The sequence below is a fragment of the Chenopodium album genome, chromosome 18, assembly GCF_948465745.1.
Source record: "Chenopodium album chromosome 18, dcCheAlbu1.1, whole genome shotgun sequence".
Taxonomy (NCBI): domain Eukaryota; kingdom Viridiplantae; phylum Streptophyta; class Magnoliopsida; order Caryophyllales; family Amaranthaceae; genus Chenopodium; species Chenopodium album.
The window spans coordinates 49,492,107-49,564,195 of NC_137851.1; the positions used below are offsets into that span (position 1 = coordinate 49,492,107).

Genomic DNA, 72,089 nt, shown 5'->3' on the forward strand with positions numbered 1-72,089 from the left:
AGAGAAGAAGAGTAGAATATTTATACTCTTTGTAACATGCGTACCCAAATGTATACTTGAATACGTACTCAAATCCGTCAATCATATATAATAGTGTCTAAGTAACATATAACATTATCCATGTCAGGTTAGATGGATCATGGATGGAACATTCTTCTCTTTTTTCAAGGTAACATGACTAAAATCGTTAATGTCATTAATGGCTTTACTGAGAAAACTGCCGATACATTATGGAGTTTTACCATCTAGAAAAATAAAATATATTCCCATTTCAATTCTACTTGAGTAAAACTGTGAAAATCATTTTCAAAACTAAAGTATAACAATATACATGAAGCATTATTTATGAAAATCGTTCTGAAAAAATTTTCCATCATACAACCATACATGTTTTACAAGCCTAATTCCTACAAGTGTCGCGATTTGCCAAAGACAAGCTACTTGGTAACGGGTCTGGGTCTTGGGCTGGAGCCTCCACCTAAACCATTTTGACGTTGGGCCGGAGAAGGGTGATAACTATGGGGCCTTTTAGTCTTAGAAGAACCGGGCTTGGAGCCTTTTGGGTTCATCCTAATGGTACTTATCCTTTCTAATATTATGACGACCTCGGACATCGGTGGCCTGTTTTTTGGATCGTTTTGAAGACATCTTAATATGAGTTGGGCCAACTTGTTTGCACCTTCGGGTGGGTAATCGTCCATTCTTGGGTCAATTATCTTCTTCACTTTGGACTTTTCACTTAGCATGGGCTTGTACCAGTCCACTAAGCTTGTCTGTCCAGTGGGCCTGTTTAAGTCATAGGCCCTAAAGCCCGTTAATATCTCCAATAATACAACTCCGAAGCCGTACACGTCACTCCTTACGTATAAGTGACCTACACAACAATATTCAACATTAAACATCAATTATGTTTTTTCAAGAAATTTAACATGTTTAAGTTGATTATGTTGTTTAATGGTATAAAAAGACAAACAATATTGAGGCTATACTATTTCTTCAGAAACAGTAATTGTGTTGTTTCTTATGAAAAAACTAATATTTCGTCTGTCTTAATGTATTCACATTTGTTGAAATTTTGTTATGATAAACTAAAATCATATTGCTCTATACATGTACCAAGCATGGCTTGATCTAGTGGTAAAGTTTACATTTTACAATCATGAGGTTGTGGAATCAAATCCCACTAGAGGCACTTTGGGTTGGGGATTCCCTTATCCTTCTTCCTACTCCCAAAATGCCTAACCCGATAACCTAAATCAGAAGAACCTCTGAAAGGTTTCGATCCCATAGGATCATTCTCCTTACTTATGTACCACACACATACAGTCTAAATATCACCTATCCTTATTTATTACTTGCTTTATCTTCGTTGTACCAATGTGATTAGTTAAACTTGATTAAAATTCAAATTATATTATGGGAAAAATTAAATATACAAGGAGATTGTACAATAATTATAGAATTTTAAGGAGTAGAAACATTATGCTAATAGTATAAACTTTTTCATTACTAAAGAAAGAAAAAGAAAAGAAGGATATTGGTTAATGAATAATTACCAGTATTGGTTAATTATGATAATAGTACTATAAACTTTATTTAGTAAAGAAATTGGTTAATTACCAGTATTAATATATTCCGGAGCAGCATAACCATACGTGCCCACAGCTTGTGTGGTGACATGAGATTTATCAACCGGTGGGCCTATTCTTGCAAGACCAAAGTCTGAAAGCTTTGCTCCAAAATTCTGAGTCAAATACACGGAACATTCAAACCATATTATTAGTATTATTATTATTATTTGATTTAGTACATTTTTTTTATTATTAAGATCAAGATCACGAATCTAATTTCTTTCACTTTTATATATACCTACAAAAATAAGAATTAAAATAACATTATAGCAGTAGAGGTTAAGTTTTTTCAAAAAATTATTGGTAAATGATAAGGAGAAAGTCCATTTTAGGCGCACCTAGAATGTGTTTGATGAGGTTCAGCCCTCTTAATCTCACACTTAAAAGTTACGGAGTAGAAGTTAGTAAACGATGTCTAAAAACTGGCCTAAAAAAGGTAAATTAGTACATACCTCATCTAACAAAATGTTAGCAGCTTTAAAATCTCGATAAATAACAGTATTCTCTGATGTATGCAAGAAATCAAGGCCTCGAGCTGCGTCCAATGCTATGTTTATTCTTGTTGTCCATGATGGAGGCTCTACTTTGTCTGTACAATATAAATATACTCTATATAAGAATTTTTTTTGTTTAGTAGGCCAAATTAGCCAACAGTTTATAATCCATCCAATTTACATTTTGAATTGTTTTATATATTAAGGCTCTGTTTGATATGACATAAAACATTTTCAATAAAAAAATGAGCCAATTTATAATAATCGAGTCGAACTAATTTCTAGAAACTTAAAGAGTAGCCGTACATATGAAAAAATAAAAAAAAAGTGAATGCTTACTTTGAAAAAGATGGTTTTCAAGACTTCCTTTATTTAAGTGCTCATATACAAGAAGCAGCTCCTTCTCTTCCCAGCAATAACCAATTAATTTCACAAGGTTTGGGTGTGAAAACTTCCCCAAGAAATTGACCTCTGTCTGCATCACCAATGAATAAACAATGTTCATGAATTAGATGTTATACAAACTGAATTTTATATACTAGTATGATGAGTCTACGTTATTCGTATATATATAATGTAGAAGAACGAAACATTATCAACAACGGATTAATATATAACAAAAAAAAATCTACTCATATTTGAAGGTCTATAATTTACAAATTCACTAGATATATATACTTTGTATGTCATTTTATTAATTTAAGATGTTACTAATCTATTAATATTTAGTTAATGGTTATTTTTTTCCATCAAAAATAAATAAATAACTTTTTTTTTTCGAGGAAAAAAAAATAAAAATAACTTAATACATAAATTGATGATAAAATAATTGATTAAACGTCAATATAATACTTAGATAACACTTTTTTTTCCGTCAAAAATAAATAAAAAACTTAAAAATTATTGTTTCCTATTCGACAAAATTGTAACGTCGTGCCATAATATATTGCAGTTGGAAATGAAATTATAAGTAGGGGTGTCTATTCGGTTTTCGGTTTGGATTTAGGCCAAATCCAATCTGATCCGAAATAAAATTCGGTTTTTGATTTTTAATTCCAATCCGATTCGAATTTCTCATGAATCCAATCCGATTCAATCCGAAATAAAATTCGGTTTATTTGGATCCGATCCGAAAATCCGAATTAAAATACATTGCAAATTTTTTAGGGACTCAAGTGATTATCAAAATAAAAATGCAATTATGAAAAGCCTAGTTTTAAATACATAGTTCCTCATGATTAATACAAATGTTAAAAACATAATTTTTCATAGTTTATATTAATGTAATTATCAAAAAAAATTTACATGATTAATATAATGTATCCTTATTTGTAAAAGTGTGGTTTTATATTTCGGTTAATTCGGTTTTTTGGATCCGAACAAGGTTAATCCGATCTGATCCGAAAATCCGAATTTTCAAATAATTTCAATCTGATCCGATCCGATTTAAAGTTTGAATCCGATCCGAATTAATAATTCGATTTGGATTGAATTGGATTTCGGTTTTTATCCGAATAATGGACACCCCTGATTATAAGAGCAGGCGAGAATATGTATGGTAGACTGGCCTGGCGTACCAAATATATTAAGTAGTGGAGAGCACTAATTAATATATATAATATAATGCTCCTATTACACAGTTTAATCTATATTTATATTTATAATGTCAGAATGTTATTTAGCATGCATAATTTTTTATTAGAGCAGGCAGAGTAAGTAGCCAACGTACGAGTAATATTCGTATATTTATAATGTCTGGTTGATCTATAACTACGTTACGAACGTGTTTATTTACTTGCTTGGTTTTGGGGTTCATGTCCTAGTTTGTCCACGACTCCTCCTCAAGACCCCAACCACCACGCACCCACAAAAAGATCGACTATCTAGCTGGTCAAATCCCGTATTAGTCAACATAATTCAGATTAACAGGCTAACTACTTTGAGAACGATATAAATGAAAAAGAGGTCTCCGTTATCAAAGTGCTTAGGCCATGTTTAGTTAACCTTATTTTTAATCAAATCATTCAGGTCATACTTTATTGTTTTGTGTGCGATTTTCTATAAATAAATATCTCTAATTTCAAAATAAAAAATCTATTACGCATTATTGTAGAGCACAAATTAAAATTAAAAACACATTTGTGACTTAGCTCATCTATGTTTGACGAAAGACGACATCATATATATTAGAATCTCCCCCTATATTAAATCTTTATAAAATACGAGTATATAAAGATCCAAGCTGATACAAAGTATTAATACTAGTATAAGTTTTCCATAGACAAAGGCTACGAGGGTTCGACCCGAGGTCTCTTGCCTAGAAGTAGAATGGGTCAATGGGGTCATTGCTCCAAATCTCCAATCTCTCTACCTTCTATATTAGTATTTGATATCCACCACATACAATTATTCACCTTGAATGTTGGACAACTTATCCCGAAAGCAATTCTAGAAATGTGCAGTGTATCTTATAAACTAACTAGTGTTACACTAATATGTATGAAACACTACTACTTCGTATTATTAGTTGGCCCTTTGACTTTCTCATTCAAAAAATGAAATGATAATTGTAAGTCCACTAATACAAGAGTGTACCACGTCCACTAGCACCGTAGAGAACGACATTTTGACTAGTAAGAGAGGAAAGTCAGTCCACTTAGCTACATTTTCAAGCATATATATGTGAGTAAATGCTTTAATTTTTGCTGAAATTTCAAACTAACTTCATTCCTTTGGAATCCTTTCCACTCTTAGTACGGAATATTGGAATACAATTTTAAAAAATGATGTTAAAACTAGATTGGTGATAACTAATAGTAGGGTGAGCATGGGTCGAGTACCCGTACCGTTAACACTATCGGTTCAACACTATCGGTTCGGGTACCCGATAAACAATAACACCAAAATAACATCCATTACCCGAACCAATAAGTTTGGGAACCCGAATTTCGGGTACCCGGATTTTCGGATCGGTTGTCGGATACCCAATAGATATTCAATAATGAAAATTTAGACTTTATAATATAGTTATTATAATATCATTCAACACTAATCAACTATAATACTACATGACCATGACCAAATTACTAATAATTACTAATCATTTAAATTATGAAGTGATTATGAAGTAAAGTAAGAATTTAGATTTTGGATAAATAGAATACTAGGGAAAAAAAATTGCTTATCGGATCGGATCGAGTAACTGTTAATTTTAGAATGATACCCAATAATCGTACCGGATAACAAATTATTGGATCGGTTACCCAAACCATTATGGTTATCGGAACAGATACCCTAATTTTCGATTCGGTTACGGTTTGAATTTTCGGTTTTTCGGATAATTTTGCTCAGCCCGGTCTAATACAAGTAACTAATAAGGCTAACAATTGCAAGTAAAAAGTAGGCCAGTATGACAAAGAGATTTAAAAAAAAAATACTTCGTAATATGTATTAATGTTTATTGTTGTTCACCCTTTAATTCTTTTGTTTTCTAATGTACTCTCTATATATGAAAAATTGTCATGATTGACTAATCAAAATTATTGACATAGTAAAAGGATTACATTAGACATTGATGCTTTCTTGAACTTAATAAGAAATCAATTTTAATCAGCTAAATTTTTTTAAAAATAAAATAAAATAAAATTGATCAGTCTAAGGGTATGTTCAGCTTAATTTCAGTTCAACTCCTATTAGTTCAGTTCAGTTTAGTTCCCAATATCCTTCTCTCATAAACAATTCATTTCACTTCAGTTAAGTTTAGTTCAGCTCCAATCAATTCAATTCACTTCAGTTTAGCTATTTTCAATAAATTGGAACAGGCCCTAAGACTACATTTGATTTGCCTTACTTAGTAAGCAAATAAGTGTTACTTTAGAACATTTGGACTAAAGCAAACCAATCAAATTAGAGTAGAACATACTATAACATATGTCTAATCCTCCTATTATTTTTTTGGACAACTAAAGAGTCTTGTGTTGCAGGTAAGAGAAGCAAATATTATTGAAATATTCAACACATGAAAGTATTGTTGACAACTTCAAATTGACAAATTCATTAGTTTCACACTGTGGTGCAACTGGCTACTTCGTTTTTAGGTTGGAAGGGTGATTGTTTTGTCATTTTGTGAACTCAGTTTAACGATTTGCACGTTTTTTATGTTGAAAGATTTTGAGGAAATCTTGAACAGTTGATTTCAGGCTACATAATGATAATCGATGAGAAATGACATACTTTCTAAATAATTATTTCATAAAATTAACTATTGTGAATAAAGTATTTGAATTTTAATGCCCAATGTTCATGTTACGAAAATGTGTGAAGTATTTTACATACGGAGTACTAAACTACTAATTACAGAAAAGTGGTATGTTTAGTGTTTTATAACTGAAGAAATTCGATATAATTATGTATTAGTGATGATTATAGGAATATTGATATAGAGTAATAGTGTTTATTGTAAAATATAAGTTGAGAATAATCCAATAAGTATTCCACTTAGACACTTTTTAGTTCACCTTATTTACACTAATGTGACGTTAATAAATAAGGTAAGATTTACTAAGGGTTATTCAAGTTCAATTTACAACTAAAACAATTTCTAATAATAAGGTGTAATATATTTTGAAGTTAAAAACAAGGTAAGATAAGTTCAAATTAAATAAGTTAAATAGATATATAGAACTAATGCTTATAGAAGTACAACATTTGATTTTACTTATAAATAAGAAAAGACGTTTAAAATTGATAAAGGTGTTTGAATAATGTTAAAATTCAAACTAATGCAAGTATTGTAAAGTCAATTTAGTACTTTCTATAGAGTATAGTTGTAGAAGAGTATTTTTTCCCATTTTGATTTAAAATTTCCACACTTTTAAAAAAAGGACAAAAAGAAGAAAGGAAAACTTACCTTCCATTCTTTGAGACCTTGGGCACTATCAGCATTGCATTTCTTGACTGCAACAGGAATACCAACACCAACTTTAGAAGGTGCCAATGTTGTTTTATCAATCCATCCTTTGTACACCCTCCCAAACCCTCCTTCACCTAATACAGAATCCGGTCTAAAGTTCCTTGTTGCGCTTTTTAATTCCGTAAATGTGTATATTTTCAAGTGTGGTTTTATAATTCGTCCTACCACTGGTCCATGTACTCTTGCTCCACCTCCAACACCACCAACGTTGTTACGCATCATACCTGGCTGGTGAAAGTTGTTGAACTCTACATAATCGCATATACAAAGTTAGATTCATGTAAGTTTTTAAAAACCGTTTGTTAAACTATATATCTGATTATTTAATCAGATAAATTCTATAGGAATAGTTCAGTTTAAAATGTTTCTTACATAAATTTAAATTTAAATTTGAAAAACACTTATCATTTAAAAAAAGTCATTTAAGTTTTTTTATCACCAAAAAATTCACTATGATTATGAAAAATTGTCTTGTGAAACAAAATTAATAACAATAATCACCAAATGTAAGAAAATTATAAAAACTTAACATGTATGAGCATAGGAAAAACATTATAGCTTCCACCTACAAAATATATCATTTCAAAATACCAACGTCCACAAAAACTTGAAGGCAAACCAAACCATAAAAATAAAAATAGAAATAAAAAAAAAAAAAAATAGTGATTTCCAATCATTGGAAATAGGTAAGCCACCAATTTTGACAAAGCCCATACTTTATGATTTTATGAACATATGTACAACATTTTAATATTCATATATTTACATAATCAAAGCTCAAAAGTTACATAATTTATTGATAATTTGTTTTAATTCCTTTTGTTTTTGTTTAGAAACTAAGGATTAAACTACCACTTATGTCATTTTATCAACATGTTAATATATAAATCATCTTTCTTTCTTTTTTTTTTTTTTTTTTTTTTTTTTTTTTTTTTTGGGTCAACTACACTAAAATCTTGTAGCATGTAATTGATGATCTGAAAAAAAAAAAAAAAAACGTACCAATTGAAACCAGAGAAAAACAAGAATACAAATAACCAAAGAAAAAGATATTTAAAGTAATACATGTATTAATTAATGTATATACTTACCTCGAGGATTATTAACAATGGGATTGCTAACTTCTTCTTTAGATCCCCATAAGCAATTCCCCATCTTTGTTTCTTCAAAGATACGGCGAAATTAGCAACTTAAATTAACCCAAAGATCGACTTGTTGTAATTATTTTCCTATAATAATACAAGAGTAATGCTCCCCCAAAATCTAATACTAATACTTAAACAAAAAAAAAAGGGTGGAGAAAAGGAAGCAGAAGAGAAGCAGCAAAAATGAGAAAACTTTACGTTTTGAATATTCGAGGTTCTTTCCTAATATTGATGAAGTCTTCTTTATAATTTTCCTTTTACAAATAAAACAAGAACAACCTTTATTTAATGTAGTTATGTTTAAATTATATATATGGACTTGTTTTGAGTTTAGATAATAATTATAAAGTGAGAAAGAAAATATTGGGGACTTGAAAAAAATTAAGGAGAAGACGTGGAATATAAACAGTGTAAGTGTTGTTGGAGAAGAAGGAGAAGAACAATTACCAAGTCAACGAATTTTGTTAGCCAGGCAATAAAATCAGCTTAGCCTGATTCGATCGTTGGCACCTTATTGGTGGACAAGATTCATCTTTGACAATGACTCGGGTTGTTTATTTCAATAATGTTTCCTCTGTTCCGTAAATATTACTGTATAATTTGTGGACTTGTTAATTATATTATACCCTTCATCGTGTATGTTTATTTATTAATTAGGCTCCGTAATAAGGATGAACATAGGCTGTGTTAGGCACATCGTTAAAGGAATTTGCTAAACTAGAAGGTAGACCAAGTAATAAATTAGTAGTTTGACCATTATTCTAAGCGGCTAGTCAAACTTTTTGGTAAAATAAATTAGTAAATAAATTAGTATGGGCTAGTTGTATATTGTTATACTGTAGTGAGTAGTGTTTTCAATTGAAGATTAGCTTACAGAATTAAACTTCAAGATTAGCCATAATCACCCCTCATATTTAATTTGCGTACAATTAAACCTTTGGGAAATGGAAAAGTACGTAGCAGGTTTACACCATTCCATTTGAGCATACCTAAGGATGTCAAGAGCATAGATACACTTCTCTGTTTCAACATAAAACCAACAGCATATCTTAAAATAAACTTAAATTTTATGTGTCTTGCTTAAAATCAAACTATGCTACAAATTTGCACAATTCTTTTCCTAAACATGTCTATGTGTCACGTGTACTCGCTTTCACAACAGTATCACGCCACATCATCATTCAACAATCTTTAGCATCACGCCACTTCATCATTCAACAATCTTTATCCATGAGATCAAAAACTAAAAAGGCATACAAAGAAGTTTGAACACCAAACCTCATTGAATAAAAATCATATTTATTACCATTAAATAAATTATGTATTATTAATCCACATTAGTATATAAATACATACAAGTATTATAATGCAGAATTAAAAAAAAAATATCCAAAATAATTTATCAGTCATTGATGTAGTCTAATGTACTAAAAAAAAAAACTCTGTAGTTCTTACAAATCGTCTAATAATTCACAGTTCTTTCAAATCGTCTAATATAAAAAGGAAATTATTCGAAATATTACCCCGGAGCAAAACTTGGATCACACACTAGTTATTATTATTAAAACAATCCAATAAGCATTTTTTCCACCTAATTACACTTATCCAAAATCTAAACTCCTACATTGTTTCTATAGTTTGAATAAATAGTACTTTGTTCAATTCATATTAGTCGACACATTATATCTAGACACGTTTTCCAATGCATATTTAAATGTAAATATATTTAACTATGTATTAGCAAACATTATAAAAAGTTAATATTTGGAAAGTTGAGATTAATCTAACAAGACTCATATAACTATGTTTTTCTCAACAATGAATCACAAAAAAGAAGTCAAAATAAGTTAAGTGAATACTGCACAAAGTCAAAACGTGTCAATTAAAAGAAACGAGAGATATAATATTATTACTTATTAGTGATTTAATCAAAATTATGTGGTGACGCTAAATAGTGTTGAATGTTATCATAATACAAGTAGCTAAATTTTACGGTCTCTCTTTCCATATTTGGATACCACACATTCATTATTGATATGGATATCATATTTAGAGTTAATGATTATCGTATACTCGACCTGGTAATTATGATGGTTTGGGTACCCGACCCATGTCAAACTTAGAGCCTGTTCTCTTTAGCTTAATTTCAGTTCAGATCCAATCATTTCAGTTAAATTCCTAATTCCTAATGTTATTCTCTTGTAAACAATTCAGTTCACCTCAATTCAGCTCCAATCAGTTCAATTTACCTCAATTTAGTTCCAATCAGTTCAGTTTATTATAACAAACCCTTACTCGGTTAACTTGTGTTGGCCAGCTTACCCTCCATGGCCTATTGGTTGCCAACTGAAAAAGTATAGAGTGAACCCAATTGTGTAAAAGTGAGGTAGCATTTTGTTGCTTTTCCCTTTTCTTGCATGACAAGATTTCAATTTTATTCTTAATTCCACAATTACTTAGTGTTTGGACATATTTTTGAAGCTCAAAATTAGTAGCTCAAGAACACTAAAGGGGGATTCTCACAAATTCAGCTCTACAATTCGCAATAAGATCGGTTCGTCCTCTTTAATCTTTCGCAGTTATAATCTTGTTTTTCTCATTGTAATTGATTCAATTTCTAAAGAATTTTCGATTGATTTCTGATTCAAAATGATAAACCCTAACCCTAATTGTTCCTTACTTTATCGATTGATTAATTACCTACTGAATCTTGATTGATTGACAGGACATTTGTTTTTCTGCTATAATTGAGTAAGGATGTTTCTCACCAGGTAATTAAATTAAGTTTTGAAACATTGATTGATTTATGTTATAATTCATTTCGAATCATTTCTGGGTTTTAACAAATTCTCTTATTTGTTCATGTTGTTGCCAATGAAGGACTGAGTATGACAGAGGAGTCAACACCTTTTCTCCTGAAGGGAGATTGTTTCAAGTTGAATATGCAATTGAAGCTATCAAGGTATTTTTGTGTTGATTTTTTGTGTGTGTTAATGTGTCATTATCGTGGGATGGCGTGACCGGTTAGTTTTAACATATTCTTTAATCTTCGTCTGAATACAGTTGGGTTCAACTGCGATTGGGATAAGGACTAATGAAGGTGTTGTGCTTGCTGTCGAAAAACGTATCACCTCTCCATTACTGGTATATTCAACTTACATGGTTACTAATATTTATTGAGAACAATGTTAATGTTAAGCCCTCTTTCATGCCTATTTATTTTGACTGTGTTAGTATGCCCCTTTTGCCGAAGTAGAAAGTGGAAACTTTTGCTGCAAGGGATCTTCCTTTATGTGAATTTTTCTTGAATATAAGCTGTGTAATGAACTAGCATTGATAGATGGATCAAAGCATTCAATAGATAGCAAGAATGCCAACACTTTACATGTTTCTAGCGATTCACATGGCATCAACAAAAGCCAAAGTGAACCAAGTTCTCCTAGCTTCTCCTCCAGATAGACTAAATAGGATTTGAATAGTTTGGTTTTTGCTTGATGAAAGAAGTTATAAGGGTGAATGCGTAGCTATTGGAAAATTGCTTCTTGAACTTAGTTCCCGATCAATAAATTCAAGTTAGATGTATACACGTCGGGTGTCGATAGGACTCTATACTTGAAGATGCTCTGGAGGAATTGTTGGGCATCATAAAGGCATAAATCAATAAATGTACTTCATTTTGTTCATATTTATTTATTTTTTGTAAAATATTTTTGCAGAGTGAAAGAAACTATAAGGTGTGTGAGTGTATAGCTTTTGAGTAAAAACGGGTACTTGAACTTGGTTCTTGGTCAATAATAATAAGGAAAATGTGTATACTGTGTATGTAGGATGTCTTTAGGACTCTAGATATGGAAGTTTATATTTTCATATACAAGTGACACTTCTTTGTTGAGAAAATTGGTGAATACTATTAATACTGTTGGTCTTCTGGAAGCAAAAGTGTATGCAGTAAAGACATTTTCTTCCCATAGTTAATTGTTTATTTGTTTGCTTTCTGGCCGCTTATTATAAAACTTCTGCAAACCTTTATAGGCTAACTTGGGTTACTTCACATCAGTTCTACTGAGTAGTGAATCAATTTTAGGATTTAACAGATTGTTGAAGTTCCAAAATTTCTTTATTTGTCAGTTTTTTTGGCTCTGGCAAAACATCTTTATATTTAGGCCTTTCTCTTGTGCCCCATTCAAAAGCAAATTTACTTGGGATCTAATAATTGAGAGCATGGTTCGAAAATGCGGTATCGGTCGCGATCGCGGAAACGGTCGCGCTAATTCGGTAACGGAATTGATGCGTTAATCGCGGATCGTATCGCGGTTGTCGCGTAAGAATTTTAAAATAAATTTATATTTTACACTATGTATTTTACAATGATTTTTCTCATATATTTTTTTCCTACTCTCTTTATATTATAGAATTAAAATCCCTTTTTTTTCTTTTTTTTTTTTTTTTTTGTGTGGGGCCTGGGTAGTAAAAAGGGAAAGAGAAGGGGTGGGGGTCACGTGGGATGTGAGATAAGAAAAAAGCAGAAGGAAAGAGAATGAGTGGGGTGGGGTCCGGTCAACTCCAAAAGACTTACCAGCTGTCCCCAACTCTACCCCATTTAATTTAAAAAGAATTTATTTTATTCAGCCAGAGAAAAGTGCTCGACTTTTATGGAGAATACTCGTCGGAAAATGTTTAGAAAGCTTAAAACTCAGTGTTTTTACTTCGAATTTTTGCTGGTAACGTTTGATGCGGCCGAATTTCAGTTCTAAACGGCCGTATCGGCCGAAATCGCGGAGTATTGTAAAGCAGCGTGCTGAATCGGTAAATATCGTAACGGCAACTTTGAAATCCGTTACATCTCGGCCGATTCGCGACGTAACGGCCGAGTTTTTAAACCATGATTGAGAGGGTAAAAAAAGCCTCTTTTTGGAAATTGGGCTGCAAGATATTTTACATTAACCTTATTAAGAGGCACCCTTGTATGCTCAAGACAATAATGCAAGCAACATATACTACCTCCGTTTTGTATTATGTGCAACAAAGCCCTTTACACGGACTCTAGGCAAAATTTGTTTGTGAGTATTAAATGGAGAGAGAAACGATAACTTAAAAATGGAATAAAAAATTTGTTGCATTTAATGTGTAACATCCATTTTTAATAAAGCACATAATATGAAACGGAGATGGTAGAAAATTTGTAAAACATCTTTTCACGAAGAGAAAACTTGCTGGTGTAGTGTATTTATTTCCAAGAAGTTTGGTCTAATTGAAAATGAAAGCAATTTCAAAATTGAATTAAGTTTATTGTATTGATATTGAATGTAATTTTCCTGAATAGTAAACGTATTAGAGATCATTGATAAGGGTGGTTATTTTTCTGTTGCTAAAAATTTCATTTACTTTAATAGTTTCAAGAGGAAGATGGTTTTGGCATGACATTTGGTGTAGGAAATAGCCTTTATAGGCATTTGGTCCACAAGCTGCTACGTGTTTGGAATAAGGAATGAAACCATGGGGGTATTTGTTTGGACCTTGATACGTAATACCAAATGTTTGGTAAATATTTTGGAATGATTTATTTTATTTTATTTTTATTTTAAAGTTTGGTATGAGCAAAACCTATTTCCCTCCTTGGGTTTCTAAACCCCACACCTTGAGGGTTTGAGGTATGGGTTCAAATTTACAAAGTTCTCAAACAAACACATGGTATGAGTTTTAGCCATTCTAAACCCATACCATATACCAAAATTCTGTGAACCAAACACCCCCCTTAGAGGTTTAATTTCCAGATCTATTGAAAATTGTGTTGCTCAAGGAGGCAATTGCTTACAAGGTGGTAACATAAAAGATTAATCAAAAAGCATTGGGCTGTTTATTTTCAAAGATTCAATCTTAAGGATTCTGCATACTTTCTTTTGAGGGAGAACCTGATGGAAATAATTAAACTATGTTCTCTATATGATGGGAATGGTTCCTTTTCTGTCAAGAATTTTTGCAAAGCATTTTTAAGAAATTTTTGTCTTGAATTTCTTGCCAATGAAATTCTAAAGATGAAGGCTTCTCAAATTTTTATGTATGGATAGTAGGAATCAAGAAGAAGAGTAAAAGACCCCATAGATAATGTTCTGGAGTTCAATCTTGCTTGCCTTTGTTGCTTAAATGAAGAGGAGAGTCTGTTGCTTAACCTCATCCCTTTCTATTCTTGGAATCTATTTCTTTGTCACTGATCCTTAATTTTGATTGGTATGAGTTGAGTTCAATGTCATTCTGTGAAAAATGTTCTTGAGGAATGGAAAAGAAGGATGAAGAAAGGTTTGATGGCTGATGAGTGGATAATGTTTATGTTGGCAGTCTGGCGGTGGGCTTGGATTGAAAGAAACAGCAGATTATTGAGGGTAGAGGTTTCTTGCTTGGCTGACAGTTCAACTTTCCCTTTTGAGTCTGTTGTGTTGCTAAAGACAAGTGTTAGGTTTTGGCTATACTTGACTTTAGTCAAAATTTTAGATAAAATACCATATGCTAGCTTGAGTTCATGATATTTTCGTATTCTTCGTGGATATATGCTGTCTTTATTTTTAGTCACCAAGTATTCTACACAATGTAAGCATGAATCCAGAATAAATATTACCTACACTACTAGACAACTATAACTTGCAAAGAGAATATAGACCTAAAATAGGATGAAGGACAGTGTTGGATTCATCATAGTGAAGATTTAACTTCTACTTGTGAGGTTGTTGTCCTTTTGACTTTCCTTCCCTTAATGGCTGCGCGATGATATAGAGAGTGTTGATACAAAACAATAACAGCTCCACTGTCTTTGTTTGATGTTACACACCTTTCAATTATTCTGAGTTCCATGGTTTAATTATGGAAGAATATCTATTATAAACGCTAAGCTAAAAAGTAAGTTGGCTTCTGTTAGCCATCTTCTAGATTCTTACGTGACAGAAAGAGGGTTTTGAGTCTTTTGACCATCATGAGAGCTTTTTGACCTTCCATATTCTCACAGTAAGAGTAAAGCATTAATATCCTAGGTTCTTTACATCTTGGAAGAAGATTTTGGAAATCATAGAGATTGCTACTTTGCTTGAAAATTTGTGCTTCCTTGAAATTCCTGCATAAATTTCAGGTAAAACATTTATAATTTTGATTGCTTAATGCCACTAGGTATCCTTGACATGGAACAGTTAGGTAATATGCTAGTCCTGCCAATTATATTAACTTAGGAGGCAAAGATTTTATATGAATTATTTTTTTCTTGTTCACGTTGTGAATTATGGTGATTTAATTTTTTCATTGTGTGAAAGATTGATTCTTAGCGTTACTGTCTTTGAATTTCTTTCAGGAGCCTAGCAGTGTTGAAAAAATCATGGAAATTGATGAGCATATTGGGTGTGCTATGAGTGGATTGATTGCTGATGCTCGCACACTTGTTGAGCATGCAAGAGTGGAGACCCAGGTACTTTAACATCTTTAGTCATTGGTTTATGGAAAATTTGCAAATTGCAGCCATTTAAAGTTCGTATTTTGCAAATTGCAGCCATTTAAAAAAAAATTGCAAATTGCACCCCAAAAGTTTGTATAAATTGTAAATTGCAGCCCGATTCAACTTTTTCATCGGTTTACATGTCAAAAAATCTTCGCTTAAGGTTTTAGGGGCCATATTAATCCTTAGGGATCCGAATTGAGCTCGGAATTAGCAAAAAAATAACGCAAGTATCTCGTTTTGCGTGACAAAAATGTATCGATTTGTGGAAAACTGTAAAAATGAGACACTTGCATTATTTTTTTGCTAATTCCAAGCTCAATTCGGATCCCTAAGAACTAAAATGACCCCTAAAACCTTAAGCGAAGATTTTTTGACATGTAAACCGATGAAAAAGTTGAATCGGGCTGCAATTTACAATTTATACGAACTTTTGGGCTGCAATTTGCAATTTTTTTTAAATGACTGCAATTTGCAAAATACGAACTTTAAATGGCTGTAATTTGCAAATTTTCCTTGGTTTATTGTGAACTTATTTTATAAGGGTAATATGGGCAGAAATATTATTGTTTTGTGCCATTTCCATGCAACAGAATCACAGATTCTCTTATGGTGAGCCAATGAATGTTGAATCTACCACACAAGCTTTGTGTGATCTAGCACTGCGCTTTGGAGAAGGAGATGAAGAATCAATGGTGAATTGCCTTTTCATTAAAACTTTAGTTGACTTCCTTCATCCCTTGTATTTGCAGCTAAGAGGTAGACTGTATTGTTTCATTATTGAATATATCTATGGAACTAGGATGTAGTGCAAGTATTAAATATTCAAGCGGGCATTCAAAACGATTGTGTGCCATGGGTATGTGTGAATTGGGATCACTTCTCCCTATCTCCCCAACGTAAAGATAGGAAGTAATTGAAAAATTGAAGTAACTATAGAAATTGTAGTTGTTTCTCATTCTTGCCCCAAAACTACATAAACTGTGGAGAACTTGGGTTTTATTCCACCAATGATGCTAGATGCCACATAAATCATTATGTATCTTTTAGTTTTGTTGCTGAACAATTCACACAAATCAAGTTTTTTTTTTTTTTTTTCTTTTCCATCTTAAATTTGGTGTTCGGGGGAGTTGGAAGATATGAGTATGTTCTAGTGCATTTACTGCAAAGACTAGATTATGAAACTCCTGGATTTTGCAACAGGGTAGTGCTCTCTCAGGAGATGTTACCTACCCAGAATCTTACTTTAGTAAACTGTCATTTCTTGATTCTGTGCTTGTTGAGAGCAGTTCCAGCAAAGCTTTAACAAAAAAAGCTGCATCTTCTTGGTGCCAAGTGCTATTCTGAGTAGAACAATTGACTCCAGCTACACAATAGCTATATATGCTTACTACTTCCATAGAAGCCCATTTGCTGATTCCCTTCTTTCCCATTACACTACTGCTTGTTTCTTTCACCCCCCTTCTATGGTGATATGAACTCCTATAATTGCGTTACAGAGAGTCAATTTTTCCTCTACTGTAGGGATCTTTCTGTCCCATTTGTTTCTAATGTAAAACTTTATGTATTTGCAGTCCCGTCCTTTTGGTGTATCTCTTCTCATTGCAGGTCATGATGAAAATGGACCCAGCTTGTAAGTCTACTTATTGGATATCTTGTATATGCAGAGGATATCTCTTAGTTTTTGGCATGTGCTCTACTTGTTTTTTTAGGGTTTTTTAATGTAAGCTGAAACTCTTTCTCATACAGGTATCATACAGATCCATCTGGTACATTTTGGCAGTGCAGTGCTAAGGCTATTGGTTCTGGTTCTGAAGGTGCAGACAGCAATTTGCAGGAGCAATATAGAAAGGTATGTCCACTGCATGTTATGTGGTATCTCTCACATAGGAGTGAGGTGAACTGGTTACCTTACCATAGATGCTCTCGGTGTTGCTATTTAAACTTTGAATGTCAAGTTTTATTTTGATAAGGAAATGATATTATTGAAGTATAAATGACCACAAAAAAAAAAAAAAAAAAAAAGCGCACCCAAACTTGGCTAATATTACCGGCTAGGGTAATATTAACACTACCAAACGAGAGTATCTCCTTATAAGGTTTTCTCAATTGAGATGCCTTTTATAAAGTTCAACTCTTGGAAAAAAAAAAGAAAAAAAGAAAAAAAAAAAAAAGAAGACCTACAAAAATCCATGTGTACAAATTATTTTTTTAGGCACCAATTTGTAAGTAAAAAGTTACTAACAAGGCTCCGAAAGCTGGTTCTTAAAGGTAGCAATAAGATAATATCATTCTATGAGCTATAAACGACTCCTTCCAATCCTATTTGTTCATTTCATTTGGAATCGGGAAGAAAAGTAAAACTTAATGAGAGAAACAATTTAAATAATACTCCCTCCATCACTTTTTATGGTTATGTTTATTTTGGGCGTTCCTTCTATGGTTACATTTCTAAAATTTTCTAAAGTAGAATATTAATTTTATACATTTCCCCCCATAGTTTCACATTCCCAATACCCTTATCCTCGTATTACCTACTTCCAATGCAACTATTTCCAATCACCAAATATTAACATAACCCCAAAGTAACTATTCCATTTATGTAAATATTTATTTACTCCCTAAGCAAATATTTTCATTTACCAAAATGTTTATCTAATTCCACAACAAATATTCTCATTTACATACATCCGAAGTTATTTTTTTTCTTAATATCCGCGTAAAAAAACAAATGTAATTGTAGAAAAGTAATGGAGGGAATAAAGAATCTACTTTTTACATTATACTTTAAAAAAAAAAAAAAAGAAAAAAAAGGGACATGGTAGTTGATATGGTGATTGGGAAGATAGAATGATGATTAAAAAAATTGGAATCATGCATGAGGAAATTAAGTTTGATGAAAATTGTTCTTAAAAGTTTTATGGAAAAGTGAAAAAGGTACTCTCCTTGTTCCTAAAAGACGATTACGTTTGCTATTTTAAGCGTTCGTCTTTAATGATTATGTTTTAATTATTTCCTACCCCTGTGTTCCTAGTCGAGTCGAGTTTCAATCTGCTCGTAAGCTTGATAAGAATTATTCGTGTTTGAACAATCTCGAGCTTGAACGAGTTTTTAAAAATCTTGTTCAAGCTTGGCTCGTTAACAATTTGGCTTGTTCGAGTTTTGTTCACAAACACACTCGTTTGCATTTCGAGTATAAATTCAAGCTTAAACAGGTTTAAATCGGGCTTGATTATATAAACGGCCCCTAGTTTATCATCACAAAAAAAATTTCTTTCAAGTTTTATATAAGATGTTTCCTTCTTTCTATAGAAAAAGGTAATGACAGAGTTTTCATGCCTATATGTGATGAAATAATTAGTACTCTTTACAAATATGTATGAGTAAAAGATATATAAATTGACCGAGTTGTTTTATTTAGGTGTGAAAAAGCTTTTAATAGAACTTAAACGAGTTGTTCATGAACATTATCGAGCCGAACATGATGTTGTTCGAGGTTTGTTCATCTATTTGACGAGCTTAAGACTTTTGTTCAAGCTTGTTTGTTAGTTTAACAAACGAGTTTTGATCGAGTTTTGACCGAGCTTGTCCGCGAGTAGTTCACGAACGTATCAACTCATTTACACCCCTAAAAATAGTGTTAAATTAACTTTTAAAATAGAAATATTTGTACTTGGAGTTGGTAAATATTTTTGTAAATAGAAATTGATGCTTTGGGAATGTGTAAATATTTTGATAAATGGGGATAGTTGCATGGAAAATATGTATGTATGTGGGAATTGTGTAAAGATTAATTGAAACATAACCATTAAAGGGGAGCGCCAAAAAGGGCAAATGTAACCCTCTTTTAGAATGGAGGGAGTAGACAAAATAATTATTTTTTACACATTTCGCATATACATACATTTTTTCATGTAACTATTCACGTTTATCAAATTATTCTTATAGTCCCGATGCGACTATTCCTATTTACAAAAATATTTACCTACTCCTTATGCAAATATTCCTATTTTCAAAGTTGATGTAATTCCTTAGTACTTGATATATGTGGCATCCAATTATTGCTTTCCACCATCTTATTTTCTCCTTATTAGCCGTGTAAAACCACCAAACGTGACCTTTCGGGAAGGAGGGAGTAATAAATTTTGGCACATTAACCAAATAATAATAGGGATGGGAATTTTTTGACCATATATTGAAAGATTAAATTTGAGAACAACTTTTGAACCTTCCTATTTGGAAACGGGAAGAACAAATAGGATCGAAGGGGGTAAAAAATTTGTGTTGGAAATCGTCCCGTTTATTTCATGATACTAACCCAAATATTGAGCTTTGCCAGAGAACTATCTGATCTCCTTCTGCTCCTTAAATTAACATAGTTGTTAATGCTCTTAGATTGAGATTGGACAGGTGCTGTCTTCCAAAATTTCCTTGAACCTCTAAGAGTCTAAACTTTAAATCCCTTCAAGATAAAATCTTTTTGATGTGAAACAAATAAATCCGTATCTCGGTCCTTTTATTACAGCAATAACCAAGCACCTGACATTCTAACTATTCCTTTTTCTGGCTGTTGGTTCTGCAAGTTATGACCAATGTTAAGTTGTCATTAGTTTTTGTTCCAGTGAAAGAATTTATCCTCTTTTGGGAGGCTCTGACCTTCAAATAAAATTTGGGACAGGAATATTTTGAAAATTATTTGATAGGACCATCTATCAAATGTGAGATCACACCTTCTATAATTGTATTTATGGGAAATCACCTTTTATGTCAAATTTATAAATTTTGGTAAATAGTCAATTCTGATCATTTTCTCCTCCTTTTTTGTACATGTACTCTTGTGCATGATTTGCACTCACAATTAAAACTTAGTCTCTCTTAGGGGTTGCCCTGGAACGGGTGTTTATTGTAATGGGAGGGTGAGAAAAAAGTAATAATTCTGAAATTTTTAAAAGTTGTGATCTGGGTAACCTATTCCCCTAAATAAGGGGGTCAATAATTACCCACCTCCCCTAGTGTAACCGTTTCCCTTGTAAAAAAAAAAAAAAAAAAGTTAAATCTCCTCTGCTATTATCTTCTATATACTATCTCCTCACCTCCATATCTCTCCGCCATTATTGCTGCCCAATGGAAGCAGCTGGCCACCATCATAGCTGCATGACGAAGCTCACCAATGCCGGCGAATGACGAACAAGTACCTCAAATTGGAGCCATTGGTTGAACAGAGTTGATCTAAAGGTTAGGGCTTTTGATCCTTCCAGTGAGGCAATGCTCGTGGTGGTCTCAATTATATCATTGACATGGTGGTTGCCGCCGATGGCTCTGAAGTGGTAGTCCTTATCCCAAGATTGTTGTTAAACCTTAAAAAATGAAAAATTACCCCCTCAATCACCACTCTAGTAGCATCTAACCCATTAAATATTTATTGTCTTTCCTATCTTTCTTGTTCAATTCCCAAATCTAACATATATTGAATTTCCAGCCCAATTAGCATTTTTTTGGGTCAAGTCAGTTTACGGGTAACCTCCCTTTGCCATTCTATCAATTCTCTCATCAACCCATTCAAAAGATCTGCACCTTCTCTTCCTTATATGGTCTGAAACTTGTTTCCGGTTAATCAACAGTCCACCATTTCATGTGCGCAACATGAAGATTGCATCTGCATTGTATGAGTCCTAAAGGCTTGATGGTGCATCTGCAGAATTTGAAGGCATTATAAGTGAAACAAACGGTTACAAATTGCAAAATTCAAGTCATCAAAATTTTTTAAGCTTAAATAAAACAATTGAAGAAATTTAACACCATTACTTGTCAGTCAAATGTCCTGTCCAAATTACTGGGAGCCCTTCAATTAGATTTTTTTTTTCCCCTGACTCGTGTTTAGATAAGGTGAATGATGAGAGGAAGTGCTCTCTTGTGTTTAAATACTAGCAGCGGAGTGGTGGGAATTTAATGGTGTTGGAGTTAAATAGGGAAGAAAGAAGAGATTATAGCGAGATAGGCTAGTGATTGTGGGGGAAATGGGGTTTATATTGTGAGCGTATTTCATTTGCCAGAGTCATTATGTTTGACTTGTTTAATATATGGAGAAAAGGGAAGTCAAATGTCATATGTTAGACTTGTTCGCCGGAATCTGGTGAAATGGTGTCTTTTTTATTTTAACAGAATTGACATAAAAGGTTTTCTCGTAAAACTAAACATAAAAGCTCTTGTTCAACTAACTTTGATTGGTGAAATAACTATGATTGGCTGCTAGAAACACCTAAACATACACGATTACACAGTATATATGCTTCTCCTAATAAGAGACTTTGAAAAGTCCAATAAAATTAAGAACCTCCTCCTGGAATCCCACTTAGCCAACAATTTTTCTGCTTCCTTTGAAGATTCCAGTTATCAGAAAGCCTATTGACAAGAAACCTGAGATTCAGAAGCTGGTCAAGGATTAATCCTATCTTCTTGTTTTCTTTGTTGCTCGGTTTCTCTAATTACCTTGCTATACCTGTGTTGGGACATTTATGCAATACCTTGGATCTAGACAAGTGAACAAAGCTCTAAATTGTACAATCTGCTAAAGGAGGTAATCTACACAATATGGAATCTGGAAGGAATCCACAAAAATTCTATTAACATTGTAAAACAGTATTTATGGAGTTTGAAAGCTTTTCATCTTAGTATTTGTGAAACTATATCCACCAGGTTCTTTGTTTTTTCCACAACAGGATTTGACCTTTCAAGAAGCTGAGACCATAGCTCTTTCGACCTTGAAGCAGGTTATGGAGGAAAAGGTATTTTTTCGCCCTTGATTATAGTTTTAGTTGTGAGAAAGGGTTTGTGTCATTGGTGCTCTAACAGTCTAACACTCTAACCCTCCTTTTATATTGCAGGTGACACCAAACAATGTTGACATTGCTAAGGTTTCCCCAACCTACCACTTGTATACTCCTGCTGAAGTGGAAGCTGTCATTGCTCGCCTATGAGAAGCACCCTACTTTCAACTGGCGTTCCTATCTTGAATACTTCCTATTTGACCGGCATTGATATACTTTCTAGAGCTTAGATTGGGGAAATGATGTTTGCTTCCTTCTGAATTAGAGAAAATGTTGCCGGGGACTTATTCGAACTCTTATTTGAATGTATTCAAAGTTGCTGTTAAAGAACTTAGTACTTCCTATTTGGCCAGTATTGATATGCTATCTTAGAGCTTAGTTCGGGGTAATGATGTTTGCTTCCTTCTGAATTAGAGACGGTATGTTGCCGGGAACTTATTCGAACTCTTATTTGAATGTCTTCAAAGTTGCTGTTAAAGAACTTGAGATAGGAACTTATTGCTAAATTTTTATGCTTCCAAGACCTGCTTGCCATTTTCAATTGTTAATTTTCACGTTGCATGATTAGTGAAGAAGTTTCTGATCTCACTTTATCAACCTGTTAGCAACTTTTCCCAGATAAGTTGGTGATAATCTGTTTAGAGGGTCTCATGACTATCATCTCAAATGTTTTGGTAGCCTTGTGAAATACGTGGTACATCTTTCGTTCTTTTATGTTAATCTTATTCATCTTGCTAGTATTAAAAGATGAGTTATGAAGTATTTCTTTTGTTCTTTTATTTTATTTTATTCATTAGTCACTCTAGATACACGCATTATATGTATATTTAAATGGATGAACTAAACATTTACGAGGTACGACAGTAGGAGCATATTGCATTTCGTACCATTGCAAGTGACCGTTACTAGCGAATCTCCTATAATTCAGACCAGCGCATCTTCAGGCGTAGTAACTAGTTACGCATCTCAAAAAAATTTCAAGGCACATATGGTTACGAGCATTACATTGCGGAGGCACATCGCTCCTTTGGGCCATTGTTGTGGTTCTATAAGCTGCATTTTCACGCACAAGCGCTGTAATTGGTTTTACCTAAACTATGAAGTCTGTGGAGCATGAATGGATATGTATATTTACCATTTTCAATCTTTAATAAGGAGGCAAAAAAATTATATCTTGTTGCGATGTTAATCGATTTTTATTGCAAAGCATATATAGATATAGATATTCTTCTTTTCCATCTTTTACATAAAAAATTGCTCCATATCCTCTCCACTTTATGAGTTTCACTTTTCTTGTCCTTGATGTTAAGCAAATTTAGAGATTAGATGAGCAAACAAATACGACGAAAAAGCATTCATCTTATAATAGTTCGATTGATAGTCCTCTCCTCTTTTAACTGTGCGCTTGCTTTGGAGAGTCCTCCTTTGAGGAGAGCTTCTTTGGAGAGTAAGGATTAACCTGCTGTTCCGTTGTCAAAGCACTCGAACGTGTCGGGGTACTTTGGGCGGTTGAAGATGCACTTGAGGGTGATTGGCATTCATTGGCTAAGTAGTCAAGTGCCACCACAATGTCGTTCATACAGGGTCTTAGGTTTGGTTCGTCGTTCAAACACATGGAGGTAATAGCAATCAGGTGACGGGCAGAGCGGGTAGGGAACATCCCCCTCAGCCGAGGATCTACTATGTCAATGTACTTTCGTCGATCTTTCAAATAGGGACGAGACTGCAACCATTTGAAGATGAAAGAAGTTAATTTAATGATCAAAAGACACTTGTTCTTGCGTCACGCAGTGAAAATTAAAATTTCAGCTTTTGAATCTTACCCAAACAACTAGACTCTGATGACCATGCCTTTTCGTAATGTCGAATGCCTTCCTTCCTGTGACAATTTCCAATAAGACTACGCCAAAACTGAAGATGTCAGATTTTAAGGTAAGTTTTCCAGTCATAGCGTATTCCGGAGCACAATATCCGAATGTTCCCATCACCCTTGTTGACACATGAGTATTGTCATCCATAGGACCGAGCTTTGCAAGTCCAAAATCCGAGAGCTTTGGGTTGAACTCGTTATCCAATAAGATGTTGGCTGACTTGAGATCACGATAGATTACAGGTGGCTTTGCAACACAGTGTAGATACTCTAGTCCGCGTGCAGCACCAGCAGCAATCTTTACCCGCGCATTCCAATCCAGGGCATCTTTGTCACTCTCAAGATCTAGGAAAAAATAACAATTAGAAAGCTAAATGACATTACATAATGATCCATGAAACAGCAGTAAGAAACCGAAATTGCTGTCTTGTTTGTGACAGGAAAACAGGCAAATAGTTACCGAAAAGATGGTCAGCCAAGCTGCCCTTGGGCATGTACTCGTAAACCAAGATTCTTTGATCGCCTTCAGCACAATAGCCAATCAGAGTGACCAGGTTTTCATGATGCAGCAAGCTTAACATCAAAACTTCAATGATGAACTCCTGATTGCCTTGAAGGCTGTCCAAATTAAGCCTTTTGGCAGCAATTAACTGTATAAAAAGCAGATTAAAAAAAGTAAAGGGCAGATGAGTTAGTAAGAAAGTTGTTACTATATCAACACATCACATAATCATATTCCATAAAACAGGAGACTAAATCTTTTTATCATAGAAACTTTTCCTGCAGAAAGTCGCAAACAGAGAGACGCCTTAAGCTAGATGTTTAGCTTAGCTTGAGGCTTATATAGCAGCAGTGAGCTAACACTTTCTTTCCTCTGCTTGAGGTTATGACTTGAAAGATATGTTCATCTAAAACTTTGATTTTCAGAATTTGTTCAGCTTATTATTTCCCTTTTCGGATCATAGGAAGGGGTATGTACAAAATAATGTACAATTATTGAAACAGTTTATTTTCATAAAACTTGTTCTTTTTTTTATCATTGCACAATGAATCATATTTGAACTTATAATCTTCCGTAAGCAAATCAACAATAAAAATAACACTAAACGTACGAAAAAGTTGGTTCTGCTAGGTATCAGTTCAGATTCTTCAGAATTTTGCACATATAGCTAAGACTTCATAGCTTTTCCTCATTCTTTTCCTGACATTAACAACTTCAAAGGATCCAAATTGAAAAGAAATCATTTATAATGAAAAGATCGAAATAAGCTAACTTCTTTCTCAGTTTGTAACAATTTCTTTGTAATTCAATATCAGCAGACAGCAGCTACATAAAGACTGGTGTAACAACACATAATCACATCATAAAATTGAGCACATATAAACCTATGAACAAAGGTTGAATTCGAAATGCTTGGAACCTGGTGTAAGAAATTTTAATATGGAAAGGTAATTTTACCTGTCCATTATCCAAACGACCCTTATAAACCTTCCCAAAGCCACCTTCTCCGATTAAATTAGACTCCCTAAAGTTCTTTGTCGCGACTGCAAGGTCTCGGAAACTGAAGCTCTGAGCTGCATTGGCATCTATTGTATCAACCACATTCTGCTTATCACCTAAGGACCCCGTTTTTCTATCATGATCTGCATCAATTTTAAAGTAAGATAACACCAAAAGTTAATTCGAATTTACGAGTCATGACTAAGTTTTTATATAGGTCTCACCTGCATTTTCAAACTGTGAATTTTCCTTCCCATCTGCATCAAAAATGCACTGGTTTGAAAACAACTCTAAAAATGTTTTCAAAATTATTTCCAATCATACACATCCTAACATCTAATTTCACAAGGATTTAGGATATTCTACATTTTTACACTCAAATTTCTGATGGAAAAAACCCTGAAATTTCATAAAATCTTACAACCAAATAAATACTCATTTTTTTTTTCCTTTCAAAATGCCACGTACAATGTTTTGTGTTATAATTTGTAAATAAATTAGATAAAAAAAAAAGCGCCCTTACACAAACTTATCACTCATGTTATAACAATTTCTTTCATAAATTAGTTAATACTTAATGTTATATTAATTATACGTATGATGGCATAACACATTGAGGTATCGTTTGGTTGCTATCGGAATTTACTCCCATAGGAATTTTATTTCATTCTACATATTGAGGTGTTGTTTGGTTGCAATAGGAATTAACAATGTTTTGTGTTATAATTTGTATTTCTTAGAGTCCAAGGAAAGTCACCCCCCTTCCCAAGGGAGTTCGACCTAGTGACCCAAATTGACACCTCAACCTAGGAACCCCCACATTGGGACGACTGGGTACCGCGACCCACACACCCGGGTTCGAGTATCATAACCAACTCCCCTAGAACCCCTACGTCTCCCAAGATAAAAGTGCATGTATTTTCTTGATAAAAACAAATTCTATTATTTTTTTTCTTATTATTAGACAATCAAATTATAAATTAATAATTCGTAATTACAACAAACATAAAATAAATAAAAAAGGGAGAAGAAGAGAAACCTGGAGTGTAAGAATAAGAGGGAGAATCAGGATTAAAGAGCCTCTCATCTTCAAAAGGAAACCTCTTTTTGGGTATATTTATGCATGAAAAACAACTCATAATCATCAATTACAAGCCCAGAATTATTTGATTAATTAATATCTAAATTAATTAATTAAGAAGATGTAAATATTAATTTGTAAAGATGGAATTTTCCCCTTCAAGGGGAAGGGGAAGAAAAGAAAAATCAAATCCCCAGAATTCAAGAAGAAAAAAAAATTGATATATTTTCTTTTGCTCCCAAAAAAAATCAAAAAGAATGAACACTATTTCTGGGTATATTATTTTGAGAGGTAGACCATAAAATTTGGAATCTCAAAACAGGAAAATGAAAAATAAGAGTTTAAGAATATAAGAACAATTATTTAAGATGCTTTTTTTTTTTTCTTTTTCTTTTGCCAAAAAAAAAAATGCTTCTTTTTTTTTTCAATATTTTTTATTTAATTGAAACAAAGATTGTAAAGTTGGTAGAAGTATTTAAATTAGGAAAACAATCATGATTATGATTATGAATTTTGATTTGGAATCTACCAAACAATTTAAGGAAAGATTAATTATTTAATCAAAGATTACTACGCGGATAAAGAGTGTATTTTTTTTTAATTTTTTTTTCCTAATTTTGAAGTCATGTTTCTTTAATTCCTCTTTTTACTCGCCACCTATGCCTTTAGCTAGCTCATGGGTGAGGAAATTTGAGTTGTCTTAGCTCAATATTCAAATGTTTTTTCTATCGTCTCTCTTTTGAGTTGGACCAAAAACAAACGAATTTAGGTTCAAATTATTTCGAACCATTTTATTAGAGGTAATAATGTGTTAAGACTACGGACGTAGCTTAATTATCCTTGTATATGCTTTCTTCGTTCTTTTATTGTTACACTATAGACTTTTGATATAAATATAAACTAAAGAATAAGTGTTAAAAATATACTCCTAAAATAGACATAATTATGTTATTTGTTTCCTAAAATAAATATGGTGTTTAAAAAAAAATACATATTTGGAAAATAAAAATATTTTTTTTAGAAAATAAAATTTTCATAAATATTACTACACCATATTTATTTTTGGAAACACCATATTTATTTTACAAAACAAATAACTCTCTTCACACTGTAAATACCTAGTACTCCAATATGTATGATGTTTACAGTGTGAACATAGTTATTTATTTCCTAAAATAAATATGGTGTTTCCAAAAATCAAATATGGTGTAATATTTATGAATTTTTTTTTTTTTCAAAAAAAGAAAGAAAAAATGAGCAATATTTGTGAAATCTTCCTTAAAATAATTAAAAAAAAATTACGAGTATAAATAATCGTTTTATATAAATTATATCATAATTAAGTTGCATAACTGTATAGTTGTATGTGTCTTATTTAAATTTAACGTCGGTATCTACAGCTAGGAATTATGCCAAAATACTGATGAAGATTCCAATACGTGGGATCCAACACCAACCACTACTTACAAGTCAACTGTAAAAAATAATTACGAAGAATTAGTAGCATATATAAATGACTATATATATATATTTACGAAGAATTAGTAGCATATATAAATGACTATATAGTACGGACTACGGAGGAGTAGCACTTAATGTAATTAATCAAGCAGAAGACGCGATGTATCATTTAGGTTAAATCAATTATTATGAGAGAATCGTTACATAGTCTATATTAATCATAATTAGCATCAACCCAATATAAATTGATCAAATTATACTCCGTATATAAAGATGGTTTTAATATACCATTATACGAATACATGTTTAGCATACAAATTAAATTGAGATAACACAAAAGCCGGCATTGGAGATCGAAGAGCCATATTTATTGGGATATATTTTAGAAGATGTGATAATTTTTTATTTAGTCATAATATTACCTCTGATACAATGATTTGCTTTGTAATTAGTCCATCTTTCTCACATTAGTTACATTTGTTTTTTAAAGCCAGTTAAATCAATTAGCTAGTTTGTGCAACTTGTAGAGCCTCTAACTTGTACTCATTTATAACTTAAGAACTTTGACCTATTACTCATTTATAACTTGTGCTCAATTTTTTTAAAAGAGCTTTGAGGTAACAATGGCGTGTAAACACGAATTTTACGAGGGTTTTACTGTTGAATGACTTTATAATAGTCATTTTTGCCCTCTCTACCGTGTTAAATTACCTACACACACAAGTTAGTTGTTGACGATGCAAAATTTTACAAAATTAAACACAGCTTACGTAAAAAAAGACTATGAGGTTGATCTCAAATATTATTACTCAAGTGTTAATGTGTTATTACTAAAGTCTAGAACTTTTCTTTTTAATTAGTTTGTAGTTTTTAGGGAAGAAAATTAAATATTTGTCTTAATAAATTTTGTCTTAATTTTAGAGCTTTTGCACTTTTTAATTTGCCTTCTGTTCTTTGGAGAATTTTACATTTGTAGGAAATTCTCAAGTATCCTAGTATGTCTCTTCACAAAATTTTATCTTAATTCGAGTACATCTAAACTTTAGGGGATTAGTTAAGTGGATTGTAATAAGCCATCAAATAAAAAAAAAAAACAAAAAAAAAAAAAAAGAACACTGGATTGTTAATAATAATTAATTTGCACATCGATCGTTTTTTTTTTCCTTTTTTTTTTTTTTTTTTTTTTTTTTTTTTTTTTTTGAAAAAATCGATATTTGTTTGTTAATTGTGTACAGTATATAATTGTCTTCCCATTATTGGTCTAAATACATGAATATCTATCTTCTCGTCAACCAAAAAAAAAAAAAAACGTGAATATCTTGATCAGCATTGCCATGTCTCCGAAACGGAGTATGTATTTTGCTTAAAGAGGGGAGGGGATTTATATATATATATATATATATAGATATAGGGTAAACATGAGTGTCAAATTACTTATTACGGAGTATATATTTACACAGCTTAAGTTTCCATAATTAAGGTAATATTAATTTATCCTTTCGGCTATTTGAAAAAACATAAATAAGTATCCTAATTTTCACATCCTCTATTTTGACATTTGACAAATACCTTAATATTTACATCTTATTAACCGACATTGTTTTATTATAAATATTGTCAAAGAAATATCAGTAGAGGGTAATAGCCTAATAGGATTTATAGTTAAGGATAATATATAATAGATTACATTTTTACTCTTATAAAAAGAGATTTTTTATCATTGTAAATTTTATCAATGTCCCTATTTTTTTTTTCCAAAACAAGTATTACGCTAACCTTAGTACCTTACCCTATTCTTATTTCTCTATAGCATCTTCTCCTCTCCAAAACCAAATGTAAATTGCTATTCTACGAAGCTTTTCAATCAATTTTTTTTTTTTTTAAAATAAAAAATCTCAAAATTTTTTTACCGATCTTTCCTAGCCATAATAATGACGACATTTAGGTGTCCACGAATTCGTTGCTCTCACCAACAATTTCGTGATGCCGTCAAGATTGGATGCAAATTGAAGCTCCTAGAGTTTGAAAGATTGGTTACTTATCAAGTCGACGACGTCGGACCACTCTCCGTCGTACCAATCACATCATACCGTCCCACCGGCAATAGCACCTTATTGGATCCCTTTAACCCCTTTTGTGCTCGTTGCCACTCTGATAATGTCAACTTAATTAAATCTTTACGTCACACTGATGAATGCTGTAATAATTATTTGCAAGATATTAAAGATTATGTTGGTAATAAATTAAGTCTCTCCAAAGAATTTGATTATAATCAGGATTATCGGTATGTATGGGATATACTTGCCTATACTGATCGTTTTTGCGAAGATGATGAGGAATTAAGGGCGTGGGTGGAGTTAGAGTCGTTCGAGGATGAGGAGGTGAAGCCTACCTCGGCAAGCAAGGTGTCAATTGAGGCTTTAACAAGGTCGAGCATCAAGAATTGCGAGAGTACTAATTGTACTATATGTCTTGAACAACTTTATGATAACAAGAAAGAGGGAGCGTTGAAGGTCACAATGTCGTGTGAACACGAATTTCACGAGGGTTGTATTGTTGAGTGGCTTCACACTAGTCATTTTTGCCCTCTCTGCCGGTTTAAATTACCTACGCACGCAAGTTAGTTGTTGACGATGCAAAATTTTAAAAAATTAAACATAACTTATGTAAAAAAGATTACGAGGTTGATCTCAAATATTATTACTCAAGTGTTAATGTGTTATTACTAAAGTCTAGAACTTTTCTTTTTAATTAGTTCGTAGTTTGTAGGGGAGAAAATTAAATATTTGTCTTAAGAACTTTTGTCTTAATTTTAGAGCTTTTGCACTTTTTAATTTGTCTTCTGTTCTTTGGAGAATTTTACATTTGTAGGGAATTCTTAAGTATCCTAGTATATATGTCCTTTACAAAATTTTATTTTAATTCGAGTAAATCTAAAATTTAGGGGATTAGTTAAGTGGATTGTAATAAGCCATCAAACAAAAAAAAAAAAAAAAAAAAAAAAGAACACTGGATTGTTAATAATAATTAATTAAATTTGCATATCGATCGTTTTTTTTTTCTTTGTTTGAAAAAATCGATCTTTTTTTGTTAATTGTGTATATAATTGTCTTCCCATTATTGTTCTAAATACATGAATATCTATCTTCTCGTCAAAAAAAAAAAAAAAAAAAAAAAAATGAATATCTTGATCAGCATTGCCATGTCTCCAAAAATACGTAGGATTAACGAAAGCTTTGAACAATATAGATTCAATTTTCAGAAATTAAATTTAGATTTAATTTTTAATATCTTCCCGCTATTGGTCAATTAGGAATTAACAAAAATACTTAATATTTGAACTTGGTTTTTAAGTCTAAAAAGAATTTGACAGCTACTCGTACAAGAACTTTCCTTCTATCATCAATATTTACCGCCCCACTTACGCTCCCCACTTTCCTTCTATTAGCCGCCGTTCACAAAGAGTTGAGTTGAAATTTATATTTGATCGATCTTCCCCACTTTTATAATAATAATAATAATAATAATAATAATGTGTAGATCTCAGTTTCCTCATTTTCCTTGTTCCCACCAACAAACTAGAAGCTTGCTTCCATCATCTCATCTTCGTCATCGTGTCAAGATTGAACGTAAATTTCAACTTCAAGAGTATGAAAGATTGGTTACTTATCATGTCGACGACATCGGTCAACTCTCCGTCGTACCAATCACACCATACCGACTTTCCGACAATACTACAACTACGGAACCCTTTAACCCTTTTTGTAGTCATTGCGAATCCGATAACATCAACTTAATGAAGTCTTTGGGCCACTGTGATGGATGTTCCAATGCTTATTTGAAAAGAGTAACAAATGATGTTTGTAACAAGTTAAGTCTCTTTAAACAATTAGACCATGCTCGGGATCATCAGTGTGTATGGAGCGTACCTTGTTATATTGATCGTGTTTGCGATAATGCTGATGAGGTGTTGAGGGCGTGGGCCGAGAGGGAGTCTTTTGAGGAGGCGGATGTCAAGCCTACTCCGGCAAGCAAGGGGTCAATCAAGGCTTTAAGGAGGTCGATTATCAAGAAGTGCGAGTGTCGTACTAATTGTGCTATATGTCTTGAACAACTTTATGATAACAAGAAAGAGGGAGCTTTGAAGGTAACAATGCCCTGTAAACACGAATTTCACGAGGGTTGTATTGTTGAATGGCTTCATACTAGTCATCTTTTCCCTCTTTGTCGGTTTGAATTACCTACGCAAGTTTGTTGTTGACGATGCAAAAATTTTGAATTAAACACAGCTTATGTAAATAAGATTGCAAGGCTGAGCTAAAAAAGTAGTCATGTATATGTGTTAATGTGTTATTACTTATAAAAGTCTAGAACTTTTCTTTCAATTAGTTCGTTGTTTTTAGTGGAGAAAATTAAACATTGTCATAATGACTTTTTGTCTTGATTTAAGAGGTTGTGCACTTTTTTTTAATTTGCCTCTAGTTATTTTGAGAATTTTGCATTTGCAGGCAATTCTGGATTATCTTAGTATGCCCTTTATAAAATTTGTTGATCATAATTCGATTAAATCTCAAATTCAGGGGATTAATTTTGTGGAGTGTAATAAGTTTTTATTAAAAAAAAAAAAAAAAAAACAACCCAGTGTATTGATTTTTTTTTTTTTTTTTTTTTTTTTTATTTATTTGGTGAAGCCGAGGGCAAGCCCCATAAAAGAAGAACAAACTATAAACTAGGAAGAAAAACAACTGAAAACAAAAGAAAACAAAACAACTAACAAGTTACCAAACTCAACCCTAAGTCAGATAGTCTTCGGAATCATCCTAGGAATAGCCATGTCCCGAAGGTCCTAATAAAATGGCACCAAAATCCAACGGGATCGCCTCAAAAAGTACCATTTTTTGCTCCAAGGTCACCTATAGTTAGCGAGCCAATCCGCTACTCTATTAGCTTTCCTGTAACAATGACCGACGGTGATAATCCACCCCTCTCTGTCGATTAGAGCTTTACACTTTCGGAGGATATGAGTAAATGGAGAATAGGAGGGAGTTGACTCCAACAACAAGCGAACTACCACTTCCGAGTCCACTTGAAATCAGCTCGAAAACTCTGGTTTGAGTTATTAATTCCCAGGCCGCGCCATACTACCTTTGGTGTAGGACAAGCCCTCAATATATGCTCCATATTTTCTTCCACATAGCCACACATCAAGCAACGAGGATCATGAGACGCAAAAAACGATTCGCATTGGACATTAATTTATCTTGTACTGCCAACCAAAAAAAGAATCGAATTCTTTGAGGTGCCCCAAGCTTCCAAATACGCTGCCAATCCACTTCATTGCTTCTAGCCCAATCCGAGGGATTTCTCAAAATATTCATGGCCGATTTCATTGTCAATCCCCCTGAGGGAGACCCTTTAATTTCCAGAAAATCGTGTCGATTGCTTCATCAAATTTTACTTCTCTTATCTAATATCCTTGGGCGCTTGTTAGCTTTTGTCTTTTATAAACTATTTATGTAAAATAATATAGTAAATATGTTTGATATGATTTGTTTAGTTTTTTAGTCCATCTTTCTCGCATTAGTCATATGCTTATATCAATTAGCTAGTTCACGCAACTTATACTCATTAATAAACAATGAACTGAAATTTGCAATTTTATAATATTAAAATCTACCCTTTTCTTTGTCAAAAGGGATAGATTATTACAATCCACTTACTCCGTTAAATTAAGGAATTACTCTCTCATCTAAGATTAAGGTTTTGAAAGGATAAATCTAGATCAATATCAAGATCGAAATTGACTGAATGACTAGAATAATTAAACAGCAAAATAACTAAATAAAACCAAAATTCACTCCTATACTACTATTTTTATAATCCTAACGAATATTCCATATTACAAACAACATATATATTAGACTAAGACAATTAGACAAAGTAAGATTAATATAAACAAGGAAATAAACTAACATGAACAACTACTTTTGAGATTGAATTTGAGATCAATCTCATAACATAAGTTGTGTTTGATTCTTAACATGTTGAATTATTATCAATCTTGCTTGCCGGAGTAGGCCGCTTGACCTTCTCCTCGAACGACTCCCTCTCCACCCACGCCCTTAACACTTCCGTATTATCGTAAACACGATCAGTATAAGCTGGTATATCCCACCAATGTTCTTGACTATAATCCAATTCTTTATAAGAGAGAAGACTACTTAACTTATTACAAACATAATCTTTTACTTCTTCTCACAATTTTTTGGGACTTCCATCACAATGACCAAAAGACTTTATTAAGTGAACAATATTAGAGTGGCAATATGCACAATAAGGGCTAAAGGAATCTGTTGCGGTGCTGTTAGAGTGACGGTATGTCGTGATTGGTATGAGGGAGAGTTGGTCAATGTCGTCAACACGATAAGTAACCGATCGTTCAAACTATTGGAAGTTCAATTTACATTCAATTTTGACACGATAATGATGATAGGATGATGGGAGCGAGCTTTTTTTTTTTGTTGGTAGGAACAAGGAAATTATTGAAGTAACTGAAATTTAGACATTAGTACGGAGTATTATATTTGTTATAACGAAAACTAAAAGACCGCTCAACAAAATCAAGTTTTATTTTATTTGATTGAAAATTTTGAAACGGAGTATGTATTTTGCTTAAAGAGGGGAGGGGATTTATATATATATATATAGATAGGGGTAAACATGAGTGTCAATTCAAATTACTGATTACATATTTACATAGCTTAAGTTTCCATAATTAAGGTAATATTATCTTTAAAAAAAAAGGTAATATTAATTTATCCTTTCCGCTATTTGGAAAAACATAAATAAGTATCCTAACTTCCACATCCTCTATTTTGACAAATGCTTTAAGATTTACATCTTAACCGACATTGTTTTATTATAAATATTGTCAAAGAAATATCAATAGGGTAATAGGATTTATAATTAAGGATTACTTAATATATACTTAGATTGCATTTTATTCTTTTAAAAATAGAAATTTTATTAATAAGTCTTGTGTACAACGGGCTAGTTTTATTGTAAAACGGTCCATTTGAGCGTAATTTTAACTATTTTTATGGTAACTTTAACCACTTAAAGGTAACTTTTAATTTGTCGTTGGTTTGAATTTTATTTTAATGTGTAATATCTTATAGATACGTGATTACATACTATAAAGACTAATATGATTAATCTAATACATTTTAAGTTTTTTGTAAGTTAAAATTTATTAATAGAAACATAATTACTTTTGCAATATAAAGAGTAACTTTAAGTACTCTTAATATATGACTTTAACCCGTTTTACAATAAATTAACGTACACTCGCCTTATTGGAGAATTTTATCAATGTAAATTTTCTATTGATTCATGTTACTTATCCTATGTTTTTTATTTTGAACTTGTTTATATAGTAATAATATTTTTTTTTCTTTTCTTTTTTGAGTAAGAGGATCAAAGATTTGCCTTAAAAGCCCTTTATCCCTATTTTTTTTGTCCAAAACAAGTAAAGGTGTCAAACTTCAAAAACTTGACCATAAAATTTCATTAAACAATAAGAGTTTATATTGTCATATGGAGTCTTGTTACATTCGTCTCATTGTATATTTTATCAATATCAAGTTTTATAATTTTTACGCGTATGAAAATAGAATTATATACACTTTAAGACGTGTTTTAAAAATTGTGAAAAATAAAATAGGACAAAAAAAAGGAACATTGAGAGTACTTATTTGGCCTGTTATAAACAAAAATATAGGTAAAGTTTATTAATTTATTTTTTAAAAAAAACTAATATGAACAACTTTTGAGATCACTCTCATACTCGTAACAATAGCTGATCATGTTTATTTGTACTCCGTACTAACTACTCAATAAAAAGTTAAATATAATAGTCCACATCGGTATAATAATGACCACAAAATTTACTATATTACTTCAAAATTATTTTACCTATTCAAAAAATTATTATTACAGTATAACATAGTATTTTAATTAAAATTAAAAACAATCAATTTATTTATATTTTTAAATATCTCATAATTAAGGATAAATCAACTAAAACAATCTTAATTATTTTTAGGGCTTTTTGTTATTAAATGCCATTTTTTGTGAGAAACTACCTATTAAAAAAATGTTATAAGAAACTTCCTATTAAAATGAAAATGTTATAAAATACTACCCTTTCACCGGACTTTTACCATTGACTAGTTTTTTCGGTGTTGACCACCCACTTGCCAATCATGTAAATTCTTAAAGTCTTTATTTTTCCATGCCTCACCAACAATAATGCCACCTATCATGTGACCAGCCGAGCATGGTCAACGCTGGAGAAATTAGTCAAAGATGAAAATCTGACGAATAATAGCTTTTCTACAACATTATTTGCTTTAATAGGTAGTTTCTTACAACATTTTATTTTAATAGGTAGTTTTTTACAACTTTTTTATTAGGTAGTTTCTCACAAAAAAAAATGCTTTTAAAAGGTAGTTTCTGACAAAAAGTCCTTATTTTTACAACATTTATAAATGGAAGGTTACGGCTAACTTACCCTATTCCTATTTCTCTATATAAGTAAGCTTCCTCTCCTCTCTAAAGCCAAATGTAAATTGCTTTTAAAAGAATCTTTTTAATCAATTTTTTTCTTTTTTTTTAAGAAAAAAAATCTCAAATTTTGTTACCGATCTTTTCCAGCCATGATAATGACGACATTTAGGTGTCCACGAATTCGTTGTTCCCACCAACAATTTCGTGATGCTGTCAAGATTGAATGCAAATTGAAGCTCCTAGAGTTTGAAAGATTGGTTACTTATCAAGTCGATGACGTCGGCCAACTCTCCGTCGTACCAGTCACATCATACCGTCCCACCGGCAATAGCACCGTATTGGATCCCTTTAATCCCTTTTGTGCTCGTTGCCACTTTGATAATGTCAATTTTATTAAGTCTTTGCGTCACACTAGCGAATGCTGTAATAAATATTTGCAAGATATTAAATATTATGTTGGTAATAAATTAAGTCTCTCCAAAGAATTTGATTATAATCGGGATTATCGGTATGTATGGGATATACCTGCCTATACTGATCGTGTTTACGAAGATGATGAGGAATTAAGGGCGTGGGTGGAGTTAGAGTCATTCGAGGATGAGGAGGTGAAGCCTACTCCGGCAAGCAAAGTGTCAATCGAGGCTTTAACAAGGTCGAGCATCAAGAATTGCGAGAGTACTAATTGTACTATATGTCTTGAACAACTTTATGATAACAAGAAAGAGGGAGCGTTGAAGGTCACAATGCCGTGTGAACACGAATTTCACGAGGGTTGTATTGTTGAGTGGCTTCACACTAGTCATTTTTGCCCTCTTTGCCGTTTTGAATTACCAACGCAAGTTAGTTGTTGACAATGCAAAAAAAAAAAAAAAAAAAAAAAAAAAAAAAAAAAAAAGAAAAAAAACACTCTTGTGTTAATGTATTATTAGTCTTTAAAAAAAGTCTATAAATTATCTTTTTTAATAAGTTAGTTGTTTTTAAGGGAGAAAATTAAATGTTTGTCATGATTTTTCTCAAAAAGATTGAATGATAATTAAAATTTGTTATTATATTATTTATGTATATGAAATGACGAGATTGATCTCGCTCAAAAGTTTGTGATATGTTAGTGTTGTACTAAGAACATTTCTTTTTAATCAGTTATTTTAATTTTAATTAATTAACTATTTTCATATTGACTTGCATGTCTTGTTATTTTAAATACTTCGTGTTTGACAATTTATTCTTCCGGGTATATATTCTGTATTAATTTCTATGCAACTCTTGATTTTGGTCTATCCTTTACAAAATTTGGTCTTAACTCGAGGAAATCCGGATTGTAACAATATGAATAGGCAAACATTTGGCAATTTGTATGTATACAAATCATGTGTTTTATTTTTTATTTTTATTTAATGCTTATATACTACCTTCGTTAATTATTATGTCAAACTTTGGATATTATTTATGATATATAAAACAATTACACGTTGTACATAAATAATAAAGGTAGTAAATACTTAGTACTCTGTATAATCTTATTCAAGTTTGGCTCTTAAAGGAGTGTAATTAAGTTGCACAAACTAGCCATCTAGCTAATCTATAATATTATTATAACTTAAAGGGACAACCTGAAATCGTCATATGTCACCTTTCCTTCAAAATGACTAGGCGCCACATGTGTATTATGTGTCATCTCATGTGTCCCATCTTTTCCTCAATATGAAATGGTCCCACCGCCTTATTTCCATTTAATTATTTTGCTCGATTTATTCTTAATAATAATCATCATATCAATCTTCAATTGGATGTTTGGAGCAGAAATTAGTGCCTAAGTTAATTTGGTAACTGATAGGCTTATTCCAATTTTCCACTAATTTAATAGTTTTATTGTTTAAATTTATTTTCATTTAATTGTTATGTTTGTTATACTCTTCATAATAATTATCAAACTTTAATTGGTAACTGTAAGGAATATTTCAAGCATTCCACACTTGAGCCCCATTGTGATCATACACTTAAGCATGGTGGCGTTCAAAGGGAAGGAAGCTAGAGCAAAAGAGTCACTAACAAGTTTTAGGAACTTGTAAACCGTTCACAGGGTGAAGGTTACACCCCTTAACGATCCAGGAGATTGTTAACTCCAATAGGTCTGGAACCATGACTGGAAGTTCGGGGATGAAGGTACAAATTCAACCTAAAAGAGATTGAACTTGCCCTAAAAAAGCCTCTACTTTATTCTTCTCGTATTCATGTGCGCTTTTTGACTAACATACAACCAACAGATTAACCCTAAACCTGTTTATCTATGTTGGTTGAAATTAATGCACAAACAAATCTATTATTGGTGATCACTTGAATTATAATCATATTAGCCCTAACAAGATTATTAATTATCTTATTAAGCGTGATTACAGGTACAAATTCACTTTAATCCTGCAAGAGAGGGCGTGATCAAGCAATAACAATCATCATCATCATAATCTCAATCTCAATAAAGCATAATAATATTAGCAAGATCCTAGGCATGATACAAACAAGATTAATAACAAACCCTAGCATGTCACTAAGCATTAAAAATCAAAGCTTTATTCCTAGCATTGTAACACCCTAGAAATTCCTTTAGTTTAAAATACCTGTTTGCCCTGTTTAAAACGTTAGATAGGAATATCTAAGACAAAACCGCCACCGTGAAAACGGCTAAGGCAACTATCAAAGACACACAACGGAAGACTAATTCTAAAACCATTCAAAACAAATCAACTTAAAAAGTCAATCAATGAAAGTAAAGTCAAACCAAAGTCAAACAAAGTAAAATAAAATCAACCTACAACTTGGAACCATTATAGGCCCTTATTAAAACCAAACCAAATTCAAAACCTTTGCGTTAGTCATGCATAATAATAATGTCACAAATAATTAAAGCAATAAACACATCATATACTTGTAGAAACTAGCATCATTCGCTCTTCACTCATGCCCGTTCATGAATATGCTTCATCACTTGAAAAACTTATCTCTACCTATTTCCACTACTCTCCATTAAAATGGGTCATCATGGGCCAAGATAAAGACAAGGCCAACAAACACACAAAACACACAATCAGCAAAGCTGAGTACATAAGCGTAATTAACACACTAGCATACAATTGTCTATCAACACACAACTTACCTCGTTGCACCTGTTTTTCAAGCATACAACATTCAACAAAACTTCTCACTAGACAACTACATAATTTATTTAGCGTTGACTACGCATCGAACGGGTTTCCCACTAACCTCCCCCAAATAAATTGAGGTTACTGACACAGGAGCTAACCGTGCCAGCATCAATAACCACTCGTAAGTGACGGAATTCCTGCGCATAATAATAATAAAAGGAATGTACAGCGTCCTGTACTCCAGTAGAAGTTATGGTTAAATATAAAACCCCATAACCCCCTCTATATGTTCATACTCAAGGTATATACGTTCCAAGAGTTTTAGTGCGTAATCTCTTTCACTTTACGTTATTTACAGATTATTTAACTTGGTGATGACTCTCAAACCATAATCATTCAATCAACAATAATTAATCTAACAATCAAATATACCAATTTAATTCTTGAATAAATAGTGACCACATAATATTTAATATTCAATCCTTTTTAATTCTACCTCGGTGCCAATGACACCTTAAACGCATAAATTAAAGCGCCACAAATCCTATCCCTCGGTGTTAAAAAACACCTTAAGTGCACTAAAGCACCAACATACAATTTATTCCTCGTGTACATAGACACTTATATAGCTCCTTCTTCATGCTTAAAGCATCAATAAAAATTATATGAACCATAATAAAATTCCTTTTCAATATTCCAAACCAAATTAAACATTTAGTTTAATTAAACATGCTCTCTAACATGCCACAAATAAATATAGGGTTCATAAACAATATTCCAAACTATAATTTTCCATCCAATAATCCATCACAAATAAATCATGCTTCATAATACAATCACCAATAACATTCAATTCATAAATTTTCAATCCAAACCTAGCATGATACTACTGGTAATCAATCAAACACATTTAGCATGCTACTACATCAACATAATTATGCTAAGTACGCGAACGTACCTTGTATACGATGTTAATATCGCCACAATTAATAAAAATAGCTCACTTCAAAGTCTCCTACAATTTAAAATCATAAAAGAGTATTAAAATCCACTCTACACAAATTTCCAGCAATATACACTATTATAAAACCCCTCATAATTTATTTAAAATAATATTCAAAACATCATACTTTAATCCCAATTAATGGGTAATTAAAATTCCTTAAAGAAACATGATTTTTAATGATCTACCAAAAATTCCAACACTATATTTTAATTAAAACTTGCTGTAATTTAGTCTTAAAGCACTTTAATCAAAGGTTTACACCATTATATATCATAATCCTTCAATAATTTATAAATCAAGAACCTAGGGTTTCAAAAATTGGGGCTTTTTAATTAAAAACATAATCTGAAAATTAATTAATATAATACTCATAATCAAACATAAAAAATCACATCACAAAACCCATAATTAATATTTAGATCTAGGATTAAATTGATTTTTAAAACAAAGATTTAATTTTTTTTTCGAAAAGGGTGGTTGGCCGGCCACCACTGCCAGCTGCCACCGGCTGCTGCTGGTGGCTGGCGCCGGCGGCCCACCGGTGGTGGTGGTGGCCGGCGGTAAGGGGGAGCCGAAAAAGGGGAAGGGGAAAAAGAGAAAGAAAAAGAAAAGAAAAATAAAGAGAAAAGGGAGAAAAGTTTACCTTGGGTTTTCTCCACTCTGGGCAAAGTTGATTTGCCTCATATGTGGGATATTTATACCCCTTCTCTAGAAACCCTTCTCCCAAAACTTTCCTCTTTTAATTTTCCTAATCCCTTCCCTAATAAAACTTTACTTAAAATAAAACTTTCCTAAATTAAACCCCAACTTAATTAAAATAATTAATTAAATAAACTTTCCTTTTATAAAATATTTCCAAAATTATTAAAATAAATAATTCAAATACTTTAAATAAAACATTTCAATTTAATTAAATACTTCTCAAAATACTTATTTTAAATAAAATACATATAAAAATATGAGGTATTACAAGCATGATACTAACATGATATATAGAAAGAATAGGAAGCATCATAACAATATCAGAAATATTAGTTAATCCTAAACATGATACTAGGAAGCAATAAAACATCCTAACATGATACTAGGAATTAACAAAATAATCTAAGCATGATTTCTATATCAAAATAACAACAATTAAATTACATACTTCGATGCCTCGTATCTCTTTCTAATAACAAAATATACGCATTAGTAACTTCAAGAAAAATAATAAACAAACAATCAAATTAAATAATTGAAATAGGGTTTGGGACCAAACCCTCAGAAATATTAAACCTTTCACGTCTAGGGAGAAGGCAACTTTGAACTTGGCTAGGTCTGTCTAGAACTAATGTATGTGGAATTTTGTGAGACGGAAGGTTTAGAAAAAGAGGAGAGAGAGAGAGAGAAAGCTTCTAGCTTTTAGAGAGAGAATAAAGAGAGATTGAAGGTTGATGATTGTTGAAAACGGGGAGATACGATCCCTATTTATAGAAAAATAGTTCGGAAACAAATTAAGTCCTATTCGGAATAAAACTGGCATTTGTCGCCAGGCGACAGACATCAGCGCCAGGCGTCAAGATTAGCGCCAGGCGACAGATGTTAGCGCCAAGCGACAGACCTGTCGTTTGGCGCTAATTAAAGGATGAAACGCGCTTTTGTACGGAATCCTCTTCTTAATATGCTTAAGCAGCAAATTCCGTGTTTATCAAATTAAAATCGGGTTTTGTGATAAAACACTTATTTTATTCTAAATAAAACTCTTTAAAATATAATTATCAATCCTAATACTATTAGAATTAAAAAGAACCTTCTAAATATTCTAGAAAGGTTAAAATCAATCCTAACAACCTTAGGAATAATAATTAATAGACCCTCCTCTAGATCATTGGACCGCATATAAAAATCATTTCGAGCCTAATTTAATTTAGGCCATAACTTCCTCATTATTCATCGGAATTGGGCTTATAATATATCGTTGGAAAGCTCTTTTTGAGCCCAACCCAACTACACTATTATTGGATCTCTATCATAGACCAAACCAAATTGGACTAGCTATTTTCATAAATAGAGTAAGAAAAAAAATGTTTTCAAAAACAGAAAGAGAGATATTTTAATAAAAACAACCACATCACTAAACTTTTCACACTTTCACCTCGTTCGATAATCAAATGACATGAAAGACGTGTATCACTGGATTTGGTTTTGGGGAGACACATTTGGGTGTCTACAGTAACTGATGAGCTTATTCCAATTTTTGGCAAATTTGGTGGTTTTATTGAATGATTGAACTAAATGTCAATAATCATTTGAGTTTGGTCTTTGTATTTTATGTTTTGAATTTTTTTGGTCAAAACATTAAATAAAAATTAAACCATAATTGTTCACGTCATATTTTTTACTATAACGTTTGGTAATTAATTCTAATGACTTAGTGGAAGAACCCATTATATTTTAGCTAATTTTGTGGATTGAATAATTGAACTAAATAATGTTGCTCATTTGTGTTTAATTTTTGTAACTGATATATCTTATTTTTGCTCAAAAATAAATGGAAATCATTATTTGTTCCCGTCATAGTGAAATAAATTTGGCATTAACCCGGCGCTTCATATATTGCTAGACTATTGTAGTAAATCATTCATCGAAATCCTTATTGGACGTAAATTGTTTTTAGTGTGTAGCTTAAAATTTAATTTATTTTAATTTGGAAAATTTGCCAATTACAGCCGCTTAAAGTTTGTATTTTGTAAATTGCAGCTCAAAAGTTTTTATAAATTGTAAATTGCAACCCAATTTAACTTTTTCATCAGTTTGTGTGGCGAACAATACTCGCTTAAGGTTTTAGGGGTCATAATTAGGTCTTAAGGAACCGAATTAAGCTCGAAATTAGCAAAAAAATAACGTAAGTGCCTCATTTTACGTAATAAAAATGTATTGATTTGTGGACAACTATTTTTTGCTATAAAAACGAGGCACTTACGGATATTTTTTTTCAATTTTGAGCTCAATTTGGACCCTAAGCTAAAACCTAAACCGAACATTTTTCTACACTCAAATTGATGAAAAAATTGAATTAGGTTGCAATTTTCAATATATAACAACTTTTGTGCTGCAATTTGTAATTTTTTTTAAATGACTGCAATTTGCAAAATACTAACTTTAAATGACTGCAATTAGCAATATTTGCTTTTAATTTATGTGCCGAGTATTTTTAATTGGTGCTAATTACTTTTTGCCTACTCATGTGCTATTAGATTTGTTGAAGGTCAAGTTGCATATTAGAGGTTATTTTCTCTTCTAATAAGTAAGTCATTTTTAGAGCGTTATTTTTTTTATTTTTTTTTTATTTTGTCAACTAATGCTTGAATTTGTTTGCATGAATGAATTTATATGATAATTTTACTAGATAGGAACCTCATTTGTTGTAAATTGGATCAAACTAATAAATTTATAATGACCGAAGATATCACCCCGGGCCAATAACTAGTTGTAATAAAATAATGTGAAAAGACAAAACAAATTTCAATCTAGTCAATATTGCATACATTTAAGAAAATTTGGATGAATTTATGTAAAACTGTGGATGTACTTGAATTTTTTTTAGTTTTTGACAGAATATAATACTAAGGGCTTGTTCACATTTACTGAAGTGAGCTGAATTGATTGGAGCTTAACTGAACTGAACTGTTTGGAGCTGAACTGAACTGAACAAAGCTGAAATGAATATTTTATGAGAGAGGAAAATTAGGAGCTGAACTGAATTGATTGAAACTGAACTGAATTGAACTGAAGTAAAGTAAATGTGAACAGACCCTAATTCATTCACATAAGTAAAAATAATGTCACTCACATTTGGATATTTTCTTTTTAAAAAATCTAATCTAATCTAATATACATGTATATATTAAAGGGATGAAATTTCTTTTCCCAAAACTTTAAAGCCCGACGCATGTAAGATTTCTATATTACTCTATATACTGTTAATTTTTTTGTAAGAAAATTACTAATTGAAAATATGAATATCATATTAAAATTAAAATGAAATAAAAATAAATATATTTAATATTGGATTAGATGGAGAAAAAGATAATACAGCACAGAGTAACATATGAAGGAGGTGAATATCTAATACTAGAGATGTCAGTTTGGATGATCGGATCGGGTCTGATAAGGTCGGGTTGGGTTAGGTTAATTTTTCAAATTGAGTTATACTAATTATTATGTCCAAGCGACTCTAAATCTGAGCCAGATATTTTTCGGGTCAGTTTCGAATTGGTTTGGGTCGGATAGGATTTATTAGGCCCCATGTCACATGTGGGCTAAAAGCAGTATCACAGACATAGTTTTGATTTTTCTACATAGAATATTTTTGTTTTTCAGCTTAATTTTAGTTTGCCCTATCCTTATAAGTTATAATCATTTTTCTTTGAAACATTACAATCCATCAATCGATCATAGAAAGGACTGTAAATCACCAATTATAGAGGTAATTAATTAAATATAATATGATTGAAAATCTGGTTCACGTTATCTCATAAATGTTTGCAATGATTTGTTTGGTTCGTGCAACTTATACAGCCCTGTTCTCTTCACCTTAAAAAAATAATATTAAGTAAAAATAATTTCAGTTCAGTAAAATTAATTTCAGTTCAGTAAAAATAATTTCAGTTCAGTAAAATTCAGTTTTCTTAAAGAAGAATTATAATAGAAAATCAGTAAAAGTAATTTCAGTTCAGCAAAAATAATTTCAGTTCAGTAAAATTAATTTAAGTTCAGTAAAAATAATTTAAAGTTCAGCAAATATAATTTTGTTTCAGCAAAAATAATTTCAGTTCAGTAAAATTAATTTAAGTTCAGTAAAAATAATTTAAGTTCAGCAAATATAATTTTGTTTCAGTAAAAATAATTTCAGTTGAGCAAAAATAAGGTGAAGAGAACGGGGCCTAACTATATTATAAGTAATAACTTAAGAACCTTGACTTGCACACATAAATTAACCGAGATTTACAATTTATATTATTAAATTTCATAATATTTTTTTTTTTGGTTAAAAACAATAAGGTTATTACAAGGTTTACAACCACTTACTCTGTTAAATTTAATTAGGAATTTTCTCTTGGTTAAGATCAAGTTTTGTAAGGATAGATCCAGCACAAGATCAAGATGGATAACCTGTAAAATAAAGAAATATAAACAAGTAACCCTAAGCGAATGAATATTCCAAAATTAACAACATAAACTAAAATAAAAGTAAGGCCCCCGTTCACTACACCTTATGTTTGCTGAAATGAAATTATGTTTGCTGAAATAAAATTATGTTTGCTGAACTTAAAGTATTTTTATTGAATTAAAATAAATTTTTTTAAACTAAATTATTTTTGCTGAACTGATATTATTTTAAATTATTTTTTATTATATTTATTCTTTAAAGTAAATTTAGGGTTTGTCATTATAAAAATAAGAATTTACTCAATTCCTTTTTTCTATACTGTCCTCTCCTTTCTAAGGCTGACGTAAATCAAGAGTACACGAAGCTTTTCAGTCAAATAAAAAAAAGGTTGAACTATTTGATCGATCATTTGATTCTTTTCGCATAATAATAATGACAACATTTAATTTTTCTCAATTTCCTTGTTCTCACCTACTTGGATTTCAATACATGTCAACTCTTCAGTACGTTCAATATTACCATTGAAACTAGCTATATTAATCTTAATACTAGCAAAACCTTTCTTGCTCTTACCAATTTTATGAAAAACAGACAAAGGCATTAGATTTATAGTAGCCCAATTATCGACTAATACTTTTCCTAGCTAGCTCAAACCCTTCGAATTTCACAATCACTAAACCAGGTTTGTTATTAATTGGGTGAGAAAGAGAAGTGGGCCCCACTAACGTCAAAATTGGATGGAAAATGTTATTGGGTAGTGCTAGAAAGACGTTGGCTAACTTACGGGTAGTTCTAAAAAAAAATTAAAAAAAAAAACAGATAGTTGTTTAAAAAGCAGGCTATCTTTAAGCTAGTTTTATACCATTTTTATTATTTTTTATTTTATTTTTAAAAAGGTAGTTTATATATATATATATATATATATATATATATATATATATATATATATATATATATATATATATATATATATATATATATATATATATATATATATATATATATATATAGAGGGGAGTTTTTCCCCGAGTTTTTAGAGAGTCACATAGGATTTAATTTTTTCAGCGCGCCATGTAGGATAATACATTTTAGTGATAGCCAATTAAATACGAGATTATTAATTTCTTTAAGAATTAAATAATTTAAATGACACGTAAGCAAAATTGGCAAATGAGATTTCCCAGTTTAATATAATTAATATAAAATATTATCTTTTGATATCAGGAATTTTATCTAAATATGTAACAAATTTTAGCATATATATATATATATATATATATATATATATATATATATATATATATATATATATATATATATATATATATATATATATAAAATATTTTGCCACTAGCTAGTGTTTTGAAAGTCCCTCGCGTAGGGTTAAAACTCTCTCTCCAAGTTTTCCCCTAGGGTTCCGTTTTTCTTGAAGCTTTTAGTGTAATTTTTTTCCTCAATTTCTCTCCTTTTTGGCTCCTAAGCAATAATTTTTGTGAAAGTTTGTGATGGATGATCAATTGGTTAAGGCGTGGGACAACTTGAAACTGACTGATGAAGAAAATCTGGTATTGGAAGGATCGAACTTAATGGAGGACGAGGAAGAGTCTGATAACCGTATTGCCTTGTCGTTGGTGGGGAAACTCCTTACCAAGAAGACCTTTAACATTGAAGCGATGAAACGAGTGCTTAAAAACCTCTGGAGGATTGATGATAATGTGGCTATCCGATCTGTTGATACAAACTTGTTTGTGTTTCAATTCTTTAGTGTCGAGGATAGACTGAAGGTATTGGATGGGAGACCTTGGACCTTTGATAACCAAACCCTGCTGTTGAAGGAGATATGTGCTGTTGAGCAGCCTTCTGATGTCTGCTTCGATTTTCGCCCCTTTTGGATCCGTATTCTGGATGTACCCTTTGGGAAGCGCTCGTCACGTTTTGCTAGGGATGTTGGTAACTGTATCGGGGAGTGCTTGGAGGTGGATGAATCTGATCCCCTCGGATGGGAGGAGTATATGAGGGTAAAGGTCATGGTGGATATTACAAAACCCCTTCGAAGGGGGTTGAAGATTGCTCTGGAATCTGGCGTGACAAAATGGGTCGGTTTTAAATACGAACGACTCGGTGATTTATGCTATTTTTGTGGTCGATTGGGACATTTTGATAAAGACTGTATGGAGAAGGAGAAGTGTGATGCTGATTCCCCCTTGGTATTCCAATACGACCCGTTCCTTGCTGCCTCCCCTCATCGCTCCAAAATCTCAGTGTTGGACCGTGAGAAAGAAAGGAAATGGGTCGAAAGTCTATCATCAAAGAGAAGACTGCCAAAAACGGACTACAATGACCCCTCTGCAATCAGGTTGGGTCCTCCTGGGGCTGCGAGGAAACTATTATTCTCGTCCCCTAGCAGTTGCAGCACTCCCATCCCTAAACCTCGTGCTGTAACACTCGTTGCTGTTGAGAAGAGTGGAGGCAAAAATTTGGTTCTAAAGCCTGTTGGTGCGACTGAAGAGTCGACTACTTCTACCAATTCTGCTGTAGCTTATGATGGGAATAACCTATGTGTAAACAAAGGTGCTGAGTTAAAAGAAGTGGGGTCTGAAGGGACTGTCAAAGAACTCATCGATGCTGCCAAAGTTCCTGAGGGAGCAAAGAAAATACGCAAGAAAGGGGGCCAAAAAGATGTTGCTGCTATGGATACCTCTGAGAACAGTGGGAGTCTTTTCACATCAAAAAAAAGACATGTCGATGATATCCTTGTGAATGACCATGATGGCGTTGTAAACCCTTCAGAGAAGAAGCTGAAAACTTGTGGGAGTGGTAGCTCTTCCATTGGTTCTATCTCTAAAGTAGAGGGTCTTGGGAATGCCCAAGCCCTCGAAAAGCAATGATAGGCCTTTCGTGGAACTGTCGAGGGTTGGGGAGCCCTCGTGCAAAAAATGCTCTCAAGGGTATTATATCTCTTGAGCATCCCCAATTTGTTTTCCTCTCGGAGACAAAGTTAAAAGGTAGGGAGTGGGAAAGTGTGAAGAGAAAATTGAAGTTTGATAATTTTTTGTGTGTTGACTGTAGTGGTGATGGTAGAAGTAGGAGTGGAGGTTTGGCAATGTTTTGGAAGAATGATCTGAATCTCAATTTGATTTCATCCTCACTGAATCATATGGATTTCAATTTAGTTGCTGACAATGGTGTGACCTGGAGATTAACTGGAATTTATGGATTCCCGGATGTCGGAAGGAAAAAGGATACTTGGAAACTCATTGAACGACTTGGTGTGAATGATTCGTAACCATGGCTATGCTTTGGTGATTTTAATTGTACTTTTCTGCATTGTGAGAAAGCAGGTGGAAACCCCCAAAACCAAGCTGAGATGGATGGCTTTCGTGAGGCTATGAACAAGTGTAACCTCAGGGACTTGCACTTTGTGGGTTCGTCTTTTACTTGGAGTAACAACAGGGCTGACACTGATAACATCCAAGAGAGGTTGGACCGCTTCATTGCTACAGATGAATGGATCGAATTATATCCATGCTCGAAGGTTGAACATCTCCCAAGACGCCGCTCTGACCATGTTCCAATTAAAATCACAATTCAGAAGCAGTTGATGATTAATCGGGGAAGAAGAAATAGGAGGAGGGGTTTCAAGTTTGAGAAGGAATGGCTCTGAGATGATGAATGTGGTAATATTGTCTCAGACGTGTGGAGCTTGGACCCTATTTGTGATGCAAAACAAAAAATAGCAGCTTGTTCCATGAAACTGCAGTCTTGGAGTTCAAAAAAGTCCACTGACTTTAAGGATGAAATCAAGTCGCGGAGAGAGATTATGAGTAATCTTATGAAGTTGCTCCCATCCGAGAGTAACATTGCGGAGATGAAGAAGATTGACTTGGAGATCGATGAGGTTGAAGGGAGGGAGGAAGCGTATTGGGCGCAACATAGTCGCCAAAATTGGCTTCGTGAAGGCGACAAAAACACTGCTTTCTTCCATAATAAAGCAAAACAAAGGCGTCAACGAAACACGATAAAGAACATTCTTGATGATGGGGGAAACCGTAGAACTGATGAGAAAGAAATTGAAGCAGTTTTCGAAAGCTACTTTAAGTCCCTGTTTTGTTCGGATGGTGAGAATGATATGCAGCCCGTGCTCAAAGCGGTTGAGAGCCGAGTCACTGACGACATGAACGAAATGCTGGCAGAATCTTATACTAGAGAGGAGGTCACTTGCGCCCTCAAGTCCATGCACCCCACCAAGGCTCCTGGACCCGATGGTATGCCCGCTCTTTTTTATAAAAAATTCTGGAATGTGGTTGGTGATGATGTAGTGTCGTATGTGCTTGACATTTTGAATAACAATGCTCCGATTGACCCTATCAATCAAACCCATATTGTTCTTATCCCTAAAAAGAAAGAATGTGATGCTACAAAAGACTATCGCCCTATTAGTCTTTGCAATGTCATTTACAAGCTTGTCTCGAAGGTCCTCTGTAATAGATTTAAAATCATCTTGCCGAGTGTTATTAGTGAAAATCAAAGCGCCTTTGTCCCGGGAAGATTGATTACAGACAATGTGCTTGTTGCGTATGAAATGTTCCATTATTTAAGAAAGAAGAAATCCGGAGTTAAGGGTTACATGGCTATGAAACTGGATATGAGCAAAGCCTATGACTGGGTGGAGTGGAGATTTATCGAGGGGATGATGATAAAGCTGGGTTTTAATCAGAATTTTGTGTCTCTCATCATGAGGTGCCTCTTAACGGTCACGTACTCTATTCTTATTAATGGCTTCCCTACCTCAAGCTTCACCCCAACTAGAGGTCTTTGTCAAGGAGACCCAATCTCTCCGTTCCTATTTCTTATCTGTGCGGAAGGCTTCACATCACTTCTCCGGAGGGCCGAGGAAAATCGTTCGATACATGGGGTCAAACTTGGTAAAAATGTTGATCCGATCTCACATTTGTTTTTCGCCGACGATAGCCTCCTATTCACTAGAGCCAATGAGAGTGAGGCGGATGCTATCATGGATATTCTCACCGTCTATGAAATTGCCTCGGGGAAAAAGATTAACTTGGACAAATCCGAGGTCTCTTTCAGTCGTAATGTTAGTACCGATATGCAGAATATGCTTCATTCGAAGTTGAACTTTACGAAAGTGGAAGGACACGAGAAATATCTTGGTCTCCCTACACACATAGGCCGATCCAAGAAAGTGGTTTTCCAAGATATCCAAGACCGAGTGTGGAAAAAGGTGAAGGGGTGGAAGGAGAGATTTCTTTCGAGAGCCGGAAGGGAAATTCTTCTAAAATCGGTGGCACAAGCAATTCCCACATACACTATGCAATGCTTCAAAATTCCAGATTCTGTAATAAATAACATCAATGCGGTGTGTCGGAATTTCTGGTGGGGTTAAAAGGACAGAGAACGCAAGCTTGCACTCATTAGCTGGGAAAAAATGTGCAAATCAAAGAAGGAGGGTGGATTGGGGATGCGTGACATGAGAGTTTTTAACACGGCCTTGCTAGCAAAACAATGCTGGAGAATTGTGGAGAATCCGAACTCTATGGCAGCTAGAGTTCTTAAAGGGAAATACTTCCCCTGCACTCCATTTTGGGAAGCAAAAATCCCACCTACTGCAAGCTATACTTGGCGATCCATTTTAGGTGCTCGGGAGTTGATAAAGGAAGGGTCAAGTTGGGTTGTTGGCAATGGAAGAAATATCAAAATTTGGGGGGATAAATGGATCCCGAACCTACCTGGTTCCCGCCTGTTTTCCCACCAAAATTCAGACAATGTAGGAGGTGTGATCGTTTCTGAATGGATTGATTGTGATGAAGATGGGCATAAATTCTGGAAGGTGGGGCAGGGGTTAACAGAAATTGAGCGTCAAGAAATTGAAAATATCCGCTTGCCACAATGTGATCAAGATGACTTTCTGCAATGGAAAGGCACCAAAAATGGGATGTTCTCAGTCCGATCTGCATACCATCTCGAATTACAGAGAAGTAAAAGCTCTGCAAGCTCGTCTACTAGTGATGCCGATGCAAATCTTTGGAAGAAAATCTGGGAGTCCGATGTTCCCCCAAAGGTAAAATCCGTGGTGTGGAGAGCTGTGAGAAGAGGGTTACCTGTGCGTGATGCATTATGTTCAAGGGGCATGCCACTTGATCCTATTTGCCCTCGGTGTGGAGAAGGAATTGAAACAATTATGCACATGCTAGCTTTCTGCCCACAAAGTCGTATAATCTGGAAGCTCTCCCCTCTGAGACTTGATATTGAGTGTGGGTGGGCTGATCTTTCTGCAAAAGAATGGTGTATTGATATGCTGAAAAGATTCTCTGCGAGCAAAGGAAAGGAAATCTTCATGATGTTCTGGTGGAGAATTTGGGGCTTAAGGAATTTATGGACGTTTGAGAAGAAATCTATGGACGCCCAACTTGCCTGTGAGAAGACCATGACCTTTCTTGGCGAATTTGAAGCTGCCAACAGTCGTGAATCTGCTGCCCCGAGCCCAACTGCTCCTATACCTCAGAGTGCTTGGAACCCCCCCCCCATGGATGGTTCAAATTGAACACAGATGCAGCAATCTCAACTGATGGCAATGCTGGTCTTAGTATGGTTGTTCGTGATAGTCAGGGAGATGTTTTGATGTCTGGTGGTAGGCCTCTTGCTGGTGTGAGTAATGCTGGTATTGCAGAAGCTGAAGCAACTCTATTTGGCATCCAATATGCCTATGATGCTGGTTTTAGACGACTTATTGTTTCTTCAGATTGCTTACATTTGATAATCCTCCTGCAGCTCAAGTCGAAGGAAAATACTCCAACTCAACTGATAGTTAATGACATCCTGCGTGTTGCTAACTCTTGTATTAGCTATAGTTTTTGTTTTCAGCCTAGATCTTGTAATAAAGTGGCACACTCCATTGCTAAAACCTCCCTTTCCTTGATGGGGGAGCATATCTGGATGGAGGATTGCCCTCAAACTTCATTACCCTTTGTCATTTCTGACAAAGAGGCCCTCTGATTAAGGAATTTACTTTACGGTTTGTGTCAAAAAAAAAAAATATATATATATATATAAAATATTTTAAAAAATTTAAACAAGCCCGTGCTAGTCCATTACATGTTGAAGAATTAATAGTTAACTTGTTTACCTAATTACATAGTAATAATTATTCCCTGGGTTTCTTGATTATTGTTATTATTATTGGTGGTTATTATTTGATACAACATAACATAAAATAATTTTTTTTTATTTTTTATTTTTTATTATGTTTTACAAATATCTAATAAATAGCCTCATAAACGTGGAGCTTAAGCTATAAACGTCCCCACCCTTCTAACCCAAAGGTATTTCACAATTTAACTTTCAATCAAATAAAAATTAATCCCGTCCATAAAAAAAAAAAAAAAGTTCGAATTTCTTTTTATCATTCTTTTCTCATAATAATAATAATGACTACATTTGAGTTTCCTCAATTTCCTTGTTCTCACTTACAATTGTCCAATTCTTGTGATTGTATCAAGCCTGAATGTAGATTGAATCTCCGAGAGTTTGAACGATTGGTTATCAATCAAGAAGACGAAGTCGGCCAACTTTCCATCGTACCAATCACACCATACCGTATCTCCGGCAAAAATACCTTATTGGATCCCTTTAACCCTGTTTCTGTCTGATCCTGACTTCTCCAAGAACTCGGACTTGAGGTTCTGATACTCCTATCGGCAAGCTAAGAACCTACACAATAAGAAGAAGTTAGCTAACCCCGGGGTGATCCGGGGACAACCACTCCGATGATAAAGTCAGAAAGTGTTTGCGAAAAGAAGATAAGTAAGAAAGAGAAAGTAGAGAAAGAGAGAGTAATTCATGCCCCCATTAATGAGGTCTTACCCACTATTTATAATAGTTTACCTTGACAGGTGGCTCTCATCCATGCAGAGTCTTTTGTGCCAAGTGTCGAGCTTCTGTTGCCACGTGTTGAATTTCGGCGGGCCGACATGTCTTCTTTCTGTAACATATCAGCATCTTCTTATAATTGTTAAAACCTGGTCGTGTGTTTTTAGAAGATATCGGTCATGTCCAGATATCATCCCATACAATTAGTCCCCCAAGTGAGGACGTATGATCATTCATCATCGTGCTCAGTTTATATGAGTAGCAAGCTGATCCTAACGAAACAAACTTTGGGTTCCACATCTCATTCTCCAGATTTTTCCTTATGCTGTAAATTTTATTGTAGCAACATTTCTTGTACTCTGTCAAGTACCGTTTACTAACAAAGTTTTATTGCTGATCTTGCGATCTTGGCGTTGTCACAATTCATTTTATTTTCTTGACTTGTATCCAAACAAATTAGCTTGTATACATATTTTTAAGCCCTATATTCTTTTGCTGAGAAGTTTTATATTTGCCCGCTATACTTAGTACTATTTATTGTTACCTATGTAAGAGGACAATTTTTGTGTCGTAACGCCGTGTACTCCGTTTCCTCTCCAGGTGACCTTGTGTGCCGATAGCAGACAAGGTCTACTTGTGATAAAATACTTGGGAGCGAAAAACTCCGTTTTCCCCCCCAAGTGACCTTGTGTGCCGATAGCAGACAAGGTCTACTTGCTGTAAAATACTTGGGAGCAAAAAACTCCGTTTTCCTCCCCAAGTGACCTTGTGTGCCGATAGCAGACAAGGTCTACTTGCTGTAAAATACTTGGGAGCGAAAAACTCCGTTTTCCTCCCCAAGTGACCTTGTGTGCCGATAGCAGACAAGGTCTACTTGCTGTAAAATACTTGGGAGCGAAAAACTCCGTTTTCCCCCCCAAGTGACCTTGTGTGCCGATAGCAGACAAGGTCTACTTGCTGTAAAATACTTGGGAGCGAAAAACTCCGTTTTCCTCCCCAAGTGACCTTGTGTGCCGATAGCAGACAGGGTCTACTTGCTGTAAAATACTTGGGAGCGAAAAACTCCGTTTTCCCCCCCAAGTGACCTTGTGTGCCGATAGCAGACAAGGTCTACTTGCTGTAAAATACTTGGGAGCGAAAAACTCCGTTTTCCTCCCCAGGTGACCTTGTGTGCCGATAGCAGACAAGGTCTAGTTGTGATAAAATACTTGGGAGCGAAAAACTCCGTTTTCCTCCCCAAGTGACCTTGTGTGCCGATAGCAGACAAGGTCTACTTGTGATAAAATTGAAGTGTAACCGTTTTTTTTTTTTTTTTTTTGAAGCGGAAAAATTAACACACGTGTCATAAATCCTACCGTTGCTTTTTGAAATTGATTGTTGATTCAGAGCCGTTGGATTTCTGAACCGCCTTTCATTTCAACTGACTCTTCAGTTTTTCTTTTTAGATCAAAAATTCCGTCGTTTTTTTTATCTCACTTTCATCCTCTTCCAAATTTTTCTCAATCGCAATTGCTCTTCAACCAAAAGTGCATTTAACGGATTCTTCCTAATTTCGGTGTACGCTTCTCAGTGTATTCAGCGCACTTTCCTTCTTCGTCAGTCCTCACTTTAAGTTCATCGTATCAGCGGCTTTTGTCGAAGGTATTGCCGTTCCTTAACCCCTTGATTTTGCATGTTTTGTTTTATTTTCTCGTTTTTAAATTAAATGTCGGAAGATAGTGTTGAAGAGAATTTCCCTAACCTTAGTACTGCTAGGCGTCGTTTAATTAGGCAATCCTTAGGCAAAGAAACCGGTAGTAACCAGGGTAATTCATCTTCCCTTTCTGATAATATTGATTATCCATTTGAGACGTTATCTTCTGAAGAAGAGAAACGCGCCTTTATGATACATAGGACTATTGCTCATCGTGAAAGTGCCCTTCACCCTACTAACCCTGATATCCCTGCCGATACTGAAATTCTTGACGTTGAGCCTGTTAGTGTCCGTTATCACTTACGCAACTTTACTGGGAGACGCTATTTTAATCAATACGGCACTAATGTTGGCAATATAGGTATAAACACCATGCCAAGGGTAAAGAGTACCAGTTATCAGCCTCGAGCTGCTGCCCGTGAAGCCGCTGAGGCCGCCAAAGCAGCTAAGGCGGCTGAGGCCGCTAAGGCAGCTGAGTCCAGCAAAAGACCTGGGCAAGGTCAGGTTGTAAGTTCTTCCGAAGAAGAACCTACGGACGATATCCCTGCAAACCCTATGGAAGGTCCGTCATCTCCAGTGCACGATTCAGCCGTCAACTCGGTTTTAGGAGATGACGAGACTCAAGAAGACAGTGTCAACAATGAGATCGACTTGACGGCTGAAGTTATTCAGGAAGAGAGTCTGGATGAGGGCTATAATTCCGAGACCGACGGAGCTAAATTCCGTCAACCTATTACCCTTGCCAAAGATGGAAAAGTGGCCAAGGCAAAGATAAGCGATGACTTTAGGAAAACGGCAATTGAGAAAGATTACTGCCACCGTGCTAAGAAATTCTTCAACTTACCTGACGGGTATGAGCTGTCAGTTCCCCCGTATGGAGCCTCGGTGTTAGATTGCCCAGCAGGTTCTGTGGCCGTTTATATGAAGCATTTGGATTTCGGCCTCCGTTTCCCTCTACACCCCTTTGTGGCGAAAATCTTAAAAGCCTGGAACGTCTGTTTAGTTCAGGTCACTCCTCCTACTATCCGGGCCGTTATTGCTACAATCTGGGTCATGTTATATCGAAACTATCCCCTAACCCTTAACGCTTTCAGGCGGCTGATTACTTTGAAGAGAGACGGTCAGTCGGATGGGTGGTGGTCTTTGTATACTCAACCTCGCAAATACACCGTCCACCCAAAACTGACAAGTTGTAAGGGATGGCAAGTGAGGTTCTTCTTTATGTCGGTTCCTGAGGATTATCCTCTAAGAAGAACCTTTTTCCGACCTCATCCCCGTTTTGACTCAATCCCTGAGAGGGATCTTGGGAAACATGAAGAGAGAGCCGTTAATCATTTTGACGTCTCTGAGTTTGATGAAGGTGACGGCAAGGTCCGTATTGTTCCTACGGCGTGGGTGCCGAATGCAAGTTACATTCTGGGCAACGCGCCATTATCTCGTGTTGGTCTGTGTTGGACTGACGATTATGGTACTGTTTGTTGAATTTCTCTTCCTTCCTTTTCTTTCCTCTTTGTTGTGTGTTTTTTTTTTAAGATTATCTACATTTAACTGATTAAACTTACATTCCTTGTTCCCAGGTATTGACAAGTTGGACAAGCCCCTACGATACCCTTGCTTCCATTTGTGCCCGTGCCCCGGCTGTCAGTGCCAAAAGAAGAGCTGAGATCATGGCTGATGATAACGCCAAGAAAAGAAAGTTAACACCTCTAGCCAATCGGCGAGGTGAAATTGTGATCTCCAGCCCTAGGCAACCTGAAGGGCGCGCCGAGAAGAAAAAAGATCAATCGGCGTCCGAGAAGACCCCGACTGCCAACAAAGCTAAAAGCCCTGAGGCTGTTGTGAAGAAGATTATTCAGGGTGTTGAGATCGAAGATCTCACCTCTGCTGAATCCCCTCGTCAACCTCAGGCAACCACCATAATTGCTCCTACAACGGTTGGGTCAGATTCCAGCATCCCAGCCCTGACTTATCGGTCCAATCAATGGATTGAACGTGTCTCTGGAAGGTTTCCAGATGAAGTTTTGAAGGGGTTCGCCGTCCCTCCTGGCCATTCCGGTGACCGTTGGCAACCTGCTCTGGATGTCGGCCGGAATGAATCTATGATAACCGATGACCCAATGCAAGGTGGGAATCTCGGTTATCGACTCTTGAGCAACCTGACGCTGCCGATGGACAGACCTGCTGGTCCAATCGGCCCCCTTGCTGCTGCTCATATGCATAACATGATGAAGGTATATATATATATATATATATATATATTATATATTTTTATGTTGCGTTCTCGGTTTCCCTATTTTTACGATATATCTATTTCTGTAGGCCATCATGTCTGGCACAGAGCTGGTTGAGATGTATCGTTACTATCAGGAGAAACATCATCAAGCCTCCGCCAGCGAAAGTGCCATGCAGGAAGTCATCAAAAATGCTGAAAAAGCTTTGGATGACTTGAAGAAGATAAAAGAGAAGGACGACAAAGAGATGTTGGAGCTGAAGATCAAGGCGGGGAGGGTCGCCAATCTCGAGCTAGAGGTGCAGAGTTTAAAGACTCAGATCACTGAGAAAAACAAGGCCATTGAGCGGCTTCCCTCAATTGAAAAAGATCTTCAGGATGCCATAGCTAAAATTAAGAGCCTTGAAGAAAAGGTTCAAAAAATGGAAGCCAACAAACCTGGTATCCGCCGAAGAGCGGTTGGCCGTTATCTAGCCTCCGACGAGTTCTGCTCCAAACTCCAAGATCGTTTTGATGGGGGTTGGACTGCTGCTCAGAGATGTATTGCCCACGCCGCCGGTTGGAAAAAGGACGATTAGGCAAAAGTTGAAAAGGCTTTCGGCGAGGAAGCCTACAAGATCCCTTCCGGCTTCGAGGCGCAGCAATTTTCTGACGAGGACTTGTATAACCTGGCGCCAACTGTTGATGACGGCCCCAGCAACCCCAGCATTTTAGATTCCCCAGTGCCTGAGAATGCACAATCCTGAAGGGGCGGGCAGTCATCACCAACATCCTCTTGTGGGTCTTGTATCATTGGGCCTTACCAGTTGTAACTCTTTTATTGTCTTTTGTATGTATGAACATGTTTTTTGACAATGCTGTCTTATCGGCATATACCCCTTTTTTGTGGTGATGCCTGTCGATTGTCAATTTTATCTGCTGTGTAAACTTATTTTTGTTTTCGTTGTCTGCCAACTATCTACAAATTTCTACACTATTTATCATAACTGTGTTGTTCTCTGCTTATCATTTTATAATCTGCTCGTACTTACAACGTTATGATAACTATATTGCCAACTTATTTCAGCATATATAGAAGAACTTGCAAGAAATAAAAGTTTACCTGATGGTTCTTAAAAAACATCAGCTTTTGAAGATATCTGGTTTCAAGACCTCGGCTTTGGAAGACATAAGATCTTTACCAAAGTATGACAGATATCATTACGTATTAAAAATTACCAACGCACTATCGATACCTGTGTATACCATACCACTCTCTGCTCCCCTCAGTATACATAGCTCGTTCTAGATCTATGTATACTGAGTCATAACCGATTGTTGGTGATTCAGATTATCGGTCACCTACTTCTTTGTTGTTTCAGCCAATTAGGTACCCTCTCGGCGATCACATTCTGAGCTACGCCTCATATCGGCGTATACCCGAATTGATTTGGCCGGTATTATACTTTGAACCAGCAACCTCATGAGTTAATGTATACAACTGATCAGGTTGTATAGCCGTTAACTTCATGGAAGAGGTTTTGAGCTGTCTGTCCCATTTAACGATGTTCTGTTAAATGGAGGATGCCTATTTCAATGCACATTGTCTGAATATTTCTTCATTCATCACCGATATCATTCTTGATATCAGCTTCAAATAAAAATTGCTTATTACACGTAGTATTTCTTCAATACAGCTGAGTTCCATACATTTTTTAGAGGTGTCCCATCCGGAGTTTCTAGGTAAAACGACCCTTGGATGACGATATCTCTTATTCGATAAGGACCCTCCCAATTTGCAGTCAGCTTCCCATCTTCGTTGCCCTTACCAGTTGCTGCTGTTCTTCGTAGTACCAGATCTCCCACCCTTAACGGCCGATGAGATACCCTTCTGTTGTATGCTCTGGACATTCTCTCTTTAAACGCAGCTGACTTAACTGCTGCTTTCTCTCTTAGCTCTGGCAGGAAATCTAATTGTTGTCGTAAGAGTAGATCATTTTGGTTTTTGCAGTAATGCTGAACCCTAAATGTCGACAATCTGACTTCTGCTGGTATGACTGCTTCTGTCCCAAAAACCAAGTTATAAGGTGATTCACCTGTGGCTTCTTTTATTGTTGTCCTGTTTGCCCACAATATCTCTGGTGTCAAATCTGCCCATAAACCCTTTGCATCTTCGATCTTCTTCTTTATTGCTGTTATGATTTGCTTATTTGCTGCTTCTGTCTGGCCGTTAGACTGTGGATGGCATGCTGCTGCATAAGCAAACTTCACCCTATACATCATTAAGAGATCTTTGACTGGCTTACAGTCAAATTGGGTTCCATGATCAAAAACCATTGCCATCGGCAACCCAAACCTCGTGAAGATATTTTTCCATATAAACTTTTTCACCTCTGATGCCGTTATCTTCGTTACTGGTTCTGCCTCTATCCACTTGGTAAAGTAATCAATTCCCACTATCAGATATTTTCTTCCACCTGTGGCCGATGGGAACGGGCCTACTATATCCATTCCCCATTGGGCAAAAGGGATTGGGTTCAATATCGGAGTTAGATCATTTGGGGGTAAGTTGATAACTGGGGCAAACTTTTGACACTTCTCACATTTTTTAACATAAGCCACTGCATCTGCGTTCATTGTCGGCCAGTAGTATCCCCTTCTCATTGCCTCCCTGGACAAGGCTCTTGCTCCTAGGTGGTTACCACAGCTTCCCTCGTGTAATTCTTCTATCAACCTTGCCGATTCAAAATCCGTTATGCACCTTTGCAACGGCAGTGAAAACCCTCTTTTGTATAATTGGCCCTGGTACATAACGAACCACGCACTATCCTTCCGTAACCTTTTCAGCTCTCCTTTATCTGTTGGCCCTACACCATAAACGACGTATGCCAGTATTTTATCATACCATTGATCCCCCACTTTGAGACAACAGACATCCGCCGACATCTCATCTATGCTTCTCTGCTTTAAAATCTCAACCATAACTGTTCTTTCCAAGTCATTGAAGCTCGAACTTGCCAATCTTGCCAGTGCATCTGCTTGAGCATTTTTCAATCTCGGAACTAATTTGATCTCAAAGTACTGCAATTGAGCTGCTAACTGCTTCACCTTCTCCAAATACTTCACCATTGCCGGCTCTCGAGTCTCATACTCCCCGGTAAATTGACTTGATACCAGTTGGGAATCAGTTGTCAAAACTAGCCGTTTTGCTTCTGCTACTATTGACAACTGCATTCTGGCTATCGCAGCTTCATATTCGGCCTCATTATTTGTTGCCTTGAACTTAAATTTCATGGCGTATTCAAACATTTTTCCATCTGGAGCCGTTAACACAATTCCAGCCCCGGCCCCTGTTGCTGTGGCTGATCCATCAACTGATACCTGTCATGTTCCCAACTCCTCTTCTTCATCTGTGTATGTGGTTTCAACAATAAAATCTGATAATGCTTGAGCCTTAATTGACGTTCTAGGCTTGTAACTTATTTCATACTCCGACAACTCAACTGCCCATGCCAGTAATCTACCTGATGTATCCATTTTGCGCAATGATTTCTCTAAGGGATGATTAGTGAGAACTTCTATCGAATGCGCATCAAAATAAGGCCTTAACTTCCGGGCTGCCATTATTACTGCCAACGCCATCTTTTCCATCACTGGATATCTGCGCTCTGCCGCATTCAAAACATGACTGACAAAGTAAATCGGCTATTGTTGTTTCCTCCTTTCCACTAACAAAACGGCCGCCACTGTTTTTGGCGATGCCGAGATGTATAACTGCAACACTTCTCCCTTCTCAGGCCTGGCAATTGTGGGAAGCGATCTAAGATGATTCCTCACTACCTCTAAGGAATCACTTTGTTCTTTTCCCCACTCAAATGCTTTATTCTTTCTTAGTATCATAAAAAACGGAAGTGCCTTATCAGCCGATTTGCTGATAAATCTGGTTAACCCTGCCATCCTGCCTGTTAACCTTTGTATATCACGAATGGTTTTTGGTTGTTTCATTTGAAGAACCGCATTCACCTTATCTGGATTCGCATCTATTCCCCGTTCACTGACCATGAAGCCTAGAAACTTCCCTGATCTCACCCCAAAAACGCACTTTTCCGGATTCAACTTCATTTGATATCTTCTCAAAGTCTCGAATGTTTCCCTCAGATCTGCTAAATGGTCTTCTTTGTTCTTACTCTTTACTATTGTATCATCCACATACACCTCAACATTCCGTCCCTTCTGCTTCTCAAAAATCTTGTCTACCAACTTCTGGTAGGTTGCCCCTGCATTTTTCAATCCAAACGGCATTGCCTTATAACAATATACACCTACGTCTGTTATAAACGTCGTTTTATTTCTATCTGCCTTATGCATGCTGACCTGATGATATCCTGAAAATGCATCCAGAAAACTAAGCATAGCATGACCAGAGGTCGAATCTACTAGCCTATCTATCCGGAGTAATGGGTAGCAATCCTTAGGGCAAGCTTTATTCAAATCTGTAAAATCCACACACATTCGCCACTTCCCTGTCGGCTTCCTCACCATTACTACATTCGCCAACCACTCAGGGTATGTACAGGGCTCTATAAACCCTGCTGCTAAGAGCTTATTCACCTCGGCCTGGATTGCTTCTATCTTCTCAGTTGAGAAATTGCGCTTCTTCTGCCTTATCGGCCTGAACTTTCTATCAACATTTAGCTTATGCTCCATTACCTCAGGATGTATGCCTGGCATCTCACTGGCCGAGAACGCAAAGACGTCGGCGTTCTCTCGTAACAAGCTTATCAGGTTACACCTGGTCTCCATATCCATATCAGCCCCAACTTTCACTGTTCTACCGGGGTTGCCTGGCTGCAATTCTACCTGGACGGTTTCTCCGCCCGGCAACGGCCTTGGTGTTTCCTCAGGCCTTGCATCAAAGTTTTTCATTGTCAAATCTCGCACTGTCGGCTCTCCTTCCCTTGTTGGGTTGCATGGAACTGTGGCATTACCAACGGGGTTCTTCAAAGCTGTAACATAACAGGCTTTTGACATAACCTGACCTCCATACACCTTTTCCACAGCTCCCAAGTTTGACACATAGGCTATTGCCAAGTGGTAGGTTGATACAACAGCCTGCATGTCATGAATTATCGGTCTACCGATAATTGCGTTATAAGCCGACTTGACATCCACCACCAGAAACTCTGCCATCACATCTCTTGCTTGTGGTCCATCACCCATCTTTACAGGAAACACGATGCTCCCCTCCGGCCTTACAGTTGATCCATTAAACCCGATCACCGGATACGACACCGGTTTCAGGTATTGCCTTCCGATATTCATCTCATTAAAAGCTTGAACAAACAAAACATTTGCTGAACTGCCCCCATCTACCAGCACTCTTTTGACGTCGGCGCCATTTATCTTGGTTACCAGGACTAACGGATCATCATGTGGGAACACTACACCTCGTGCATCTTCTTCCGTAAACACAACTTGTGGTATTGATGCCGGCCGAGGACGATTATCTACATCTAAAGCACAAACCAGATGTCGGTGCTCCGCTAAATGCTTCTTTGCCCCACTAATCGTTCCTCCATGAATTGGTCCTCCCGTTATCACGTCTACTCTTCCAGTAGATAACGGTGGTATTCCTGCGTCCCCTTGTCGGAGACTATTCTTCCTTGAGTTCTTTCAGGCCTTGCTTCTATCTGTTGCCTCTCAACAGCTTGTGTCGGTTGTTGATTTCTGCCGGTATTCAACCGGTATTGTGTTAGGTGCCCTTTCCTGATCAACTCCTCAATGTTGTCCTTCAATTGGGTACACTCTTCTGTATAATGCCCCACATCCCTATGGAACATACAGTACTTCTTCACGTCCCTCGACCTTGCTTTCATGGGAATCGGCCTTGACCAATCTTCTCTGTTCTGATTTACTGAGTAGATTGCCGCCCTTGGTGTATTCAGGGGGGTGTAGGTGCTGTATCTCATCGGTGGCCTTGTCGGTCTGGTATCTTGCCGACTTCCTCCTCCCCTTCCTGGGGCAGGAGTTCTCGGTCTGCTTCCTCCAGATGAGGTCCCTTCATATTGACTTTGCCCTTTTCCGGCAACCACATGCCTACTACTCGTTTTCATCAGCTCTTCACTCTTTATGTAATCATGAGCTTTGCTGAACGCCGCTGCTAGTGTCGGTAGGCTCTTCCTTGTAAGATATCTTTTAAAATCCGAATCAACCAACCCATTCATCAAAGCCATCACAGCTATTTCCTGTTGCAGCTTCGGAATGGTATTTGCCTCATTGTTAAATCGCCTGATGTAATCCCTCAAAGATTCATCCGGTTTCTGCTCCACAGCCATCAATTCTCCAGAGGTTCTCTGCCTCACGCTGTTACTGACATACTGACCTACAAACATCTCAGTCAATCTTTCAAAACTATCTACCGACCCAACTTCAAGGTTGTTAAACCAATCGGCTGCAGCCCCAATTAGAGTTATCGGGAAGACTTTACACCAGACTGCATCCGAGTTAGTGTATAGTATCATGTGTCCCTCATAGGACGTTATGAATCTTGCCGGATCCCCTCTTCCATCATACCTACAAGTCGGCATTTTCACCTTTTTCATTGGCTGATCCAAGATGTGCTGGGCAAATGGAGATGCCCTTAACTGCACCACTGTGCGCACTGCTTGACCCTCTACTTGCGAACCCCTCTGCTGCTGAGTTCCGGTACTCACAACGTGACTTGAAGATTGTTCAACTCGCCGTGATGTTGTATGCGATCTTACCGGCGACTCATGTCGGAGTCTCCTCGACGAGTTTTCCAACTGATTGTGTTGTTCCTCCTGGTGACGGTGCGATGTTCCTCTATCGGCCTGGGCAGCTTCTCTTTCAGCCCGTGCCGCCTCAGCCTCCTTTCTCTTCTTACTCATTGCACTAATCACCCTTGCGGCTGTTTCCAACTCATCTGGAGTGAATGCCGCCATAGGATCCTCTGCCTCCCCTCCTCCTGCAGGGGGAGTTATCGGCACATGAAATTGATTACCCTCTAGGGTATGGGTTTCATCTATTATTTCCACCTGGGGTTGTTCTACTGGTATTCCATTGTTTCCGGCCATAGTTATCGTTGTTATATGAATGTTTTTGTGTGAGGTTTGTGTGAGGTTCTTAGGCGATAGAAGTGATCAATTGTCCCCTCCTTCTAGCGCCAAATTGTTTCTGTCTGATCCTGACTTCTCCAAGAACTCGGACTTGAGGTTCTGATACTCCTATCGGTAAGCTGAGAACCTACACAATAAGAAGAAGTTAGCTAACCCCGGGGTGATCCGGGGACAACCACTCCGATGATAAAGTCAGAAAGTGTTTGCGAAAAGAAGATAAGTAAGAAAGAGAAAGTAGAGAAAGAGAGAGTAATTCATGCCCCCATTAATGAGGTCTTACCCACTATTTATAATAGTTTACCTTGACAGGTGGCTCTCATCCATGCAGAGTCTTTTGTGCCAAGTGTTGAGCTTCTGTTGCCACGTGTTGAATTTCGGCGGGCCGACATGTCTTCTTTCTGTAACATATCAGCATCTTCTTATAATTGTTAAAACCTGGTCGTGTGTTTTTAGAAGATATCGGTCATGTCCAGATATCATCCCATACAAACCCTTTTTGTGGTGAATGCTACTTTGATAATGTCAACTTAATGTTGTCTTTGGGTTACAGTGAAGAGTATTCCAATAAAAACTTGCGAGGGATAAAAGATTTTATTTGTAATGAGTTAATTAACTCTACAGAATTTGATTATGATGGGGATTATTGGTATGAATGGGACATATCTACTTATACTCATCGTATTTGCGAGGATGATGAGATGTTGACGGCATGGGTGGAGTTAGAGTCGTTTGAGGATGAGGAGGTGAAGCCTACTCCGGCAAGCAAGGTGTCAATCGAGGCGTAAGCAAGGTCAATCATCAAGAAATACGAGTGTGCTAATTGTGTGATATGTCTTGAAGAACTTTATGATAACAAGAAAGAGGGAACACTTAAGGTAACAATGCCTTGTAAACACGAGTTTCATGAGGGTTGTATCGTTGAATGGCTTCATACTAATCATGTTTGCCCTCTTTGTCGGTTCGAATTGCCAACATCAATGGCTGATAATTAAAATTGGCTAAGATCAAGCACAACTTATGTATATGATACGACGAGATTGTTCTCGCTCAAAAGTTTGTCACGGTTTACTGGTTTAGTGTTTATTAGTACTCATCAATTAAGATCTTTACTTTTAAATTACTGTACTTATCTTAATTAAATATTTTCATAGCTACCTATCTTGTTATTTTAGATAATTGTTCGTTGACATTTTATTCTTTGGAGTATCTATTCTATCTTGATCTTGGTCTATACTTTACAAAATTTGATCTTAACTCGAGTTAATCTAAGATTAATGGAATTAATTAAGTCAATCAATCAATCAATCAATCAATCAAAGCCTTAATCCCAAAAGTGGGGTCGGCTAACATGAACCAAATTTGATTATTCCGTGTAGTCATCAACATAAATCTTTCTCCTCCATCCCTTACGATCCAAAACTTCATCCTCACGTAAATCCATGCACTTCATATCCTTCCTCACTCCTTCCAACCAAGTCATCTTTGGTCTCCCTCTTCCTCGTTTAATCCCTCCATGGTCCCACTCTTCCACTCTTCGCACCGGTGCACCCTCGGGTCTCCGTCTTACATGTCCAAACCAACGCAGACGATTTTCCCTTAATTTATCTACAATGCCCGCCACACCTACTTTCTTGCGAATAACCTCATTTCTGATTCTATCTCTTAAAGTGTTTCCACACATCCACCTTAACATGCGCATTTCCGTAACCTCCATCTTTTTAATATGCTCTTTCTTAGAAGCCCAACATTCTGTACCATAGAGCAACACTGGTCTTATGGCAGTCCTGTAGAATTTTCCCTTCAACTTTAAGGGAATGCTGCGGTCGCATAGCACTCCCGTGGCCGCTCTCCATTTAAGCCACCCTGACTTAATCCTGTGGGTCACGTCTTGATCAATGTCACCAGTCTTCTGGATGATCGACCCTAGGTACTTAAAACATTCACTCATGGTCAAATCCTTTCCATCCAAACTCACCACTTCATTGCTTGTCCCCCTCTGAGTGCCAAAACGACATACCAAATATTCAGTCTTACTCCGACTTAGCTTAAACCCTCTAGATTCCAACCTTTGCCTCCATTGCTCCAACTTGACATTAACCCCATCCTTAGTCTCATCCACCAAAACGATATCATCTGCGAACAGCATACACCATGGAACCTCATCTTGAATTGGTCTAGTTAATTCGTCTAGAACCGTTGCAAAAAGAAAAGGGCTTAATGCAGACCCTTGATGCAATCCGATTGTAATAGGGAAATCTTTTGTCAACCCTCCGCATGTCCTCACATTTGTTGACACATCCCGATACATATCCTTAACTAGGTCTACATACCTTCGTGGGATACCTTTCTTCAACATTGCCCACCAAAGTATCTCTCTTGGCACCTTGTCATATGCCTTCTCTAAATCAATAAAGACCATATGAAGATCTTTCTTCTTTACCCTATAAAACTCCATCATTTGTCTTATCAAATGGATTGCCTCCATAGTAGATCTCCCAGGCATAAAACCAAATTGGTTATCTGAAATGCTTGTGCATGCCCTCAACCTTTGTTCAATCACCCTTTCCCACAACTTCATAGTATGGCTCATAAGCTTAATTCCTCGATAGTTAGAACAATCTGCAAATATTTGTTATTTGTGTATATAATTGATGCGTGTACTATCTCTGTTTAATGCTTATACAAATATTTAGTCTGAAACAGAATGTAAGGCTACTTTGAACTAAATTAAATAAGTAGTGCGTGTACTATCAAGTTTTGTTTTTAATCCTCGTCGAAAAAAAAAACACAGTTTTATTTTTTAATGAGTATAATTAAAGTTGCAGAAACTAGCAAGCTATGTAATTGTAATTAAATAATGTGAAACCTTTATTTGATTTAATTTTATCTATTAGTTAATTTAGATTTCATTTGTAGATACCGTATGACTTTTCATTAATAAATTGATTCATTTCGAAAAACAAATTATGAAAAAAGATAGTACATATTTCAATTTAGTCAATATTGCACACATTTAAAAAATTTAGATGATTAAAAAAAAAAAAAGATGAACTTAAATAGAACTGTGGATGTAAATGACATGAGCATTTTTTTTTTTTTCCTAATGTAATACCTAGTTGAATGAGTTTGTATGAGTTCTTACTACATTTCTCACTAAGTAATCCCCCTCCGACCGTTCACAATGTTAGTCTCTTCTAATGAGATAATCTTCTAATTTTTTTTTTTTTTTTTTTTTTTTTTTTTTTTTTTTTTTTTTTTTTTAATATACAAGAATAAACATTTAAATCATATGAGATCTAGATTTATTTGTCTTGATAAGTACATTATTAATATCTAATTTTTATATGTTTTTGTTAGTATGAACTCAAAGATATTTAATTTGTGATCTAAGATCTATATCGATATATGTAAATGCGACTAATATTATGAAATGAATAGAGTAATAAGGATTATTGATATGGATTTTAATGGATATAACCTTCAATCGCAGTTAAAAGGTTTGTAATCTTGAGTCTCGGTCAAGAAACGCTAAGCAACACGAGCTTTAACCTAAACTAGGCCAAGAATACTGTAGGGAATATTTCAAGCATTATGATAACCCCCAAACTTGAACCCCACTGTGATCATACACTAAAGTACGGTGGCGTTCCAAAGGGAAAGACAAAGAGCAAAAAGAGTCGCCAACAAGTTTTAAGGAACTTGTACCCAAAAGACAATCCAAAAGGACCATCAACTACTCCATAAGGTCTTGAACCAAACAGGGTCCGGGGATGAGGGTACGAATCCAATCTACAAAAGAAAGGACCCGCCCTATAAAATAGGCCTCTACTTTGTTCTGCTCGTATTCATGTGCGTTTTTCGAATAACATACAAACATTATATTAAACCTAACCTGTTTATCTATGTTGGTTGAAATATTAATGCACAAATAAGACTATTATTGGCGATCACTTGAGTTAAAATCACATTAGCCTAAACCAAATTATTAATTATCTTATTAAGCGTGATTTCAAGTACAAATTCCCTTTAACAATCATAAAAGGCGTAATCAAGCAATAACAATAAAAATATATCAAGCAACATAAGCATCATAATAATAAACAATAATAATAATAATGATCATAGCATGATAAGGCATAATAAAGCTTAATAATAATAGCAAGATCCTAGGCATGATACTAACAAGATTAATAACAATTCCTAGCATGTCACTAAACAATAAAGATCAAAGCTTTAAACCTAACATGGTACTAACATGCTATTAGAAATAATAAAGGCACCCTAAACATGATACTAGAAAGCATTAAATAACATCCTAACATGATACTAGGAATCATAAAACAATAATAAGCATGCTTTCTACATTGTGAAAGAGAGTAATAAGATTACATACTTTGGAGCCTCGTACCTCTTTCTAATAACAAAATACACAAGTTAGTAAACTTCAATGAAAATAATAAACAACAATTAAAGAATCAAATTAGAACAAAGTTTTGACTAGTTTTGGACCAAACCCTCAGAAAATATCAAACCTTGCACGTCTAGGGCGAAGGCAACTTCGAACTTGGCTAAGAGACTCTAAGTCTTGTGTATGCGGAATATTGTATGTAAAAAGCTAGCTTAGAAAAAGAGAGAAAGAAAGCATGAATTGCTCAAGAGAGAAGAGAATAAGAATTGATAGTGATTGATAGTTGATAGTTGATAGTTGATAGTTGATTGTAATTGATGAGAGATCATGAATAAAAACGGAGGTTTGAGACCCTATTTATAAGGAAAAAGTCCGGAAAATCATAGAATTTGATAAGGAATAAAACTCCACTCTGTCGCTAACAAACCGACCTTGTCGCCAGAAATTTATCCTGTCGCCAGACGACAGAGTCTGTCGCGAGAGACAGTTTTTGCGGATTTTGTTTTTATCATATCTTTTGATCTAGAAGTCCAAATAAGTCATATAATATGTCGTTGGAAAGATCTTGAAGTCTACTTTCTAATGCAATTACAATCAGATTAAAATCTTTTGTAGATAAAAAGATATGGACGAAATAGTAAAAGGGTGTCAGTTTTGGATAGAGTTTCGTATATCTTTAATATCTTTCGTTATAGCTCGGAATTAATATTATAATATATCATTGGAAAGATAATTTCAAGATCTATCCAACCATATTAAATTTGGATAAAAAATATGAGGCACGAAAATAATATCTGACTATCTTTGAACATCTTTAAATCCGAATAGAATTAGGAAAGTTTTAAAAAAGGAAAAGTTTGTATTCAAATCAAATTCTATGATCTTATCTTTTCAAAAAAGGATAATTAAGATATTTTAGAAACTTATAGAAGATTCTAATCAATCCTAATTAGTTTAGGAATAGGATTAAACCTTTGGACCCTCCTCATGATCATTGGGTCGTAGGTAAAATCCGGTTTGGGCCCAGTTTAGTATTTTGACCATAACTTCCTCATTATTCATCGGAATTGGGCTTATAATATATCGTTGGAAAGGTCTTTTCAAGCCCCATCCAACTACACTATTATTGGACCCTTATCATGGACCAAAATAAACTGAAATGGACGTTTTCAAATAAACAAAGTCATTTTCAAAAACAGAGAGAAAAGAAATTAATTAAAACTAAACCGCGACACTCGACTTTCGAATCACTTTCACCTAATTCGATAATAACACAACGCGCAAGGCATTCATCACTGGGTTTGGTTTTGGGGAGACACAAATGGGTGTCTACAAATACACAGGCACAAGCTTACGTAAAATTTTATAAATTTCAAATCAATCATACTTTTCGTTAAACACCATCACGTATTTATAAGCTAAATAATTAGCCTAAAAATCGTGTAAAACAAATTCTAATCTAACTAGGAAACTAACCCTAACTTGTAAAGATAATATTTTGCAAATATGATCTTTAAAGTTAAGCTTATCTTCTACTAACCGAATTAAACTAACAAAAATATCCGAATAAATTCGATCACCTAATAATAAAATCAAAAGTAACAATAAAAATAATTATAATAACAATATTGATGCCTTGGAACCGCATCAATTATTTTGATTTCACCACCCACAAAAAATCCATTTTTTGAATTTACCGCCCATTTTAATTTTTATTTTAAAATACCTGCATTGAAAAAAATACAAAAAATAAAATATTCAAATATTTTTGTTTCCATGCAATGTGTGCGATCAGGATATTCAAATATTATGACCAATAACGAGTAGTGGCGGATCCAGGAATTTATAAATGGAGGTCCAAAATAAATTTTTAACTTACTTATACCAATGTACAAACAACAAAGTAAAGAAATCCTATTATCAACAACAAAATAAAATTTCAACTTGCCTCACTTCTTTTGAATTTTTGAATAAACCAATCCAAAGTTCCTTTCTTTTTCTTACGGGGAGGACTACTCCTATCATCAACCATCTTTCACTGATAGAAAAATAGAATACTCTAAATAAGTAAATAGTCAGAAACAAACTAATAAAAAAAAATCAGTCACATTCGCACAATTGGCAATTGCACAGTATTAGAATTTAGAATAAGATAATCATTCAATTTGATGTAAATTTAATCTAAAATCAATCAATTACCTAAGTTAATCACTCACACAGTCACTTTAGTAGTCTAATTAGTACTCTAAAGTTAAAATCTACAATCTGAATCAATCAAATACACAAATTAATTCTACAAAGTAAAAATTAATTCTTGAATCTTGATTACACACACAATAAATTAAATTATGATGTTGTAAAATTCAAACAACTAGTCAGCTACACAATTAGTGAAATTTTTCAAAGTAAAGGCAAGAAATATCTAAATTAA

At 34.8% G+C, this 72,089-nt stretch overlaps 4 protein-coding genes across 5 annotated transcripts; 2 read left to right on the plus strand and 2 right to left on the minus strand.

The window, feature by feature from the left end:
* Window positions 1–250: 250 nt before the first annotated feature.
* On the minus strand, window positions 251–8,597 carry LOC145592499 (putative serine/threonine-protein kinase CST). Its single transcript, XM_081648970.1, has 6 exons — window positions 8,189–8,597; window positions 7,035–7,345; window positions 2,465–2,600; window positions 2,084–2,220; window positions 1,621–1,744; window positions 251–874 (listed from the first exon to the last, which is right to left on the minus strand). Exons 1-6 carry the CDS (start codon window positions 8,250–8,252, stop codon window positions 438–440), a joined length of 1,209 nt encoding a protein of 402 aa, XP_081505096.1. The 5' UTR covers window positions 8,253–8,597; the 3' UTR covers window positions 251–437.
* A 2,065-nt stretch (window positions 8,598–10,662) lies between these two features.
* On the plus strand, window positions 10,663–23,136 carry LOC145592500 (proteasome subunit alpha type-5-like). Its single transcript, XM_081648971.1, has 10 exons — window positions 10,663–10,796; window positions 10,968–11,013; window positions 11,123–11,204; window positions 11,306–11,386; window positions 15,576–15,689; window positions 16,310–16,411; window positions 17,291–17,349; window positions 17,466–17,568; window positions 22,436–22,501; window positions 22,601–23,136. Exons 2-10 carry the CDS (start codon window positions 11,000–11,002, stop codon window positions 22,691–22,693), a joined length of 714 nt encoding a protein of 237 aa, XP_081505097.1. The 5' UTR covers window positions 10,663–10,796; window positions 10,968–10,999; the 3' UTR covers window positions 22,694–23,136.
* A 596-nt stretch (window positions 23,137–23,732) lies between these two features.
* LOC145592498 (putative serine/threonine-protein kinase PBL21) lies at window positions 23,733–27,292 on the minus strand. 2 transcript variants are annotated; one of them, XM_081648968.1, is made up of 6 exons: window positions 26,954–27,292; window positions 26,139–26,171; window positions 25,873–26,057; window positions 24,874–25,063; window positions 24,367–24,758; window positions 23,733–24,266 (listed from the first exon to the last, which is right to left on the minus strand). In XM_081648968.1, the coding sequence occupies exons 1-6, from the start codon at window positions 27,057–27,059 to the stop codon at window positions 23,937–23,939; spliced, it is 1,236 nt and encodes a 411-aa protein (XP_081505094.1). In that variant the 5' UTR covers window positions 27,060–27,292; the 3' UTR covers window positions 23,733–23,936. The 2 variants fall into 2 exon arrangements, with proteins under 2 accessions (XP_081505094.1, XP_081505095.1); XM_081648969.1 differs by lacking the exon at window positions 26,139–26,171.
* Window positions 27,293–49,209: 21,917 nt separating this feature from the next.
* On the plus strand, window positions 49,210–49,989 carry LOC145592306 (uncharacterized). Its single transcript, XM_081648748.1, has 2 exons — window positions 49,210–49,594; window positions 49,667–49,989. Exons 1-2 carry the CDS (start codon window positions 49,210–49,212, stop codon window positions 49,987–49,989), a joined length of 708 nt encoding a protein of 235 aa, XP_081504874.1.
* The last annotated feature ends 22,100 nt before the right edge of the window (window positions 49,990–72,089 follow it).

Coding starts and splice junctions, on each gene's coding strand:
- LOC145592499 (XM_081648970.1), bottom strand. CDS start 8,252: ATGGGGAATTGCTTATGGGGATCTAAAGAAGAAGTTAGCAATCCCATT. Junction 2,221..2,464: donor TGAAAACCATCTTTTTCAAA/GTAAGCATTCAC, acceptor TATATTGTACAG/ACAAAGTAGAGCCTCCATCA. Junction 1,745..2,083: donor CTAACATTTTGTTAGATGAG/GTATGTACTAAT, acceptor TATTTGACTCAG/AATTTTGGAGCAAAGCTTTC.
- LOC145592500 (XM_081648971.1), top strand. Junction 11,387..15,575: donor GTATCACCTCTCCATTACTG/GTATATTCAACT, acceptor AATTTCTTTCAG/GAGCCTAGCAGTGTTGAAAA. Junction 17,569..22,435: donor TGCAGGAGCAATATAGAAAG/GTATGTCCACTG, acceptor TTTCCACAACAG/GATTTGACCTTTCAAGAAGC.
- LOC145592498 (XM_081648968.1), bottom strand. CDS start 27,059: ATGATTATGAGTTGTTTTTCATGCATAAATATACCCAAAAAGAGGTTT. Junction 26,058..26,138: donor TTCACAGTTTGAAAATGCAG/GTGAGACCTATA, acceptor AAATTGATGCAG/ATCATGATAGAAAAACGGGG. Junction 25,064..25,872: donor GTCGTTTGGATAATGGACAG/GTAAAATTACCT, acceptor CTTTTTATACAG/TTAATTGCTGCCAAAAGGCT.
- LOC145592306 (XM_081648748.1), top strand. CDS start 49,210: ATGATAGGCCTTTCGTGGAACTGTCGAGGGTTGGGGAGCCCTCGTGCA. Junction 49,595..49,666: donor GAAACTCATTGAACGACTTG/GTGTGAATGATT, acceptor GTGAGAAAGCAG/GTGGAAACCCCCAAAACCAA.